Consider the following 72,089-nt stretch of genomic DNA (forward strand, 5'->3'; position numbering starts at 1 on the left):
CTGGCATTGGGTACCTAAGGTTATATTGCAGTACTGATTTCTGAACATTTCTTTCTCAAACTTGCAAGAATCTGACTATAAATAGAAGGATTATAAGTAATGAAGCCTGATTATCTAATGTTTTTATGCTGATAAAGGGTCACCTTTTTGTAGATAAGTGTAACATAGATGTGCACATACAGATTCTTAATGGTTTTCAACATCACTGTTAATGTTTTCTATAGTTTCACAACCAACTTGTGCTGCACAGAAAAAACAGTTTAAGTCCATAATAAAATGCAAGTGTTGCTCAATATTATATGAAACAAGTAATTGATAAGGAAATATATTAACTTAATTAAATTTACTGTGAGGTAATGTAAAAATTAAGAAATTCGAAAATATGAAAATGTGAAAAACCTTTGAACATAAAAGGGATCACATATTAGATTGTTCAATTATATCACAACCCCCAATAAGAAAGCTTATATAGATAAGTAGACAGTGATATGGGTGCCCGCCATATCCTTGTAAATTGAGCAACACATTTTAGCATTATGAGACTGAATTTGAATGTAGCAGAAACAAAGATTTACAATAAATTTAAGAATCATTGATGATATTTAGGAACAAACAATTCATGTATTATTGATTAACACTTGCATTTTATTACAGCCTTGATAAAGCTGTCTTTTTGTGAAATGAGTCTGCTATGAAACCATGGCAAATATTGGACTATAACAAAGATCTTCCAGAAAAACTGATGAGAAATTATTCATGGAGATGTAATAAACTTGTACCTTCACTTCTTGAATGAAAGGGAGAAGTAAAACATGTAAATAAGCATAAAAAGTTCTAGGGACTTTCATTCCAGATGTTATACCTCAATGAACAATGAAATGTGGTACTTTCTAACATTTTTCAACTAATGTAAATTACGAAAACAACAGTCGGGTTGCTGGTGGTAGGGAAGAGATCTCGAGATTACTGCTCTTCTAGCCAAATTGCTTAAATATGAAATAGGTTTGTAAATGGGAGTGCAAATGTCCATACATAATCACATATTTTAAATAATTTCTATGTGCAAAGTAAAGAAATAGCAAGTGATGCCTTTGAATAATACGTTTTTTTCCCACGCAGTATACTGTATGCACAGGATCCTATGATTTTCAGATACTTAGGTGAGAATTCTTTGAGATTTTTGCCAGTCCCAAAAAAAGATTTACATCTCTTCAAATTGAGAATCATCAAAAGTTGGTATTGGCACATTTATTGCAAATGTTATGCTCTTTATTAATTGTGTCAGTATGGTACAAATGAAATAGTCAATCATGGTGACGTCTGTGGTGTCAAAAATATCTGATTTCTTTGCAACAATATTAACTTTTGTTAACTGAAAGATAATATATTTCTCTGTCAGGTTTAACCATTCTCTGGGATGCTGTTCAACAAGACAAAATCATGAGCCACAGCCGACCCAGAAGCTGACAAGGTGAGCAGCTGTGGACAGTGCTGGGTGAACATCCTGCACTAGGGGGGCACAGAGACAATGGGGACAGAATGATCTGAGCAACACTAACTAGGCTACCACAGGGGACTATTTAAACCTCAATGTTCCTTCGCTGAATGACATGGTTTCAACCATAGTCCTTCCAGTTAGCATCATCAGCCAATGGCTGAAGGGGCTGACCAAAATCCAACGTAATCTAATGTATGCACATGTATGTATATAGTACACTATTGATAAGATGAATTCTCATGACAGATACAGCAGTCTGTAGGCTTTACCTAAAAATGAATAAGGATTGAATTTGAACCAATAATCATGGAACACAGAGACATGCAGAATTTACACCATACGTGTCAGTAAATTATTTGTTTGAATAAACATGGGTTGCATGGCTCTGGTGGCCATCTTTAACAGAATGTTCCTAAATGAAATAAGGTCATTACATACTTTAATAAAATACCTTTCCTATTTGACAAGTGATAGTCACTGATCACTATGCTCTTGTTTTCCAGGTGTTTACCTAATCATCCTAGACCTGCTCCATGGTACTCCTAGGATCTAGCTGAGACAAAGACCAACGTGGCTAGTCTCAGCATCTAATCACTATGTCGTCCTGATTTCTAAATGCTTACATAATTGTCCTATGGCTTTTCCATGGTAATATAAACACAAATAGGGATGTCCCTAGTTGGGATACATACAGGATTTCTAGAGATGTGTGTCCAGTGGGGGCATCTCACAAAAAGTGAAGGACTGGCCTCACACATCACCTGGTGTCATGCTTCATCATAGGCCGTCCTCGCCCTCTTAAAACTTTGTTTGATAGAAGGCAGGCATACACCTGGAGACAGGGATGCACTTCTAAACTAAGTGGTGGCCCGTGAATTTGTGAAAAGTGATCTAAAAAGCATTATAGTTGTCAATAAACTAGTTTAATTAACGGAACAACTGCATGGTATTAAAAGAAGTGGGTGGTGATTTGGTAACTAATTATCCCATCACCGTGCTAGATATGGTCAACATGTTTCTGCTTTGGAGTCCCCGGAGGGTACGTAGCATTGTTCAGGACCAAATGTTGTTAAAGGACTCAGTCTTTTTACACAAGTTGTATAAAGGATCAACCACTAAAAGACCTGGGGTTGTAGGGATCAATCACCCGGCTAGTGTAGTACTCACGAGTAACCTGTAGCAAAAAAAACAAATACATACCGAATATGTAAGTATCCTGATTGTAATGTTGCATTACATCCATCACCATACTTAAAAACGCGCGTGGTGGTATCTAAGTGAAACACTTGTCATGCATGCGTGTCAACACCTATAAGGAGAGAAAAACATGCCTCTCGCCGCTTACCCTAGAACACTATCCTACTTACTCCTTGGGAGGTCGAGGGTGGAAGAGCCTACTGTGACATTCTGAAAAAAGAGACATAGAATCATAGCCTGGTATTGATAAAGCAGGTCCATGATAGGAAGAAAAAAAGGCATCCATACAGTTACTTATTTTAAAATAAGGGGCATTGCTCGTGGGAGGGGTGGAATTGCACTAAAAGCATAAGATTACCCTCTTTCATCCATCTAAAACACACACACTCTTACTGTCATCTTCAGCTCTTCCAGCCATATCTCCTGTAGATATCCGTTTCGCCTACCCGCCTGTAAGTAATGGTGGGAAGGGAGGCGTTTTTCTACTGTCGTTCGTTGCGTAATTGCCTGGTAATTGTTAGGCATATGGTAGCACCTAAGCGAGATCCGGTGTATAGCTGGAAAGGTGACTGGTTGCCTGATTGTTGCCTCGTGAGTCTCCTCCTCCCTAAGAGGGAGTGTCTGCGGTCCACGGGAGATGTAGCGCATATGTGTATGCGCCTGCAGCTCTCCTCCCTGTGCCCGTGTGGGCGTGTAGTAGAGCTCTCTTGCGCATGCTTCCTGAACTTCTGTTGTTTGAGGACATATGCGTGTAGTGGCTACGTTGTATGCCGCGCGCGCATGCGAGTATGTTTTTACCTGTGTTGGTTTCAATAAAAAGTTTAAGGCACCAAATGGATCCCGCTAATGCCACATTTTTTGGCAAATAATCAAAAGGAATGGGTATTAGCCCAACTGGTTTTTAAAGGTGCAATATTTTATAAAAACAGTGGGATTGAGAAGCACCAATTAATGCCAAAATAAAGTGTATCTGCATGGAGGTACCCACGTTAAAGTTGATCTTAGTGTCACTGTACCACGTGCAGTGTCAGAGGTTTATCACTACCAGTGAGGTATCTATATCTATTTAGACATGTGTTTATGGCATGTATGTTTGGTAAGAATGGGCGTTCAATTTGTTCGGCTCGCGGATTTTGCGGAAATCGTGGCAAAATCAGCGAATCCGCGAGAAGATTGTGCTACGATGTTCACGAATCCGTGTTTTAACTTTCCTTGTCATCATACCAATGTAAGTCAGGTTGCACGGACAATTCAGAAGGTAGATTACATTCTCAGTGTTGCAGTTACTGAAGTTCTTAAGTTTCCATAGGTTGTTTGTTCCGATAGCCACTTGTTTTGTGGTGGTGGTCAGTGGGCAGCACATGCATATGGCACATGGAAAATGGCCTATTGGTTTTGGTTGGCTCCAGAGGGTGTTCTGACCACTGTCAGCTTCGTTTGTGATTTTAGAGTGTACGTGGTCGTCCCTGAGGTTCCTGCTTCTCTTGAAAGCAAAGAGGGGAGGTTCCCACTGTCACTGTCCACTGTTAAGTATTGTTCTTTTTTTTCTTTATAATGCTCTGAAAATTATTTGATGCAAGGGTGTAAGTAGTCACGCATACCATGCGTTCAGATTTTTCTTTTGGTGTAGTGTCCAACAGTGCTTCCCGATTACTATTCCTGCCCTTTTCTTGGCTTTCCTGATGATTTGTTTCAGGTAGTGTCTCGCCAGAAGTTTGGTTTTCAGGTGTTCTGCCTGTTCTTAGAATGTTTCTACCTCAGAACAATTTTTCCGTACACTAAGAAACTGTCCCACTGTCAGATTCTGGCGTAGAGTTCCCGGATGGTAGCTTTCCTATAGTAATAGGCTGTTCCTATCCTTCGGGTTTGTGTGCACTTTGGTGGAGATCACCTCGGTCGTCAGGGTAATGTCCAGATCAGGGAATGTAGCATCATCCTTCTTGATAGTGTGGCTGAAATTGAGATGGTTGTCTCTGCTGTTGACCGACTCCACAAAGGCCGTGGTATCCTCTGGTGTAATGTGCCACATGATGAAGATATTGTCTATGTATCGCTTCCAGGTTTTCATCTGGTGGGTGAATGGGCTGTTGGCTTCGAAGATGTAATCTTCCTCGAACTGATGGACATACAGGCATGCCATGCTGGGCGTAAAAGTGCTTCCCAAAGACGTGCCCTTGATCTGATGGTAAGAGTGTCCTCGAACTCAAAAAAGTTTTCGGGGAGGGCCAATTCCGCACACTCCATGATGAAGTGTGTCGGTGTTATGTAGCACCATTCTTGGTTTAGGAGGATTTGTTCCACCACCTCCATGTTGCACCTTTTTTGGGGATGCTCAAATATAGCCCTTCGATATCCATAGTTATGAACAAGTCCTCTTCAAAGTTGGTTTCCAAATCCCTTAGGTGGCATAAGACGGCCTTCGTGTCCTTCAGGTAGGACGGGGACTTCTGTACGATGGCTCTTAAGAACCAATTGCAAAATTGCAATAGAGGCTCTAATGGTGAGCCGATGCCTGATGCTATAGGTCTTCCTGGGGGTGGTATCCTGTTTTTGTGGACTTTGGAAGGGTATAGAACCTGGGTGTTCTTATTTCGGTATTTATGAGGTATTCAGCTTCACATTTTGTGATTCAATCCCAGGTCATACTCGCTGACCAGGCTTTTGATCTTATTCATAATCCGTGTTGTAGGGTCACTCTGGTGTATCTCGTAGCTTGTTGTGTCTAATAGAAGGTGTAGGCATTGATCTCAGTACATAGTGTAGTTCATTAGGACTATTGCCCCACCTTTGTCCGCTGGATTTATTATTAACTCACTGTTGTTTACGAGTTGCTGGAGTGCGGTTCTCTCTCCTTTGGTCAGATTTTTTAACCCCTTAGTATTGTTAAAGTCAATTGCTTCGACCTCTTTGAGTGCTGCCTGTTCAAATGCAAGGACATTGCATGAGATGTTTCGGGTTGGTGGAGTACAAGTGGATTTTTTCCGTAGGCCTGTGTTTGACTTTCCATGATCACCTACCTGTGTCTCACCAAAGAAATCTCTCAGCTTGATTTTCCTGAAGAACTGTGCTAGTTCGGTGTTAAGAGAAAAAGGGTCATTGTTCAGTGTAGGGACAAAACCCAGGCCTTTTGCAAGCACGGCCTCTTCGTCTTTGCTAATTGTATAATTGTTGAAATGAAGAATCTTCCTCAGGTAGGGTAAGTAAGAACGTCTTTATTCTGTCATCCACTCTCCAAACTGACATGTTCCCCAACATTCTAAAGCAAACTCTACAGGAACCTTCCAAAGGGGAAGAAGGGGGGGGGGGGGAATGTACCAAGGGAAAGAGAGATGGAGATTACAACACATCTTCCTTCGCAGGGAATGTATACAATGGAACCAGGCAGAAGCTTAAAGGGGTGAACACATTTCTTGGATGGGGGAAAATACTATAAGTCACATAAGCTACAACACATCTCAGGGATTACAACAGGGTAAAAGATTGCAGCTAGGGAGGAAAAATATAGGTCACAACTGTGTGAAAGGAAACAGCTGTTGTAGAACACCTCTATGAGAAGACTAGATACTTAATTTGGAAATTGTATCTCTTCCCATGATGGAAGCGAAAGGGGTTGCTCCTGTTACCAAGACGGAAGAGCTGTGATATGCCCAAATGCCTTCTCTTACCATTTTGTCCACATCCATATTTTTAGCAAAAGCTAGTTGCGTGAGATTTCAGGATTACAGATTTACTCATGAGATCAATGTTCCCATGACCTTACACAATGGATTCCTCATGCTTGATGCCCAAATCGTTTAGGAATGCCATCATTTCAATAGAAGAGAACTTGATACTTTTGTTGGTAAATATGTAATCTGGCACACCTTCGCATGCGAATGAATCACTTAAGAAATCGATGAGGGACTTGGTCGAAACCCCAGGAACAAACTTGTATCTGATCCAGTGAGAAGTAGAGTCCACAAGTATGATCAGAAATCTCTTCAGAGCTCCTAACTCTTCCATTGGGCCGATAATTTCGAATCCTAACTTAGTCCAAGGTGTTTTAGGAATTGCAGTAGGATTACCCCCCAAAGCATTGATTTCCTCTCAAGGCTCCATATTAACACCATCAGATCCAGGACCAGAACTTTGTTTCTTACTTATGTTCACTTGCGTGGGAGGTACACCGCAGACATTACTGCCTACTTGGTAGTCCCTTCCGGGAAACTCTTCAGATAGATTAGATAAACTACTACAGTTTACCTCCTCCCACTCAGCTAATTGGACCTGCTCTTTATTATTTGGGTCAAGCACAATCCCCAACTCTATTTGATGGTGCCAGCCCAATAAATTGGCACCCTTGCTTACCATGTCTACTTTTCCCCACGTGGTTCTCCCTTTGAATTGAATACCCGCCATCATCATCCCCATTAATGGGATGTTCTCTTCAGCATACCCTACAGCTGAAATATCAGGCTCCATAATGTTGAGCCTGGAGGCATCAAACATCTCATTTATGACATCCATATTACATAAGGTGACTGGGGCACACGAATCAACAACTTCAATGGGCTTATTATTCATAAAGATGGTACACCTTGGATATTCAATAGACCTGTGGTCACCGTTTTGTTCTTGAGAACATGGGGCAGTTTGACAAACTAGTTTTTACTTGGAACACATACTTAGGGGCCACATCCCCTTCATTGTGTACTACTTTCACATGGTAGTTTTCACTGTTATTACACACTCTACCCAAATGCCCCTTTTTGTTACATTTAACACACGTGACATTGCGTACAGTGCAACGTACATCATTGGCAAGATGATTGCTGCTACCACACCTGTAGCACTTTAACCTTTCTTTTTCCTTGGCTGGATAGTTATCCTTGACCTCTCCCAATCTGACCATGAGCACTACATTATCACTGTAATTCCCTTGCACATCCTTGCTATTACGAACATTGGCAACAAGCTCATTAGGAGCCTTCATTTCTTTAATACACTTAGCCGTTTGTTCTACCGAGACTGCTATATTGACCGCCTATTTTAATGTGTGTTTTTTTGCTAGAAACTTTTCTTTTATGCGACTATTGTTCGTGCACCTGACTAGTTGGTCCCTGATGAGGAAGTCAGTAAGTTCACCAAAGTCACATAGTTGTGTCTGGCCTCTCAGTGCCGCAATATAATTAATGATAGACTCCTGTTTGCCTTGGATGCGGGTAAAGAACTTATATCGCTCCAAAACTACATTCACCCTGTCACTAAAATGGGCTTCTAACTTTAAAAGGGTAATTTTAAACTCATCAGTATCATCCTCTTCCTCCTCTAACTCAGGTTCAGGTAAGGTGTCATAAATTTTCCTACCTTGTATACCTAGGTTATGCAGCAATATATGTTGTTTGCGGAGTGCCGAATACCTTTCACCTCCTATGGCAATGAGGTAAGAGAATTGAATACATTGATCCATTCCTTCCAGTGGATTTCTGGTTCTCTGATCTCGTTTAAGAATGGAGGAGGTTGGCTCATAGCTTGTCCAGCCATAATGGCGAGGGTAAGCTACGAGAGCACACTGCCGCTGGGAGTTTGCAACCACTGTGCAGGGAAAGGAGGAACACTACCTTGGGGGTGTGAGGGAGGAGCCTACTAGACAGACAGGGGGTCACTGAATTATTACCTCTTGAGCAGCTGCTAAAAGTAAGATAAGTACACTCTCATAGGCTCGAGCATGCACAGTCGCAGACTACAATTATAGTTTAAATCCACTCTAAATAATTGAAGCATGCAGGAAGAACTTCACTTGTAAAGTAGTATACAGTAAGCACATAACCCTAAATAACCTCTGATAATGAAACATGCAGGCAGATCTTACAAGAGTATAGTAAGCAATGTATAACCTCAGGGACTAAAGGAGTGAAGAACACAAGAACTTACTTGTGAAGAAGTACTACCAGCACACACCACATTGTGATGTAAAGGTAACCAATCGAGCGAAGAGAGGATGGAGATAAGTACATGGGGAATGCAGGGAGGTAGGGAAGGGTGGAGATTGTACCGTCCAATCTATGGTCCAAAAGTCCAATGATGAAGATGTGCGTGTCCCCGTATTGAGGTGCACACACTATGCACTGAAGAAGGTAGAGTTCAATGATGAAGGTGTGCGTGTCACCGGGTTGAGGTGCACACACTGTGCATTGAAGGAAGTAGAGTCCAATGCTGAAGGTGTGTGTGTCACCGTGTTGAGGTGCACACACTGTGCATTAACAGAATTAGAATGAGTACAAAGGCAATAATGGGGTGGACCCACAAGGGGAGTAACGCCCCCAGCACACAATGAAAATCTGTATGAATAAGAGGAGTTAAAGGCGTCAGTGGGAAACCCACTGGAATTCAGCCCTGCGGTGACTGGGGCGCCGGGAGGAGCTCTTGAATAACTTGAAGAAGATTTAGTCCTCCCAGTTGAAAGGTGTAAAAGGGTGAGGGTATCACCGAAGTAACCCCAAAACACAAGTGCAGCCACACCAATTTAGCCCCATATCCACCAAGCAGGCTTCCGCAACATACAATATAAATTAAAAGGTCTTACTAATGATAGCTGAATACTGACTAGCTTGTGTGAAGAGTGGCAGGAGGCTGGCGATGTAGGGGGAAAACGATCACATGAACGTGGCCCTGAGGTGGCTGGTGCGCCGGGACAGACTTCCTGACAGGAACTGACAAGAAATGAAGGCTGTGGGGTGGCTGGTGTGCCGCGAACATCTTCCAAAGAGAGAGAGAGACTGACGAACTTGAGGAACCGGCTGAAGGAGGCGATGCACCGTGGGATGTCTTCCTGATACTTTGATAAAATGCAGGCCATTTCTCGAAGACACAGCAGTGGTACAGTAAAGACCATAGGCAGGGGCACCCAAAGGAACGGCTGGAGCTGTGAGGGAGGCGGAAAGACACTGCCGGCTCCGGAGAGTCACCTCGGTGAGAAGAACCGAAATATCAAATACCCCTGCGATGAAAAGCAGAAAGGCCCAGGGCACTGCCACACCGTCGGCTACTAACCAGAGCCCAGTCGCCGGAGTAGGGCCTCACCCCCGGTGACACAGTGCAACACAAGAGACGGAAGCAGTGAAATAGGGCATCCAGGCAGCACTCTGCACGCAGCACTCCGGAGATCAGTAAAGGACCGGTGCTGGACACATGAGTGATCTTCCTCACCGAGCGGGGAATGTACAAGTTGGCAGCCACTAAGGTACCTCACGCTGCGTTCCAAAACTAAACGATGGGCAGAGACACTGCTGGGCACTAAAGCGATGTTCCTCACAAGAGGGGACAGGCACAAGGACCCACACCCAGTAGAAAATTACTGGAGCGGCAGGGTGCCACAGGTGCCCGGAGGTTGGCAGACCCCAGGGATGTAGATCAGATGGGAGCAATAGCAGTACAGAGACACTTTTCTAATGATGTCGAAAAAGACTCAAGGACAGGGGTAAAGCTTCCTACTCACACACACAGCAAATAAGGTAGGAAACCCCTGAGGCAATCACTGTTGAATTCTTAGTCATTCAAGAGAGCTGTCTCTCAGGTACTTCAAACAAATAATCGCCAAGCAGAAGAGCAGGAAGGAGAGAGAAATGAAAGGGGAGATGACAGAGAAGGCCCCCTTTGCCAATTCGTCACCAGTGTTGAAATGAAGAATCTTCCTCAGGTAGGGTAAGTAAGAACGTCTTTATTTTGTCATCCACTCTCCGAACTGACATGTTCCCCAACATTCTAAAGCAAACTCAACAGGAACATTCCAAAGTGGAAGAAGGGAGGGGGGGAAGGAATGTATCAAGGGAAAGAGAGATGTAGATTACAACAATAATCACTTAGGTTCACAATATTTGTGACTCCTTGTTCATCGCTGGGACGCCGCCCCTGCCCCTGCTCTGTGTGACTGCTCCTCCGCTGGTAGTGGGGCCGTTCTTCCATTGCACTCTGGGAGTTCTTCTTTTTTTTGTCTGCCTCTTCCCCTTTCTTGGCCCTTTAATAAAAAAGGCTGTGGGCCTTGTTGGAAACAAAACCCGGGGGGCTGTATTGTCCAAAATCCAAAAGGGTGCATAGGTGGGGTGAACAACATCCACTGTTGGGGATTTTGTTGTCTTCTGACGTGTTGCCCTCCGGTGCTCTCATCACTGCTACTGTCCCTTCTCTCCTCACCCGAACTAAAAGTCCAATTTTGGGGAGTAGGTGTGAAGCGTTGTTGACGTCTTTGGGCCTGTCGTTGTGGAGGTTTCTCATAGTACTCGCCGGTGGTGTAAGGGTATACTGCTTCCCGGCTAAAATTTTGCACATCTTTCTATAGTTTGGTAATTTTGGATTGTGTGAGATATTCTCTGTATGCTGAATGGTCATTGTTTGTTTCTTCTAATTTCTTTTTGTAAACGGTGATATGGACTGTAGTTTTCAACTTGCTCTCACTCTTTTGTATTTCAACCATTAGGGCATCCGCTAGTTGTCTAGCCGTATTGATGATTAACACCAGCCAATCCTTGGTAGACTTCCACGCGATGCTTGACCAGTTGATCCTAAATTCTTTGTTGTTGAGGAACATCCTAGGCTCATTGGCAACAAGTCCTCGTGGTGCTGCATTCATTCTTAGGTGCTCTGTCATAAAAGCCTCATGTAGGGCCGTTCGGATCTGTTCTTTTTTTTTTGCTGACAGTGCTTTCCACTCATCAGAGTTCTTTACAGTTTGTGCTACCACCATTTCAGCTAGAACCGATGGTGTTCTTAGTATCTCCGCATATGTACTCTCATCGAACGCCAGTTCGGTATCCATTTTTTAGTGCTAGGGTGTTGCGGTGCAAGTGAAGTCAGTCATGGCACTCTATATTCCAATGATTTTTACGGGGCTGGTATATTGATTAGCCGGTCCTCCAGTCATATATGACCAAAGTTTGCCCTAAGGGTGTTTCCACAGCCTATAGCTGTACGGAAAGTCACACACACTAACCCTAGTTGTTGACTAGGGATGGCAACTATAGGCACAAGGCGTAGGAACTAGCCAGCCTCCAATACGACATATAAACACAAATAGGGCTGTACGGAGTTGGGATTCCTACAGGATTTCTAGAGATGTGTGTCCAGTGGGGGCATCTCAAAAAAAGAAAAGGACTGGCCAAACACACCACCTTGTGTCATGCTTCATCATAGGCCGTCCTTGCTCTTTAAAAACTTTGTTTGATAGAGGGCGGGCATACACCTGGAGACAGAGATGCACTTCTAAACTAAGTGGTGGCTCGTGAATTTGTGAAAAGTGATCTAAAAACCATTACAGTTGTCAATAAACTAATTTCATTTAAAGAACAACTGCATGGTATTAAAAGAAGTGGGCGGTGATTTGGGGACTAATTATCCCATCTACGTGGTAGATATGGTCAACATGTTTCTGCTTTGGAGTTCCTGGAGGGTACGTAGCATTCGTCAGGACCAAATGTTGCTAAAAGGCTCAACAACTAAAAGACATGCGGTTGTAGGGATCAATCACCCCGCTAGTGTAGTACCCACGAGAAACCTGTAGAAAAATAAACAAATACATACTGACTGTGTAAGTATCCTGATTGTAATGTTACATTACATACATCACCACACTTAAAAACGCACGTGGTGGTATCTAAGTGAAACGCGTGTCATTCATGCGTGTCCACACTTACTAGGGGAGAAAAAAATGTATCTCGCCGCTTACCATAGAGCACTATTCTACATACTCCATGGGAGGTCGAGGGTCGAAGAGCCTACTGTGACATTCTGAAAAAAGAGACATAGAATCATAGCCTGGTATTGATAAATCAGGTCCATGATCGGGAGAAAAAAAGGCATACATAAAGTTACATATTTTAAAAAAAGGTGCGTTCCTCATGGGAGGGGGGAATTGCACCAAGAGTACGCTCTTTCATCCATCCAAAACATACACAGTCTTACTGTCATCTTCAGAGCTTCCACCCGTATCTCCTATAGATGTCCGCTTCATCTTCCTGCCTGTGAGTTATGGTGGGAAGGAAGCATTTTTTTAGACTGTCATTTGTTGTTTAATTGCCTGGTAATTGTTAGGCAATTGGTAGCACCTCAGCGAGATCCAGGGTATAGCTGGAAAGGTGACTGGTTGCCTGATTGAGGGCATAGCCTTGTGAGCTGCCTCCTCCCTAAAAGGGAGTGTCTGCGGTCCACGGGTGAATGGAGGGCGCGTGTGTATGTACCCACAGCTCACCTCCCTGTGCCTGTGTGGGCTTGTAGTAGCACTCTCTTGCGCATGCTTCCTGAGCTTCTGTTGTTTGAGGACGTATGCGTGTAGCGGCTAGTTTGTATGCTGCGTGCACGGTACACCAGGAGGTGACAGGTAATGAGGAAACAAAAAAAAGACACCAGCAAACACCTGCATATAAGGAAACAACGCTGGGTATACCGGTTGTGCACATGGGATACAGGCCTTAACGATGAAATCCCATGGCTACAACTAGCACAGTGACCCAAAAACAGGACTATATTCAAATAATGGTAAAGTCAAGTAACATTATTGTCAGGTCCAATAATGAATTAACACCCGAACCAAACACACACTTAACTTATTCAACATGCGTGCCAAACATACATGCCATATATACATGTCTAAATTGATATAGATACCTCACTGGTAGTAATAAACCTCTGACAATGCACGTGGTACAGTGACACTAAGAAAGATCAACTTTAACCTGGGTACCTCCATGGAAATACACTTTACGTTGTTATTAATTAGTGCTTCTTAATCCCACTTTTTTAATAAAATATTGCACCTTTAAAAACCAGATGGGTTAATACCCATTCCTTTTGAATATTTGTCAAAAAATGCGGCTATAGGAGGATCCATTTGGTGCATTAAACTTCTCATTATAACCAACACTGGTAAAAAAATACAGGCGTGTGCGCACAGCATATAACCTAGCCGGTACACGCATACGTCCTCAAACAACAGAAGCTCAGGAAGCACGTGCAAGAGAGATCTACTACACACCCACCCGGGCACATGGAGGAGAGCTGCGGGAGCATAAACATGCGCGCTCCATCTCCCCGTGGACCACAGACACTTCCTCTTAGGGAGGAGGCGGCTCACGCATTTACGCCCTCAATCAGGCAACCATCACCTTTCCAGCTATACATCAGACATCGCTTAGGTGCTAACAATTGCCTAACAATTACCAGGAAATTAAGCAACGAACAACAGTATAAAAAACTGCTCCCTTCCCCCCATTACTCACCGGTGGGGAGGCGAAGGGGACATCTATAGGAGATACGGCTGGAAGCGCTGAAGATGACAGTAAGAATGTGTGTGTTTTGGATGGATGAAAGAGTGAACTCTTACACTTTTGGTGCAATTCCACCCCTCCCACGAGGAATGCACCTTTTTTTTAAATATGTAACTGTATGGATGCCTTTTTTTTCTCCCTATCATGGACCTTATTTATCAATACCAGGCTATGATTCTATGTCTCTTTTTTCAGAATGTCACCGTAGGATCTTCCACCTTCGACCTCCCATGGAGTAAGTAGGATAGTGTTCTAGGGTAAGCGATGAGAGACATGTTTTTCCACGTGCATTTTTAAGTGTGATGATGTATGTAATGTAACATTACAATCAGGATACTTACACATTTGGTATGTATTTGTTTCCTCTTCTACAGGTTTCTCATAAGTACTACACTAGCGGGGTGATTGATCCCTACAACTCCCGGTCTTTTAGTGATTGATCCTTTATACAACTTGTGCAAAAAGGCAGAGCCCTTTAACAACATTTGGTCCTGACGAATGCTTCATACCCCCAGGGGACTCCAAAGCAGAAACATGTTGACCATATCTAGCAAGGTGATGGATAATTAGTTCCCAAATTACTGCCCACTTATTTTAATACCATACAGTTGTTCCATTAATTAAATTAGTTAATTGACAACTGTAATGGTTTTTAGATCACTTTTCATAAATTCACAGGCCACCACTTAGTTTAGAAGTGCATCGATGTCTCCAGGCGTATCCCTGCCCTCTATCAAATGAAGCTTTTAGAGGGTGAGGAAGGCCTTTGATGAAACATGGCACCAGGTAGAGTGTGTGGCCAGTCCTTCACTTTTTGTGAGATGCCCCCACTGGACACGAATCTCTAGAAATTCTGCAGGAATCCCAACTAGGGACAGCCCCATTTGTGTTTATATGTCGTATTGGAGGCTGGCTTTTCCCTGGGCCCTGTGCCTCTTGCTCCCATCCCTCTTCAACAACTAGGGTTAGTGTGTGTGATTTTCCATGGTAATGCCAGGATCTATTTCAAGCAAGAACTTCCTCCCCCGGCTGGAACATACTTAAAGGAAATCTTATAATGATCTCAATAAACCTAAGATTTAAAAAAATCTTGCAAAATATTAATGAATACAGCTAGAGAAAATGATTTCTCTTCAGAATCAATTAATCTTGCAATCAACTGAAATAAATATTTACGATAGTATAGAGATTTCAGATTTATCTATGATTACTCCTAGCCTGACTCCATCACAACATTTGTGCAAACAATGTGGTAGTTACTGTGTAGAAACAGTCTTTAACATTAATGCACATATAATTAATGGATCATTTTTGCCTGATAGTAATAATTTAAAAGTCAACCCAATTAAACTAACTGTCATAGGACAGATGTCAAGAGAAAACCTATTACCCAAAATAGTTAAAGTTAAATCAGACTCCCTCCTAGACCCATCTCCTCCCAATATATTAACTCATTCAGCTCCTATGAGTGTGGATGTTATGCTCATATTATTCACTCTCTCTCTCTCTAACAAGGCTCAGTTCCTTGTACTTTTAACAAAGCAATTGATATTCCTGTGTCAAAAAACTGGCACTGACCCTAAAAATTCGAAACATAAATGTCCTAATTCTTTGATACCACACTGCACAAAAAACCTCGAGAAGCATGAGGCTGATACTCCTTCTAACCACCTAAAAACTACTACCATTTTGGATGATATCCAATTGGGATTTCATCCAACACACAATACCAAATCTGTCTTGTTATTGCTCATGAGGAGTTTAACCCTGGGCGCAGTTCGCGTAGTAGCGATACGCTTAGCTACACGAAGTGCACTTCGCACTACGTGAGCTACGCGTAGCTACGTGAACTGCCTAGTGCACTGTGCAAAATGCTGTTCACACTGATTGCACAGTGCCGGATGCTTGCACAGTGCAAGCGGTCGTTTTCTGCCGCTTGAGTAGATTTCTACTCGAGCAGCAGTTTTCTCAACGTGGACTGGTAGTTTCTCATCGCGACTCGCGAGCGGTCGCGAGCATACGCGACCACTCGCAATTAGAAACCTGACTTCCCTGCGTTGAGAATCTTGCCGGGAGGTTTATTTTTCACGTTTGCAATCGGCAACTTGATGCTGCTGATCGCGAACGAGAAAAAAGTCTCACCAGGGTGTCATTTTGCTCGCTCGCGGTCGCCTACTAGACGTTGAGGACCGCGAACAAGCAAAAAATGACCGCTGCACTATGCTACGCGTGTTTGCACTGTGCTACGTGCAATTCACATAGTGCGAAGTAACTTCTCAAACTACGCGAGCGTACCGTAGTACTTCTCCCAGGGTTAGAGGAGTTCCAACATCTCACGGTTTTCTTTGGTAATGGATGGGCATTAATAAACTCAAATTGAATGTAAATATAATATAAGTATTACTCATCAAATGGAAAATCTACTTCTGGCAGGCCTCTTAATAACCTAGTGACCTAGAAAAGTGTCTTACTCCTTCAGCTGTGGTGACCTGCTTGTTTTTTAACTGGACAGCTGCTTAACCATAGCTAATCAATTCTCCATGTTCTTCTTCTCTTTTTTTCTCATCTGAGAATTTTGGAGACATTGCTTCTAGACTGATGGAGTATGGAGCAAAAGCTGAAGTTGCAGCAATATTCTTTCTAGGTTAGATTACACCTATGTGTTATATCTCAACCTATGTCTCTTCTGAGAAAAAAACAAGTTGTACAAAATGCAGCTGTAAGTGCTAATGTTCACTGTTTCACATCTGTTGTTGCTAAGGTTGTGCTGGCTGCCCATACCAGAAAGGATACAATTCAAAGCACAATGCTTTAAATATAAAGCCTTGCAAGGTGTATTTCTGGATGTATGACATTACAACGCATGCTTTTACCAGGCATGCCTTTACAACGCGGTATTTACAACGCATGCCTTTACAACGCATATCGCTTTGGGGTGCTGGATAGTGAATAGTTTAATTTACTATTCCAGCTCCAGTCCCCGTGGATAGTAGGGAAGGTGTTGGATAGTAAATTAAATCTATTCCCTATCATAGAGCACCCCCCAGCGCAATGCGTTGTAATGGTTTGCGTTGTAAAAGTTGCGTCGTAAAGGCACTGCGTGGTAAAAGTTACGTTGTAAAGGATGTTTCCCGTATTTCTCAAACGTATTGCTTGTATAGTGGTAAGATGCTGCCCTTCTTGAAGTCAACACTCCTCATCCATTACCATACTCTGAGTGTCTAAAGTGCTGAAACCCAGAATTGGAGGTTGGAGCTGTTTATGTTCCACTCCTAACCTATGGAGCCTCTTACCATTTAATCTCTGTGCGGAGTCATATTCCCTCCTCTTTAGATGTTCATCAAAAACAGACTTTCAGCATTTGTGTCACATTTTCAGTTATTCACCAACTAAGCACCATGAAAACTTTCAGTGTATGTTCACTTTATAAATAGGAATGATATAACAAATAAATGCTATTCAAAATTAAGAATTAATACAATATCTTCAAATATTCAATAAAAGTGCTAAATGGTGTCCTTGTTTTGGTTGGGCTATTTCTTAAATATGATAGGAAATGCACCCCAAAATGCATGCCTACCATGAGAAGCCTAAAAAATAGTTTATGAACTCTTTATGAACTGTCTGCTAGCAATGCATACTGAAAAATGATAGGACAATGAAGGTTATGGGAGTTAATATTAATGGTCATATTGCATCTAATAGACTTCAATACATGTTCTATAGCATTTCATATAGCTTTTACAAATTAATGGCACAGTGGATCAACAAAAAACACTAAAAATGTTCTGTCATGAAGTGTCAGCACTGTTTCTGGTATGCAACCCTACCAATTAATTTTCATAAATGTTTGATCCTAGAACCATAACTTAATCAGTAAACATGGGTTGCTGAACACATAACAAGGATATACTGCCAATTGTTCATGTTTTGCAAATTTATCGTTTGTAATATTCTAATTCTTAACCATTCCTAAAAACAGAAGATCTACTGCAAGCTGTACTGAAGTGGTACAGTATTTCATTCATTGATGCATTTTCCTTTATCTGCGTTTCATCTCATTCTCCAAATTATGTATGTGACAAGAGTGCCACTTGCATTTGGATTGCCACCTCGTATAGTTCATGCTTTAATGACTTACAGTCTGGACTACTCAACTGTCTTTGCATTAATTGTCCCAACTATGAGATCAGGATACTGCCCAATATGCAGCAACCCAGCTCATTATGAGCTTATCTAATACAGACTCTGGCCTGATTACGAGTTTGGTGGTCCGACTGCCACCATGGTGTTGGATTCACTGCAGCAAACGAGGCATCTGACCAATCAATGTATTACGAGACATGCGGTTACAAAGAGGAAAGCCTGCCGCAGTTCCACCGTCACCACCAGCAAATGATGACCATAGAGGCAATGGGATAGGTCAATGCGCCTGGTGGAGGGCGAACTGCTAGTGTAATGATTGGCCCAATTATGAGGTGCCCTAAATCTGGCATGAAAGTGGCAGAAATGGAGGGATATAAGGCTGAAACTCACCTCCATAAGTTCTGTGCCACCATTGAGCTGATCCTACGTGTCCTGTGTCTGCTGTACCTGCCAGATGATCTCCAGAACCAATACCATAGTGGACGCAACCGATGGTAAGTTGTACCCTTACCTATTTCCATTGACTCCTTAGCAAATCAATGCCCTGCCATGGACCTGCTCTTTGATACCCTCTTTGGCCAGGTCACTGACACTGCCAGGGGACACTCTATACAAATAGAGATGTGTATACCATGCATAATCAGTGATAGTGATGTGTGCATCACATTGTGTTACAACAGCACCTCCCTATCAATATCACACCTATCAATCTCTGTCAGTCTTTTACATTGCACACATCTTAGGTCCTGTTGTGGGATCAAAGATGCATTCGTGTGGATGTGTCATGAAACTCAAACACACCTTCCCTGCTACAACTGTGTATGAGTAAATGGGATTATAAATAACAAGTTTGAGAAGCATTGAAAGGGCACAATATAAACACTCTGGGGTATATTCACAAGAACATGTGATAACTACCGCAAGACTAGCGTAAAGCAACATTCAACATCGCAGCCTATCGCGGGAAAACAACCCAGTGACAACGTGAAATTCACAACACCGTGATAGCATGCAATAGTTTGCCAAAACCGCGGCCAAGGGGTGCGATACAACCACCTCGACGGAGATAAAAACACAAACCCCAATGCGAAAAAACCTGCGTGGGCCAAAGCGCAATCAGAAAACAGTGACAACCAGCGCGAGGGGAGCAATACTCACACACAATGCGTGAAAAAGCACAAGAATAGCATACGAAAAATGCCACAGAACAAAATACATCAACAGGGGAGTACCACGGATGCACCCTGGCCAACTGCAGAGGACAACTTGTACACCACAATATCCAATCACCGTGGAAGAACAGAACTGACAGGCACACCACATGAAAGAGACCAGTGGCAGACAAATCATAGCTGCAGGAGCGACACACTCACCGTGCAGCATACACACATAAGCAGAAGTGCACCTCGACATTGACAACATCCCGGTACAAACAACAACCCCTCCACAATTGAACACAGGAAACAACTGGTACCGCAAATGTGCACAGCCTGGCAAATCACATCTGAAAGTGCAGGAAATGTAACATGACAATGTACAAGTACAATATGTAATCTGGAAATATGTTTTAATCACACTTGCAGTGCAGTTGGACATCTTATACTGTTGCATGATTGCCATGGACGGTCACTATGTGACGTGCTCATGAGAAGTAAGTGTCAATGATGGTATTCCTTCAGGCCATTCCTGCCGCAGCCACAGTGGGATGTGGGCTACCTGCCCCATCACCACCATCATTGTACAGTACCTCTGGAACTGGGATCCATGGGGCCCTGGTGCAAACACAGATGTTGTGCAACACACAACATGCAACAATCATCTTGCACACGATGTCCGGGCTGTACAGGAGCTTCCCACCTGTGCCATCCAGGCACCTGAAACGTGACTTCAACACACCAAATGTGCGTCCAACGATGCCCCTGGTGTGAATGTGGGCCGCATTGTACTGCCTCTGGGCGGGTGTGGCCTGGTCTCGGAGGGGTATCATCCAAGGGCAGAGAGCATATCCTTGATCATCTGTGACAGTGCAGGGAGAAAAGAGTCAATACTTGGATCGGCACGATGTGATTGCAGGTCCAGCAATTCAGTGACGCCTGTGCTGGCTGTGTGTGGGGTGAGTGTACGCCAGCCCTCAGTGAGTAGCTGGTGCTGGCAACTACACCAACAGTCATCAGACACTCAGAAATGCAATGTCAGAACTACAAGGGGGGATGACTTGAGTCGCACAAGGTTAGTAGCCTCGGATGCAGAGCAGCCAACATGGGCCCACCGCCACGGGATGCTGACCTTCAGGAGACTGGGGTAGGGTCATTTGGGCAGAGCAGTGCCTCAAATGTGTTATAGCTGCATGTGTTATAGCTCCACACGTTCCGCTGTTGTGTGGCTGTGGTTCCATGAAATCTCTGTATTGGGTGAAGGGGTAGCCTAGGATGACCACGGAGTGGTGTGGTTGTGTCTGGTAGGTGGTGGTGTAGTTTGACATGTTGAATGTGGTTTGGTCACCTGTGCCTTCCCCCAGTTGTGCTTTGTGCGATGGAGGCCTTGGGATGTGTGGTGTGCTGTTTTGGTACTTACCAACGAGCAGTCCCGTTTCATATGTGCCATGCTGGTAGCACTGGTTGATGATGGACTGTCGTAAGATGAAGGATTCATGCACACTGCCTGGGTAGTTGGCAACAACATTGGTGAAGAGTCCCCGGTGGTCCACTATTGCCTGCACATTGATGGAATGCGTGTGCTTTCTGTTGTGGTAGTGGTGTGCTGTATCCGCAGGGAGCACAAGTGTGACATGTGTGCAGTCGATTGCCCCCACCATGGCTGAGAATCAGGCTATGGCATAAAATTGTCTCCAGCTGTTCCTGCGCAGTGTTGGGGAAGTGAAGCTGAGGATGGCATTCAGGACAGGTGTGATGAAGTTTGATAGGGCTGGCTATGAGACCCCTCTGACTCTGCCAGTTGTTGGTTAGAAGGTACCAGAGGCCAACAGGTGCAGCACAGCCAGCAGCTTTGTCTGCGGAGGGATGTTGGTTCTCTGCTGTGTTGGGACCGTCAGCCTGTGGGCGATGTGGGTCATGATGCGGATGGTGGTTGTCCTTTTGAACCTGTAGTGGGCAATGACTTCCTCGGGTGTTAGGTCTGTGAGTGCAAGTCATGAAAGCAAGCACAGCACTATTAGCACTTGACACACATCTAGATAAAATAGTCGTGAGATACACACAGGAAAATGGTCAAATGTCCATGAAGATGTCCACAAAGGTATGACAATTTAACACCCTCCATGTGTGGATCAACACATATCAACCTTCAACACATCAAACACATAACCAACCTAGATCATAGGAAGAAGTGTACTAAAAGAGTGGCCAGCCAGTTAAGTATTTTTAGATTTTCTTTCCCTTTCCACTCCACATCACAGCACTACACAAAGTCTACATTAAAAAGTGCTCCTACGTAAATTGCAAGTCGCAGCACGCCCTAATCCGTACAGGATTGAGAGGTACTTCAATAATGAAGCATGGCACCTAGGGGAAACCCTGGTGGGTGAGGGGTCTCTTGAAAAAAACATATTTTTTCTAGACAAGGGATTACAACAAATTATTGCTCTATCCTGTCTAATTCCCTAATTGCAGTTTTTTTTCAATATACTCGGTTTTTGTCTAACTACGTAACTGTCTGGAGGATGAACCTAACCTCTACCTCTGCCTCCCTCTCTACTTTGGTAACAGACACCTTTATAGCCAGGCCCATTGACTTGATGCATATTGTCCATACAGGCCAATCCCATAGCATAGACTACATTGTAAGACTTAGGCCACAAAGAAAGGATTGATATGTGTGTCATTGAGAGATGCACCTCACTGGGGATGTGTGGAGATGTCAAGCACTTAATGGGATATCATACTACATTTGTTGGAATTTTTGTGGTATATTTTGCCATCACAGGACACACCTTTTGCCATATGTGGTACTATTACTGTGATGACATTCAACACAGCATTTTATGTCTTATTAGATTGGTTGATTGAAAAAAAGCTTATGATTTACATGTTAGACAACTCTCTACATTGTTAATGCGACACCTGTGCAATAGGCATGTAAAATGCAAGCACGACTTATGGATAAGTGACACCAGACGTGTGGGAGTAAGAGGCCTGTCAAAAGTAAATGACACACATGGATAATAAGGGTCAATTGAAAGAAGTATCAGGTCACAGGGTACATCAGTCACCATTGGAAATATAGTCCATGTAAACCTAATCTGGGCTAGTAGTGGTTCGGATACTCCTTTAGGGAACATCCAAGGATGTGCAGGTCTACAGGGAGATTACTTTGTGCATAGTATGCATTGCCAAGTGGTGCCCAGCCTAGGCCATGGCACAGACTGGTCATAACTCATTCTCAGGTCTTTCTCTCTGCAGGTTGTGCACACTGATCCCTCATTAACCTCACATTGCAAACACTTCCAAACATAAATGTACATTTTCTGGCCAACCAATAAGTGACCTAAAGGTAGTGTGGCACTCATAAGGGGTCTGTGAGGTATAGGTAGCTCCCAGACAACAGTTTAGCAAGCCCTGACATGAGCTGAGTGGGACTGTACACATAAGTAACATCATCCTCACTTGCTTCTTATAATATAAATACACAGCTCATGCAGAAAACCCAATACATTTGGATGCACATATCATAGGTGCCATGAAAGTATACATGCAGAGATATGTCAACCCACTACAAGTATAATCTAGGGCTTAACACACAACCCACTTCACAATTTTAAGTACAGAACTATAGTAGATACACATGCATTAAATGATTGCCCTATGTAGGCATCCAAAATATTAACAACAGTAATCATAATTCACTGTGGAACTCAGAGGTACATTGTAGCCTGTGGGAATGGAAAGCATGGAGTTGAACAGAATTAAAAATGTATGTGAGTTTGTTACCTGCTCCTTTGGTGAGCAAGAGAGCTGGCCATACAGGGGAAGGACCTCTTCTACAAGTTTCTCCAGCTCCTCTGGAGAGAAGGCAGAGGCCCTGTAACCTGCGTAGCCTGGCATGATTGCTCCTAGAGGTGGAAAACAGCAGCTAAAATGGAGACAGTGTTGATCGCAGCAGTGTCAGGAGGAAAGTGAGTTATTTTTTAAACCACATAGTACATGTACGGCATGCACACAGTGATCAGTGTAGCCCCACACAACCATTTGGTCATGCCTGTCACAATCACCAACGTTAGCCAATGGCTGTGTCTGCCATGGATGAAACCGCCCACTGTGCTGTTGACTTCTGCCGGCAGGGATAGTGCAAATTGTCCTATATCCGAGGACAGGCATCCAGAATTTTATCGGTTGAAACTTCAGTATTGGTGTTCGTTGAGTGCATCACCACCACTACAAATGAGGGGTCACCTGTTTGAAAATACTCCATCTCTATGTAATTTACAGTACACAATTCATCTGTGCAGTGTTTTACTGTGCATAAAGGCAAAATTTGTGGGGTGCACTGTATACCGCCTGTGATGGTTTTTGACCTGAAATTTCAGGAAATCAACATTATAGTGCAAATTTAAAAAATATGAATGGATGGTATCCCCATTTATGTTTACATATATCTACTTATAAAAATTATAAAACTAATTATTCTAATTCATCATATAAATTCAAACATTTTAACTAATTTAAAAATATAACAAATAAACATGTACCAATAACATAAAATCTTTGAAAATCAAGCCATTGTAATTAAATTAAAAAAGTAAAAGTAAACAACTTAAAATTTAGTAAAAATATTCTACACATTAAAAACATTAATAATTATAAATATAATAATTTTAAGTAAACAAAACATGTAGAATATAAATTATAACAATATGAAATAAATTATAAATATAAAATCATAACAATATATTAAAAAGAAAATGTAATACATATAGTATGCAATTTATACAAAACTACTCAAACTATTATAGTTTATATATAACAAGTTTACACTTCACACCACGCAAAAATGAAAAACTGAGTAAAATTGACAAATCTCCCTCCAGTAAATGCAACAGTGGTGAAAATGATGGATTGCGGATAGGTAAAATTTACTATTCCCTCTCCAGCCAGTACAACAGTAAAGAAAGTTTTGGATTGTGGAGGGATAAATGTACTATTCCCACTTCAATAAATGTAACAATAGGGGTAAATTTACTATTTCCACTCCAGTCAGTAAAACAGTAAGGAAAGTGTTGGCTAGCAGAGGGGTAAGATGTACTATTCCCAATCCAGTCAATACAACAGTCGGGAAAGTGTTTGATTGCAGAGGGGTAAACTCTCCTATTCCTATTCCAATATATGCAACAGTAAGGAAAGTGTTGGATTGCGGAGGGGTACGTTTACTATTCCTACTCCAGTCAGTACAACAGTAGGGAAAGTGGTGGATTGTGGAAGGGTGCAATTTACCATTTCCACCCTAGTCAGAGCAACATTAAAAACCAAAAAAAATATCTTGACCAAATACAATTAATTTTAAAAACAAAAGAAATAAAGAAAAATATAAATATGGACAAACTACAAATATTTTTCATATTTAAATTTAAAATAATTACAATGTTAAATACATATCACAATTAATTACAAATATTATTATAAATACCAGAATATTTTTTTTTCCATACAAATACATATTCTTGTTTAGAAATATGTATTACATACATTTATTGTAGGTACTTCCCACCCTATATCCCCACAAAACTCCCATCCTGCACCTAAGACTTAACTTTAAAAACCTAAAATGCTTTCCCTATTAATATAAATCTGCACCAACAGAAAAACTACCATTAATGTAATATTAATTATTAATTAATAATGATTAATTCCCTTCCCACAATATACACCCACAAGACACACAACAGACTCATGCAATGTGACAGAAAAGTAATTACACAATTAAAATAATTCTTATTAATTTAAAAATGAACGATTAATTACTTAGAATTTATTAACTTCCAACCCTTTACCCGTATAAATCCCACAATCCACAACGAAAATGTAACTTAAAAAAACAATTCCACAGTTAAAATATTTCAAATTAATTGTCGGTTAAAGAATTTATAGTATTTAACAACTAATTAGTAATTAATTTGCATTAATTTACTTCCCATCCTTTACATCTATAAACCCCATAACCTGCACCTAAACAAAAAATGCATGACACAATTAACAATAATATCAATACATTAATAATAATTACTAAATACTAATTATTAATTTTTAAAAACAAATTACTTCCCATCCTTTACCCCTATAAACCCCACAACTCGCACCTAAAAAATAATATTTTTCTAACATAACTAATTATTAATAAACTAATAATAGTAATTGACACTATTCCACACATCCTGCACATATTTACATAAAAAATGCAAGATTAACGTAATTAGATCAATTAAATAAATATAATTAAATACAAAATAATAATTAATGTACTATAAATAAATTATTTCCCACCCTATCCCCCTGTAAACCCACAAAGAGCTACGGCACAAAAATCACTAAAATGTATTTAATTTAATAACTCCAAAAATTTAACAAATATATTTAAAAAGTTCACAATAACAATACAAAAAATTTACATCATAAGCATTTAATATATATCCTAAAATTCATACCAATACCTAAATTTTTTTTTTAAACAACTAGATTTTTGCAAGCGATATTAATGTCTTCTATATTTAAAAATAAATAATATTACTTACCTATAAATTCATATCCTTGACAATGATATTTTGGCTGATGATATTTCCATATCATAATATTTTGGACACAATGGGGCCCAATAGGATGTCCACCCGCCATCCCGACGTAAAACAGGACCACCCGCCATAAGGGCCGCGGTCCAGTGGTGAAAGCACCGCCCGCCGTAATGCTAAAAATTTATGTTGTGCACTTCAATGCACAACGTGGCAGGCACTGTGCGGTGCCTGCCACGTTGTACATTGTAGTGCAGCGGGGTACCATAGGTACCCCCCATATGTGCCCCCCCTACCTCCCAGAATCCCTGGGGGCCCGCAACGGGCCCCCGCAGGAGTTTCCCGCAGACATCGCCACCATATAGAGCTTTCCGCCCGGTCGATATAGTAATATGGCGGGAGGAAATGGGTGGTGGGCGGGGAAGGATGTCGGGCGGATTGCCACCACCCGCATGGTGGTGGCGATCCACCCGACATCCTAATGGGGCCCAATGTATTGATATGGCAATATTTTTTTTTATATTTTGTCTCAATACCACAATTGATGCTACTCATGTTCCTCTAGTTCCACCGCAAGCCAGTAAACAAATGTCTCATAACCAGAAGCACTTCCCTTCTTTCAGGTTTCAAGTTGTCTGTTTATCGGATTTGTACATCTCAAATTGCTGTGCTCGGTACCCAGGATCAGCCCACAATTCCTTCGTACTGCAGAACAGTACCATACCCCAGCTGATGTCACAATTGCTACGGGAGAGGGCCTGGCTGTGGGTAAGATTGATATGTTCTAACATTTATGGGTAATGTCAGGTAGTACAGTCAGAAAGAGTTTAACATAATCTTGCACTACTGTCTGTCATCTAGAAGACTCAGCATATCCCAACTTTCCATGGTTTTTGGCACAGCTGAGGAATCCAACAATGCCAGGGGAAGTCCGCTACAGTAAGGCCCAGGGATGAGCACAGCAGCCAGTGGAGCAGTCTTTTGGGCTCCTGAAGGCCAGATTCAGATGTCTGGACAAGACTGGGGGAGCCCTCCTCTACTCACCCGGGAAGGCGTGCCAAATCACTATGGCCTGGTGCATGCTCCACGAAGGAACATTCCTAGCATTGCAGAGGATAGCGACAATGAGGAGACACCAGTTTAGGTACCTGAAATGCCAAATGATGAATATAGTGGTGAAGAGTAAGGAGCTGACTTCTGTCAAGATCTCATCGATAACTTCTTTTCATGAGTGTAAGCATTTTGTGAGATGTCATGACTCAGACGATTAAAGCAACTCTTGTTGTGATGATGTCAGGAGTATATTTATGGAAAATATTAGCAAGATAAAACTATTGCAAAATGTACTGAAATGTGTTTGTTTTGTTAGAGTTGGTTTGTTTAGCTTAGATTTTTGTCCTGGACTGTGTTCTCTAGCTGATAACTGTGTAAATTGTGTCATTTGTATGGTTGCATAGCTAACTTCTTTGTTTTGGTCTGTTTTAGATACAATAATTTGCATATTTCAGAGATGTTACATTAGCAGGTACATGATGCTGTTCTGACGTCTGAAGTGGACATGGATTGTTCCTGGGAATGTCTGTTAAAATTTTGGGTGTACAAAACCTGTACATAGACAGCTTGCACAGCGATAGGATGGAAGTTAAGAGGAATCCATTGGATTTGTTCCTTGTGCTTTGATGTTCCTAATGCACTATGTGTGCCATCAAGTGCTCCAACACAATGTGTTGGGGCAAATCATGGTATTTTGCCATCACATTGGTAAAGTTCTCATTGTGTATGGCCTGTATGTAGCTGTTGATGTGTCTCCTCACTGTAGGCTACACTGCTTGTGGAACGTCACAGACATTTGTTTGTGACATTCCACCAGATGCTCCAACACTGTATTTGAATGACCCTGTGATAAGAAACTATTGTACTGTTATGTGTCAGTTTATTGGTTTAAATGATGTGATATTCCTTTTGTGAGGTAGGCAATATGGCTCCAACTGATGATGTACACCTAATTTTATGTTGCCTATTTATTAGGAAATCTTCCGCTGGGTCCCTTCCTTCCATGTTTGTAAGGTCTGCAACTGAAAATGTAATCACTAAAACAGTATACTTGAGTGGTGTCTGATGTGCTATGTCAATGATTTGAACAATGTAATAAAGAGGTTATAAGACCAAACACTTGTATGTATGTGTTGGTGCTTACACAAGTAGCTTGTTTTGTCATTGTAAAGTTCACAATGGAGTGTGTATACATTGATAGATGTGCGAGATATTACAGGAATCAATACGGTTAAAATAATACCATAATACTGTGGGCAAAATAGTGCCAGCATAGCGGACTTCTAGGCACCGCCCCTGCAGTGGTACGGCGGTTGTTAATTGTTAATTTTGATTTGTAGAGCGCTTGATACCAGAAGGTCTCTAAGTGCTTCAAGAAGAGCAGCAAAAGTTCCAGAGAGAGTGATAACAGTAAGGACCAAGCTTCTGTGAAGAGAATAGTTTTCCGTTTTTTTCTGAAGGGGAGGCAGCAAAATTCACAATTACAATCGGGCCCTTTGACTCCACCATCCTGCATGAATTTCATTGTCTACCCATTAAAAAGGACTTCGTTCAAAGACTTAGGCCCTTATTACAAATTTGGCAGCCTTTCAATGGATGGACTTGGGTTCTTAGAGTCCGACCTACCGATTACGATGTTTCTGAACATCATTCGGTCGGGCTCCCATTGACTTCAAATGGTACCAGTGTTCGACCGACAACACAGGCTCCCATTGAAAAAAGGTGTGGACATCCCATGGTGCCTGCCACAGTGTGCACGGTTGTAAAGAAGGGTCCCATGGGTACCACCACAGGCCCCAACCGGAGGCCTCTGGGTGAATAGGGGCCTGCTACGGGCTCCCAAAATCAGTTTTCCGACAGCATTTTCATGTCAGACAGACCGATTTGGAAAGAATGTCCGAATCTGACATCGTAATTAACCATAGACCTGTACGATTCGGCTCTGACCCATTTGGATTCTCTGAATGCCGGTTGGAAGTGAGTTGGAAAGAGCGGACGTTTTGTTTCCCATGTTTCAACAACCCATGAACCTTGTCACATTTAATCATCTTGAAATATTTGAAAACCACATTGCATGAATGTTGTCTGCACGGAGACCACCCTACACAGGATTATTCATTGTGTGAAGTGGGAAGCCCAAGACAATTGCTGTACTAGTGTGCAGTGTGTGGCTAGCTCAATAGTGTGCTCATGTGATGATGTGTTGGTGGCTACAGACATGCATAGATGTGGACTCAGGGAGAAGTGAGTTGGTAAGGGTCACACCTGTACCATGGGTCCCTTTTTTCACAATGATAGAGAGGACAGCACCATTTAAAAGTATATTATCCCAATATCAGCTGCATGGCATTACAGGATGGCATTACCAGCCATAGTGACAGCAAATGCACACAGGTGCTGAAAGGGTAGATGGTGATGATTGCAGTGATGCATTGGCTAATTTACATTTGCCATTTGTGCACATGGCAACATGACTGGGATGGTTAGATTGTGTTTCAAATGCAATGTAGCGGAACCTGGCAATTGCAAAATGGTTAAGGCACTATGGAGTGTAAGTCCTCAGTATGTGTGCATTGTGGAGGGGTGCCCTTGTGCATCAATGTATGGTGAAGTTGGGGCTAATGCATATAATCAGTGTGTGACTTATTAGCACATTGATATATCCTCAATGTCATCAGTCAGCACAACACATGGATGTCATATGCCAGACCCTAGGTATTGTCACACATTAGCTGTCCATAGGAGTCCACCAACTTCATATTCACCAACCGACACAATCCTGTCTTGGATCAATGAGGGACTGTCAGGGACTTGTGGACATGTTGGCATGTGACATGTCACAACATATGAAGGCCTTGCATTAACTTAGCATTCTCATGCTTAAGTGCTTTTTGTTTGTGACTACATTGTGCAATGGTGCTCCTTGACACTTCATTGACAGTTAAGATGTGGCCTTGTAACATATGCTGCAGTGCGAGTGTTATAGACATCAACTGGCAGTGCATATCAGTGAGCATAATGTTAGTGTGCATTCATAGATGTGTGCTGTGCACATCAGATAAACTGTAACATCTACATAGCTGACACCAATGGACAACTGTAGGTGTGCTTTGGAGCCCAACATGGTGGATATCAGGAACTTGTAGCCCTTGCAGAAGGACAGATTAGAGTTTGTATCTGTGGTGTTCCATTAAAGAGACTCCATATGTGAGAGAGGAAACATGTTTTGATGTATAGCTATCTCACATGCAGCCAACTCGGTATGCTTACAGACAATAATATGTATGTGTGGTTACAGAGAAGCTATTTGGCTGTGTCAACCCTACATGGAGCATTACTATCAACTATGCATGTTTTTATGCATCATCTGATGATTGCATAATTGTAGCACATGCTGAATGTACATGAGGTGTTCAACATGAGAGTATCATTTTAAAGTTGTGTGCTTTGCTTGCATATGATGTTTGTGAGTATGGCGCTATACTAAACATATGTCTCTGTTTCTTGCAGAATCTACTGAGGGCATGGAAGGACGGGGGACCGACACCAGTGGGGAAGCTACTGGCACGACTGATACACATCAGTTCACTGACATTGAGGGGACCTGTGCCTTGGAGGGGGACAGGAGTGCCATGGATGATTCACGCCTGGAAACACCAATCTCCACATCTTCAGACTCCAGCAGTGGCTCCTCTGTGTTGGCGGGCACAGGAAGTTCTAGATCTGCATCTCCTTCCGCCACACCTCATCCAGTGCCCACCCTCCCAGATGTTCCCCCAACCGCTGTCCGTGCATTCACCCCTAGGAAGTATAGAGTCTCCTTCTCCCAAGGCGCCGCTGATCCTGTCTCCGCTGCTGCCCTCAGTATGGAGGTGGTAGACATCTTGCGCCAGCTGTGTGTGGGTCAGACTGCTCTCCTGAGTGCCTTCCAGAGTCATGACAAGAAGTTTGCACAAGCAGTTGCCTTCATGGAGGGCATTCATTCGGACGTGGGTGGCCTACACCGAACTGTCCAGTCTTTGTCCTCCTCTGTGACTGCAGCCATTCAGCAGTCACAGGCTCCCAGTCCAGCTCCTGTCTCTTCGGCAACCACCCTGCCAGTGGCACCACCTGATGAGAGTGCACACTTGCCAGAGCCCTCAGGCACCCAGTCCTCCTCACGCAGCACACAACAGCAGCACTCTAAGCGTACCAGACCACAGACACCATGACCACAACACCAAACGGGCACACATGAGCACAAAACAAAAAGCCCATCATGTGACACTCAGGGGCATCAGGCCAAATAGCAGGCATTAACAATAGATTCATCAAAACCACCACCATCCAATGGCACTCCCATCCCCACTCCCACTCCCAAAGACCCACAAACACTTGCCCTGTCTGCTGTGAACCTGGTGCCTGCCACAACTAAGCACAAACACATTTCGAAGGCAGATTCATCCAAAACATCAAATCCCATCCACACCCCTGTGAAGCACGGACAAGAGAGCAAAGTGGGGGGTTTACTTTGACAAAAAGGGATGCAGAGGAAGAGGGAAGGCCATCCCAACTGTACCACCAGGTCCAGCAAATCCCCACGGTGAGAGCCAACTGCACCTGCTACACCTTTGCGGGACAGTGAAGCAATTGTGCCCACCTCACTTCCCACTCTGGCCAAGACACTTGTGAGCTATCAGATCCCCAAACAGTTGAGACCCAGCCCTGAACATCTACCCTCCACGCAGCATGTCTCCACCTCCCCGTGCCACCACTCCACCCGGTGCAAGCAACCCTCAAGCTCCCACAGCTATGAATGCCTCAACCTCCACCAGTTCTCTCCCTCCCAGGTCCAGTCCTCCAACTAACCCCGACCATCAGCCCCGTCCCAGTTCAACCTAAAGCCAAATTTGAATCCAAGTACTCCTCCCCACACCATTTCTCCCACAGCAGTGCCTGGACTGCCCATATGTAGCCCCTGAGCTGTGGTGATTCCCATGGCAGTGGACAGTGTTACCCAATTGATGTGCAAGTTCTCAGGCACACATGTGCGGACTAGAAATTTGGACTGGACAATGGCCTTGTTGTTTTGTACTTTTGATGCCCATTTCCTGTGCAGTTTCTCATGCACACATGTGTGTACTAGAAATTTGGACTGGCCAGCGGCCTTGATGTTTTGCACTTTTGATGCCCATTTGCTGTGCAAGTTCCCATGCACACATGTGTGGACTACAAATTTGGGCTGGCCAATGGCCTTGATGTTTTGCACTTTTAATGCCTATCTGGATATTATGTAATAGACTGTTACGCATGTTATCTGCTTTGTCCCTGCCCTTGCTAAATAAAAAGTTTAATTTATGGGTATATGTTCATGTGACACGTGCTCTGAATGCCACATTCACATTGGCAATTACTTGATTTACTTTTTCGGAGGTTGCCAGAGGTTACAGGCAAGTTGTTATGTGGTATGAAGAGTCATACCATGCCCTATAGATACTTTTGATGGCTTCACATTGTGAGTTACTCCTCTATGTGTTTTTGCACAGGACACCCCTCACGTGTCCAATACTGATGTACACACCACTTCAGTCTAATTTTTTCCCCTCCATGCCATGCCAGTGTGTGACCATCCCCAACATTACATAGTGGTGGGGACGGTCATAGTGTGAGACTATACTGTGGGAGGATGATCTGTGTACAGGGCCAATGTGCCACTCAGGACATTACCACAATTTGTTATGTGGTATTTTCTTCTACCTGATTGCAGTCATGGTTGCTCATGTGCAGTGCATATTTTGAGCAGCACATGTTGTATGCATCTGGTTTTTCATGAGCTGTGCAGCTGTGGGTGATGGCTAAAGTGTATGTCTGTTTGCTGAGGTACTGCTACCCTTCCTGAGAGTGTGTGTGTGCTCTGATGATTTGTGGTGTGGTAGTTCATGGTGGAGCACTTAGATATGTGTGATAATGGTTTTGTTGGTGTTCACACACTGCTTACTGTGCATGCACTGCTGTCAGTGTATGTTGCCTTATACTTGCCTGTTGTGCATCCCCCTGATGACCAGCTGAGTTTGACATGTGATGAATTAGTATGTGCATATGTAGTGTTTTTGTTGTTGATGGATGCAGTGTCTGTGCATTTGTCCAGAGTGAAAATGCTGTGTATTCCTGCTCTGTCTAGGGTCACATTGCCTATCCACTGTTTGCCTGCACATGGCTGAGCTTGTTGGTCTTCTTTGGATGTTGTTTGTGAGATTTGTGTTTGGCTATTGGTTTTTGATCAGCATTGGTTCAGACAACAATGAGTGGAATTCAGATATTTGTAGATACACACCAGGGTGTGTCATTGGTTGTCAGGAAACTCACCGGACCTTGTTTGCACCTTTTATCTGTGTTTCTCATAGGTGTTGCATAGTGCATGTATGAGATGGGGAGATGAGGGTATGTTTGAAGGTCCTATTTCGGTATGACAGTCAGGGATGGTGAGAATGAGCCATGTGTGCTGTGCTGGTGATAAAGGAAGGGTTATTAGTGTTGCGATAAGTAGGGGCGCCTCCAAAGTTTAACGTGAGTCTCGGTAGAACAATTATTTGAACAGTGCTACAGAAAAGAGGAAAACCCACAACCTCCAAATCAGACCGTAGTCCACAAACAAATAATACAAAGGTTCTGTGCACACGTCCTTTCATTGACAGTATAAGTGCTGTACGTAATTACACAACAACAAGACAAAACACAATGAGAGATGTTGATTAATGTATTCTTTCAGTTTAGGTTTATTCCAGGTGCCCAGCCAACACGTGTTTCGTCAGGGAGTTACCCAAGACTTCTTCAGGGCTCTAAAAATGCATAATGGTAGCAGGTTACACAGATGTAATTGCACCAAATACATTAGATTTGGGGCAAGCCAAACAGACCTGTGACTTCAAGTGCAAATAATCACCCAAAAATGTAATCCCAAAATTCTATAGATTTCTGGATTTCAACATGCAGATGCTACAAAGAAAAAATCATTACATGGTATCTACGAGTCAAAATTACTGTACAAGTTGGACCAGCTACTTAGTGCGTAGACAATCATAGATCATACAGTTTGAGTCCCGTGCAGATGCATAACGGTTTAATAAAATTCACAGTATACTGTACACAAGCAGAGTTTGTTGTATGTGAAGTGACCCGGTGCACTGGAGAGGGTTTTCACCACCCATGCATCAGAGTAACCAGTGCAATAGTGAGAGAGAGAAATGAGGGTGTTGAGTAAACCACCCTATAACGTGCACGCAAAACGCGCGTCTTACCTAACCGGCAGCTTTATCAAAACGTCAAAAAATACTAAACACGAGTAAGGGAAACAGAGGAAAAAACTAAAGTAAGACATTAATCGATAAGTACAGGCAAATTGCAAGCAACTCAGCAAGCAGGTATTAGCTTAAATGCAGAATATCTCACCTCTCCGCCGGTTTTACTTCCGTCCCGGCTTTGGTTATATTCAGGCAATGTTACTAGCAAGGACAATATCCTAGACTGGTAAGTACCAGATAACGGAGCGCTGTTAAAAGGAACATATGGAATGTGATCATTAAGTAGCCCGAATAGTGTGCTCATAAAAGAGTACAATCGTATATCTCCACGAGCCAATAGATGCGTGTATGAACAAAAAAATTGGCGCAAGCAGCCGAGGGAATAACACAGTACGGCCCAAAATGCTACTCTGTCCGGTGTATTTTAAGTGGTGAAGAATCCACCCATCACTACGACCTTTAAAATCACGGCTGCTACTGGGCATGGCTGCAAACATTATTATGTGACAGACAACGTGAGAAAGGCCAAAATAAGTCCGAGTACGAACATTACTGCCATTAGTAAAAGAGCAATGCCCTACGTTTCGAGAGGACTACTCACATTAAAATAACATCACGGAAGTTACAAATGCTCAAAAGATAAGGGGGAATACATACTGCCACCCCCGAGTGTTCCGATAGGGAGACCAAATTGGACCAGTCATACCAATATATCAACCTCAAACTTTAAAGTAAAAGCACCCTATGGGGCGTGGATCTTTTCACTTCCAAATGAGAAATCCTCCTTATGTTTTATTTTTATTTATATTTCATTATATGTCTAATTCCTATTGTGAATACATCACCTTTGGCCTTTTTTCTGGCCTATTGATTGGAAAGCACGAGTGATGCCATACTATTCATTGTTCTTCCATAGAGCATGTTCACACGCTTGTCTGACCCCAGACCAGTGTTTTCTTAACGTATTGCATCAGATGTACAGTCATCCTCTACCATAGTGCATGTGCACACGCTTACCTGATTCTTGAGCAGCGTTCTCTTGCACTGACTGTATTTGAAGAACACGTGATCACAATTTTGGACTTGTTGTAAGCACATCGATTCAGAGATCTGTTTCTTGCAAAAAAACTACTCAGACAGGTCGCACTAATTATGTATTTGTCTTTTATGTATGTATGCATGTCTTTTCTTTTTCAGACTATACAGGTACCTCAAAATTTTGAGAAAATACCCCACTACTTGTTGGTTTGTTTTTTGCACATTTTTTCACTGAAATTTTAACTTTCACGTCCTCTGGTAAGGGTGGGTCTTAGCGCGCCCACACCGCCAAGGTACACATCTAAATGGTCCTGATGAAAGCCCAGTAAATGATACACATACGGGCAGAAACATGTCGACCCCACTGTAAGTGGAAACATCCAATATAATACTTGGTAGATTTCCAAACTCATATGGTTTTATCTGTGCCGAGCTGACCACGGAATAAATTTTTCTTCTGGTACAGCCTCTTGGCATTTTTAAATCACCACTTTTTCACATCACTGTCACAACAACCAGCTCCGCAGTAATCTGGCGTTGTAGCACACCAGGGAGGCATTTGCTTCTCCTGGTGGGCCCGATGATGAAGCATGTCACCACCCAGGGTGGTGAGTGAGGGCTTCTAGATAATCCCTAATGATTTCCAGTGTGATGAAATTAGGAGATTTCCTTCATTCTCTATTCTAGTGCTTACATTTATTCTGACACTCTTCTGTTGTTTAACATATATTGACCCCGGGGGACTGAGAGTGTCCCTGTGTTTCCCTCTCTCTCTAATTGTTGTTACTGATTGAGCAGCGTGCAGCTGTGAGAGTATTCTCTTGTTTTTTGGCGAAGGAATATACTACCTTCCTCCTTCACCTTCCTCATTTTTAAAAAATGGCGAACTTTGGTCTCACCTATTCCGATGCAGAGGTGGATGCATTACTTGCTGATCCGAATCTCTTTGCGGACCCAGCGATATCCCAAGCTATCTCCCACACCTCAGAATGGGAGAAGCTAACCGAACATAAACGTGACCGAATAAGAACAATCCTCCATGGGACAATACTGAAACAATATCTTACAACTAACACAGCTCCTAAAGGGCTTCTAGTAACCAATGCCCCACGTATCTTCGTCAATGATGCCACATTCCCCAAAGAATGGGAAATGATAGCCTGGCACTGCACTCGAGATTGGCTGGTTCTAATCATCAAAACAGCCTTACGCCTATCCGAGACACTGATGGTTGAAATCCAAAAAACAGAATCCCATTTTAAAACAACTATAACCGGCTATAAAAAAAAGTTGGACGAAATCAACAAAGAACTTAACTAATACAAGGACTCATTAATGCAATCCAAGGTCACCAAATTTCAGAAAGACCTAAAGAAATTTGAGTTTGAGACAGTATACCCCTACTCAGACCTTGATTACACTGCACCTCGCAGAGAGTCTAATAAATCAGATGACTCAGAGAGTAACTCTTCCAATAGCAGCACATCTAGCAATTACAGCCAAAAAAAAGGACGAAGAGGGGGCAGAGGCAGGCCTAATTACCACAACCAACAACCCAGTTGGCCAATGTATAGTACTCCAAATAATGGACAACCCCCCCTGTCTTCTTCCAACCACCACCACCCTTTCCAATGATGGGTTGGAACCCATACATGCAGCCTCACTTTCCCCAAAACCAACACAGGATGCCTTTTTTAGAGATGGGCGGGTGAGGAAGAGGCAGGAGACGAGGCAACAACCAAATATCAGGGGAAACAGAGGACCCAGTGGGGAACCATACCCGCAGCAACACACCGACTCCGGGCACAAGTGCCCAGTAAGTTTAATAACTAACATTTCAACTAAGCAACTTAATCCTACCGAAACTAAGGTATTAGAGAGGGGACTTGGATTTGTCCCAACTGCCAGACCTGACAAATTTAAACTCCATTGCGAGCTATCTGAGTTCTTCAGAAAGTTTAAACTAAAAGCCTTCTTTGAATCCAAAGAGGACCCCACATTGAATCCTCCCATTTTTGATACCAATCTAAGGCTAAAATCCACCTTTGTGCCACCCCCACACACTATCCCAGCAGAAATAACAGCATTCGAACAGGCGGTTTTCAATGACATTGAATCTCTACCAGCACCAACGCCGTTCAAAAACTTCTCTGCCCTAGAATACCAGGCCCTGGAAGGCCTGAAAAATGACAAAGGGATTACCATAAAACCTGCGGACAAGGGCGGTGGCATCGTGATCCAAAATACATCGGATTACGACAAAGTATGTCTCAATCTCTTTGACAATAGAACCAACTATACTCCCCTCACAACAGATCCTACTCCTGTACTCAAAGCACGCATTTACAATCTAGTCAAGGAAGCTGAGGAAAATGAACAGATCTCCAGACAGGAGGCGGCATTTTTAATGGCAGGTGGAGCCACTATTCCTTACTTTTACACACTACCTAAAACCCATAAAAATATGACCCCACCACCAGGCAGACCAATTGTGTTGGGGATTGGGTCACTCCTTGAACCCCTATCGACCTTCTGTGACCACTATCTAAAACCTCTGATACAGAATACCCCCACCTATCTAAAGGATACCAAGAACCTTCTACAATTACTAGAACAGGTGACGTTCGAGGAAGACTCCATTATCTTGGCAACTCTTGATATTGAGAGTCTCTACCCGAGCACCCCCCAAGACGACACTCTCAGGGTCGTTAAGGATGCTTTTGACTCAATCACGTGGGAATACAATACACCAAAGAAATTCATACTACAATGTGCTAAAAGAAAACTACTTTAAATTCCAAGGCAAACTATATCTCCAGAGTACTGGAACGTCTATGGGGAGCACATTTGCTCCTAGCATAGCTGGACTATATGTCCACGATTTCGAGGCTAAGCACATTCTACCCTCCCTTGACTAATCCCTTCACCTCCTCCATAGGATTATGGAGGAGGTAAATTGACCAAGGATTAAAAATGTCACAGGAGGGACAATGGTACCATCATTTGCTTAGAACAGCTTCCATAAGATTTATGAACATGCATGGCATACAGAGGAGGAATAATGTTTTATAATTGTAATATAAACTAGAACACGTAAATCTTGGGAATACATAACAAACACCTCGCATTTCGAGGCAGTGGACCTACGTGAATTTAACATCTGTGGGAGGGCGGAGTATTAATGATGAATACATGGGGGTTGATGCAAATCGGAAGGTTAGTTAAGGGTTAAGGATGCCGGATATTTAGACTTCGACACGAACTGCACCATGGGTTTAGTAGGCAGTGATTTAGTGGAGAATTGCGGCGCGCGATGAACTAATTACATACAGGTGCAACAAATGGGCGGAAACAACTTGAGGCTCAAGTAGGCGGGTTCACAGGAGGAAATATAGTATTCTAACAGCGATATGTTGCTGCAGCAGGCGTAAGAACTAGAACGGAAGGATTTTTGAGAACAGGTACGCACAGGATATTGCGGTGAACCAGTGGGGGAATGTGTAGTTCACGACAGACCATTGTCATATGGAAGGAGACACGCCGGGGGAGGAATGTCGGAAAGGGGAGAGGATGGAAAAATGAATGTTGGGTAGGTTACAGAACACATGGGGTGAAGTAGGCAGAGGGGAAGGCATCGAGGGGAGTAATGGTATTCATGAAAATGTGTAATATCAGGCTGAGTTTACTAGCGGGAAAACGTAGGTTCAAGAAACAGCAATGTTTTGATATTTGCAATTGTGGTGTAATTGTAGTGAGTAAAACATAGACTTAATCATGTATTTTGCATTGTAGATAACCCCTGACGAAGGGCCAAAGTAATAGGCCCGAAATGCATTGGGTAGACGAATCTCATGGACACGAACAATCTTACATATGCTATCGTGGCGCAGAAGAAGGCTTGGATTAGCATTTCTGCCTCATTTAGATTTCAGCAATAGTGTAAGCGTTCCCCCTTGTGACATGTGTAAAAAGATGTAAAAGAAAGAAGAATGACAAAAAAGTTTTGGATGTTTGATATCGAAAATAAAGAAGAAGTAAACAAGTGATTCATGTGGTGGCAGATTTTGTGATGCCGTGAACATGTTTGCTGTGCACCCGTTTAGGAGTGGAAACACTCCCTCTTACGGAGGTATATTGATGACATTTTCCTCATCTGGAAAGGTAATAAAACAACCCTTGAACAATATTTGATCTGGGTAAACACTTTGGATCCATACCTCAAATTCACCCATTGCATCAGTAAAGAATCAGTGGTATTTCTGGATGTAGTTGTCAAAGTGAGTGACACGATCTTAACCACTAAGACACACTACAAGCCTACGGCTAAGAACAATTTACTTGAGTTCTCAAGTTTCCACCCACGACCACTCCGAGAGAACCTACCCAATGGCCAATACCTTTGGTTACGTAGGAATTGTAGCAACATCAGAGACTACAAAGCTCAAGCCACTGACCTCACCCTGAAATTACAATCAAGAGGCTATCCATCACATATCCTGGAGAAAGGAAATAAACGTGCTAGAAACCAACCACGTGAAGCACTTCTGGAAGAAACTATCAAAGAACCAACTGAGATACCACTAAAATGTGTAACTACCTATGGCTGCCTATCAGATGCCATGAAGAAGTCCATCAATAAACATTGGAAGATCATCACGACCAATAGAAAAACATGGGAGAAACCCCTTTTTTCACTCAAAAAAGCTAGGAGCCTGAAAGACTCCTTGGTACATACACGTCCAACACCTCAGAAGTCTAACCCACTCAATGAAAGATCTGTTACAAATGCATGGGGTATGCCACCAATCATCGATCATTACCCATGTTCAGACTGTAGTGTGTGCCATTTGACTACACAGACTAAACAACTCTCCCTTGAACCAGGCAAAACATGGACACAAAGAACACATACCAACTGTAATTCCACCAATGTGTTCTATCTCATCACTTGTCCGTGCAAAAAAAGGTATGTGGGTATGACCACTCGCAAAGTCAAACAACGTATCTGCGAACATCGCAGTAACATTAGATGCCGAAAACTGACTACCAGAATGAGTGAACACTTCATCCAACACAATCATACCCCTAATGATCTCCGTTGGACCATTATCGAACAAATCACCACTGCTAAAACCACGAGTAGTGTTCTCTTTGAAAAAGAACAACGTTGGATATACAGGCTTGGGACGAATGTCAATGGCCTGAACGATCAAATTCCTTGGTCCTCAGTACTCAAACGCTAATCTTCCAACTGCGCTGCTGTATAGTTCTGCCCTTTTGATATCACAGCATTTCACCTAGCTATACAGATAGACCTTCTTTCTGTCTAAATGACAAACAATAACCTTTTCTGAACCTGAACTGACTATTCATAGGGGTCAGTCAACACTGCTCCAGCACCTTACAACTCGAGATCAACTACCATCCTGGTTATAAACCATCCTTTTTGTCCTGGTGATAATTTACCTTTTTTCTGCACCAAAATTGACTATGAGTGGGTGTCAGTATTTACTGCCTCAACATTTTTCTGATTGACAGCATACTGTGCCCTCTATCTGTCTAGTCATGTATTTGATGACAACCAACTATTTATCAGGCTACCACCACTGTGTTTGATACAGTAGATGTTATTGATTTGCCCCCAAGTCCAAATCCGTCACTGTTTTGTCCTGTTCGTGTTAATTCATAAAGTTTTTGCTAGGACACAGGCTCGTATTCCTAGCCTTGTTTTCACCCACAAATTCGATTGGGCGATTAACCCACTGACGACAGAGCTTGAGAAGGCTTAAGTTCCAAGCCTCACTTTCATGGCAGTTGGTTGATTGGCTACAGCGCTCCGACGCTCGGCCCCGCCCCTACCGACATCGCCACTTCAGCGTTTGCCGGCTCCGAGACCACATCCACGAGGTCCGGTTGCAGGGTAACGCTAGGTGCTACAACGGGTGCCGGGCGTTGAGGGCATATGATCCTTCCTTTTTTCCTACTGCTACCATTGAGCTAAGTACCAACTCTCTTACCATTTTTACTCGTATTTACCTGTCATAATGTCCCCCTGCAGGGTGTGCCATTGTCGCCCCCACCCCCCTCCCGAGACCTATGGGGCGTGGATCTTTTAACTTCCAAGTGAGAAATCCTCCTTATGTTTTATTTTTATTTATATTTCATTATATGTATAATTCCTATTGTGAATACATCACCTTTGGTCTTTTTTCTGGCGTATTGATCGCTAAGCACGAGTGATGCCATACTATTCATTGTTCTTTCCATAGAGCATGTTCACACGCTTGTCTGACCCAGACCAGTGTTTTCTTAACGTATTGCATCAGATGTACAGTCATCCTCTACCATAGTGCATGTGCACACGCTTACCTGATTCTTGAGCAGCGTTCTCTTGCACTGACTGTATTTGAAGAACACCGTGATCACAATTTTGGACTTGTTGTAAGCACATCGATTCAGAGATCTGTTTCTTGCAAAAAACTACTCAGACAGGTCGCACTAATTATGTGTTTGTCTTTTATGTATGTGTGTATGTCTTTTCTTTTTCAGACTATACAGGTACCTCAAAATTTTGAGAAAATACCCCACTACTTGTTGGTTTGTTTTTTGCACATTTTTTCACTGAAATTTTAACTTTCACGTCCTCTGGTAAGGGTGGGCCTTAGCGCGCCCACCCCGCCGAGGTACACACCTAAATGGTCCTGATGAAAGCCCAGTAAATCATACACATACGGGCAGAAACATGTCGACCCCACTGTAAGTGGAAAAATCCAATATAATACTTGGTAGATTTCCAAACACATAGGGTTTTAGCTGTGCTGAGCTGACCACCGAATACATTTTTCTTTTGGTACAGCCTCTTGGCATTTTTAAATCACCACTTTTTCACATCACTGTCACAACAACCAGCTCCGCAGTAATCTGGCGTTGTAGCACACCAGGGAGGCATTCGGCTTCTCCTGGTGGGCCCGATGATGAAGCATGTCACCACCCAGGGTGGTGAGTGAGGGCTTCTAGATAATCCCTAGTGATTTCCAGTGTGATGAAATTAGGAGATTTCCTTCATTCTCTATTCTAGTGCTTACATTTATTCTGACACTCTTCTGTTGTTTAACATATAGTATATTTATTGTCATACATTGCTGCTGACTTATGGTATGTGTATGTGGCAGAGTTTCAGTGTGGGATTTGTCCGAGGAACTTGACATGCACTGTTAACAGTTCCATGGTTGTTAATATGCGGAGCGACTCTTCATTTCTTAATTTGCGTAGTTTGATTCACATGAGTGGAAGGCAGGTGTGAGGAGAAGGGTTGTCCAGCTGCTGACCTTCTGTGTATGTTGTTAATTTTCACCCCCACCTTCCCAGTCATTCTACCTTGCCCTTTGAAGTGTGAGGTCGACCCGCATCTGGCTGCTAAATAGTGCATGGAAGAGGGCACAAGAGGAGCACACAGCAGAGCAGAAATGGTTATGGGAAGCGTGTTGTGGGCTGTGACCAACTGATGCGGGCACCACACATACCTTTTCGGGTATGCTCATATATCGTCCCCCGGGACCACAAAGGCAATTTCTCTCAGACCTTACCTCGATAGCGGCAAGTCTTGCAGTCAGCACTGCTAATTTCACAATTCTGGGTGACCTTAATATCCACCTGGATGACCCAAACAACTCTATAGCAAGGGATTTATCTTTGGGCTTAAGTGCCCTTGAACTGCACCAACGTGTCACCGGGCCCACCCATCTAAAGGGTCATCTCCTGGACCCCGTTTTCAGCAACTGTAATAACCTCCACATTGGAAATTCCTCTCCCCTCCCCTGGTCAGACCACTTCCTTATCTCGCTCACTTGGACCCTGCCCGATCACTCCCCCCCCAACCCCGTTGGCGCAACGCTCACGTAACTGGTCTAAACTCCACCTATCTGAGTGGGAGGAACTCCTACAAGGCACTAAACCCACTAATACATCTATCCCCACTCAAGACAATGACAACTTCAACCTGTGGATCACCAGTTCCCTGGATACAGTTTTACCACTAAAAAAACTCCCACCCTAAACGGGGCAATCCTACAGCCCCGTGGTACTCAAACGAACTACGAGAGGCAAAACGTGTATGTAAACGACTGGTGAGGAAATGGCGCCTCAGCTACCTCCCTTCAGATAAATCAAGCTATAGAACAGCAATCAAAAACTACAAAACGGAAATTCATCTGGCCCAGGCTAAATACTTCAAACTCAAGATTGAAAACGCAGCATCCAAACCCAAAGAAATCTATCGAATAGCCAAAACCCTTCTACAACTTCCGGAACCACCGAAGCACCACAACAATACTCAGGCCCATTGTGAGGAAATAGCTGAGTTCTTCCACCAGAAAATTGAAACCATCAACTCCTCTTTCCCCCTTCCCGTCACTCCACCCACAGATTTCGTTAACACAGGTAGCCCGCCAGTCCCTCTTCACGATCTTAACAGCTTTCCTCCTTTAGAACTTACTAATTTGGAGAAACTTATGGGACAGGTCAAATCTGGATCACCCACCGACCCTGCTCCTCCCAGTACCCTCACACAGATCACACCTCTGATCTCGGCTACTATTCTAGACCTGCTCAATTCCTCACTCCGTACTGGGATCGTTCCTTCTCTATGGAAAAGAGCAATGGTCAAAGCCCTTTTAAAAAAAAACAATCTCGACCAATCTAACCCCGCCAACTACCGTCCCATCTCCCTCCTACCTTGGCTCAGTAAACTCCTCGAGAAGCATGTCAACTCCGTTCTCACCAACTTCTTAGAAGTCAATAACATCCTCGACTTCTCTCAGACCGGCTTTAGGCCCCGTCACGGAACGGAGACGGCATTGATTACAGTGACGGAGGAGGCACGAAGGATCCTGGACGATGGCGGTTCCACGGTCATCGTCCTACTCGACCTAAGTGCCGCCTTCGACACTGTCAATCATAACATCCTACTCCATCGTCTTGGAGGAATAGGAGTGACTGGGACTGCTCTCAGTTGGATGAGATCCTTTCTGACTGACAGATCCTTCAAGGTTTTTGAGAGAGACTTCACCTCTGCCAGTAGACCACTTAATTGTGGAGTGCCTCAGGGCTCATCCCTGAGCCCTACCCTTTTTAATGTCTACCTGCGCCCCCTAGCTGATGTCGTCCGCCCATTTGGTGTGAAGATCGTCTCCTATGCGGACGACACGCAGCTAGTGGTATCTCTGGACCCCCCTTAAACTCTCAACATAGCCTACACAAATGCCTGGAATCAGTCGCCACCTGGATGTCCAGCTCTTGTCTTAGGCTTAACGGGGACAAAACTGAGATAATGCTCCTTGGAAATAACATCGCCAAAACCATCGACCCCATCTGGCCTCCTTGCTTAGGCAACTCCCCGCAACCCAAAGAGCAAATCAAGAGCCTGGGCATCTGGCTTGACCACACTCTGTCCTTCAACCATCAGGCCACTAAGCTAGCTGCCACCTGTTTTGGCCTGATGAGACTGCTCCGCAAAATTCTCCCCCTGCTTCCATTCCACTCGAGACGAATCGTGGTTCAAGGACTGATCCTCTCCCGCCTCGACTGTGGAAATGCCTTATATCTTGGAGCACCGCAATCCACAATCAACAGACTCCAGGTTATTCAAAACTGCGCAGCAAGAATTCTTCTGGATATCCCCCGCCGAACTTCAGTAAGAGCCAGACTGAGAGATCTTCACTGGCTCCCGGTGAGATCTAGAATCGAGTTTAAGAGCATGTGCATTGCACACCGCTCTTACTGGGGAACAGGCCCCCCCATTAACTCTTCCCTTGTGAAAGCCTACCAGCCCACTCGTCCTCTCAGTTCCGCGACCTCCCACCTCGCCTCAGTACCACGCATCAGGAAGGCCAGATGTGGTGGTCGTTTGCTCTCCTACAACCTGGCCAGGATCTGGAACTCCCTCCCTCTCAATCTCAGATTCGAACCCAACCTCCTTACCTTCCAAAAAATTCTCAAAACCTGGCTATTCAGCAAAACCTCTGTTTAAAACCAAAACCCAGCCTCCCTCTTCCTACCTCTCCGGACTAGCTCAAGTTCCCTACAGCGCTGGGACGCCCCTGGGTAGCCAACGCGCTTTACAAATCCTCATTCCATTCCATTCCATGTGGGTAGGGTGAAGGTGGAGCCCTGGGCAGCTGCCCACACTGCCCATGCCTGGCGCCAGCCCTGCCTACTACATTGTGCCCAGGTTTTCCCGCATCTTCACTGCTGTGGTGCCATGACCGGGACATTTCAGTGATTTCTGTATTGATGGACTACCCCGATGCAGAGGTGTCAATTGTTAGCAAGCAGGACACGTGTAAGTACACTGGGGATATGTTCCCGTCTCCACCAGGGTATCTGATGTAGACAGGAACCATATTTCAGCACATAAGTTGTGTGTTGTGGGTGTTTGCGGAGATGTGGTATTTACTTACCTGTGGTGTTGACCATGGCAATGTCTTATATGCTGGTAGTAGATTAGGTACAGCAGCGGAAGGGCTTGAAAAGCTGGTTCCATAGCAGTCAGGAATGCGTGGAAGTGCCCAGGATTCAAGTTTCTATCTCCGCAGTAGTGCTTCCACCGTCTCAGAGTGGCTGGTTTCTATACTGCGTTCTGATGGGCTGTTTGAGGCATCCTGATTTGTCCTGCGGTCGTAACGTCATTCTGCGCGGCGGTCTTTCTCTATTGGCTCCCTCTGCCACTGTTGCAGAAGAAAAATTCTGTCAGGTCCCGAAACTCTGCAGCGGGCGGGAAATTGTCTGTCTTTGCCAGTTGTAATATGGCAGACGTGAGGACCACTGCAGGAGTGTGTAAAAGGACGTTTTCCACCAGCACCGCATATGTGCCAAAAACTGCCATCCTAATGACCCCTTTATTTAGGATTTATGCGGGAACAGACACATTCAGGGGGAACTTCATTTATTAGTGTGCGCATGAGATATAGTGAGATTTTTTGTTCCTGTTTACTAAGCTAACTTTAGTCCCTATTTCCTTTCTATCACTTAACATTGCCAATATATTCACAGAAAATGACTGAAATTGATAGATACAAACAAGAAAATTAGTTGTTTTAAATACAACTGAATACTGATATGATTGATCGAAGGTCATGTTTTATTCCCTATTTTTAAAAAAAGTATTTTTATTAATCAACAAGTCAGCATATACAACAAGCAGCAGGGAAGATTACATATGTTGCATATAAAGTAAACAAAGACAATTAGTTCTCCCATGACCTCAATCATAATTCGTATATGTCTATACATTAGAATATAAGTCCCCAAATAGATTTTAATTTGTTCAAGGCATGAGTACCCCTTGCATTCGCCAAAACATATTCCATTGCGTATATTTCTTTCATCAACGTCCACCATTCACTTATATTTAGAGGGTCCGGACTGATCCAGACTCGAGCAATCACTAATCTGGCTATTACCAATAAAATCAGTAATAGCCGATTCTGCCTATGATTAAAGTGTTTGGGTCCCAACATAATATCTCTAACAGTAGGGGAAAAATCTATCCCTAACTTTTGAGAACACATCTGACCCACCTGTTGCCAAAAATTATCAAGTTTGGGGCACGTTACCAACATATGTGTTAGATTTGCTGCAAAAAGATCACATCTTGGGCATTTTTCTCGAGTACTGGACGATCCTGTAACAACCCATGTAGCTGTTTTCTTGGCTGTATAGTAAAGGATACACACAGTATGCAACTGTTGCATTTGTAAATTAGTTGCATGTACAGATTTCTTAACTAACCTTAAACTTTGTTCTATATTGTTTGTCGTGACCTCCTCCCCCAATATTAACCTCCACTTTCCAGCTAATTTATCACCATCAGCTCTTCTGAAACTGATGAAAAGTTTATACATGTGGCTAATCATCGATTTAGTTTTATCCTGATAAAAATAATTCCATATCTAACTTGGTTAAATGGTCAATTTTAAATGTGTCAAAAGATAGTTCTTGATCTGTAAATATTTAAAAAACATATGCCCCGGTAACTTAAACAAAAGCTGCAGATTTTCAATAGAGGCAAAACCACAATAATCATACAAGTCCCCGAGTGTTAGAATACCAGAATCAGGCCGTCGCTTAATGGTAGTATCTTGAAAGATCTCCGGAAAAATCGCATTGACCCACAAAGGGAGTTTGTCTTGATAGTGATAGTATGATAAGTCACATTTAGTTAAGATAGCTTTCCAAATGCACATAGTATCCCGTAAAGTCTTAAATTTAACGCGCTTGAAGTAGTTTGGATCAGTAATGTTATACAGATACATCGAACTATTCTCTGCCAAAAGTAATTGGTGAAAAAAAGTAGTGCATGAAGGAATTAAAAGGCTCCGAAAATGACCCGCGAATGCAGACCAAAAATACATCTTAAAATCTGGAAAGTCTATTCCCCCCAGATCAAAGGGGCATTTAAGTAAATCAATTGCTCTCCGTGCCCTCTTAATAAAGCGACTAAAAAGACCATCTAATGTTTTTAAAAAACTGTTTGGGACCAGTAAGGGAATGGACCTAAAAAAATACAAAAATGTTGGGAGTACTTTCATTTTAATAATGTTAGCCCGGCCTATAATTCCTATAGGAAATTTATGGCATTTTTTCAGCAAGATTGCTGTGTCCTTTATCAAAGACTCATAATTTAATGAAATATTTGGTTAATCTGTGAGGATAGTCTTATCCCCAAGTATGTAGCGACAGAGCATACACCACATATGTGTTCCCTAGATGTGAAGTTTAAAAGTTTCTGAGTTTTATGGGTGTTGAGTTTGTAGCCAGCTATTGCACCAAACCCAGCTGCTTCCTTTACAATTTCCTCCATTGCTTTTTTTGGTTCTGTCATAAAAAACGCTGTCGTCCGCATAAGCGATTATTTTTAGTGTGCTTGCACCCTGTCGTAATGGTATAATTTGAGGAGTAGACTGTAACGGAAAAATAAATGGATCGATATCAAGGGCAAATAAAAGGGGAGAGAGTGGAGTGTCGCGTACCACGAAAAATTGGAAAAACGTCTGATTGTATCCCTGCACGCATTAATTTTGCTTGTGGTTAATCGTATAAAGCCTGAATCCACTTTTTAAAACTATTCTTTATCCCCACGTTTGCCATCACAGACCATAAAAACTCCCAATTATCTCTGTTGAACGCCTTTTGTGCGTCTAAGAGCAGCATGCCTAGTGTGATATCCTCTTTTTTCGCAAGATCAAAAGCAGAGATAGCAGTGTTTATATGAGCTGCAGTCTCTCTTCCTTGAATAAAGCCATGTTGATGGACTGAGACAAGGTCTGGCATAGCTAGTGCTAGCCGGTTGGCAAGAATTTTGGTAAATATTTTGGCGTCTGAGTTGATAAGCGAAATAGGCCTATATGAGCCACACTCATAAGGAGGCTTGTTTTTCTTTAAAAAAAACACTATTCGCGTCATATTCCAGGATTCAGGCACTATACCATAATTTCCAATATGTTGTTTAACTTCTCTAAACGGTTCAATTAACTGCTCTTTCAATACTTTATAAAACTCCAAAGGTAAGGAGTCTTCCCCTGACGCCTTGCCCGACGGAAGAGCAGAAATCGCTAGGAGTATCTCCTCTTTGCTAATCTCATTACTTATTGCAGTAATATCTTCATCCTTATGCTTTGGAAGGTGTATGTTTCGGAGGTATTGTTGTATATCTGCCTCGTTAGTTACAATATCAGAAGTGTATAGTTTCTGATAATAAGCAGAAAATTGTTTTAAAATCTCTTTCGGTTCTGTATGCATAATACCATTTGCCCCCCCTTATTTCTTTCTCGTAGGTTTTAGCCCGATCATCAGCTACCTTGGAAGCAAGGATTTTCCCTATATGTTCGCCAAATTCGTATTGTGAAGCACTGTAGTTATTGAAATTTGCAACAATTTTCCTCCTAAATACCTTTTTAGCAGCCACCCTCAAATCAATTAATTCAAATAATAGTTCATCCTGGTTAGATAATCCGAACCGATCCGAGTTAATATGTACTATTTCAGCCTGTCTTATAGCCGAGATACCTTCTTCCAATATATTTAGCTTTTTTTTTTATTTTGCTGCAGTACATATTGCAAGGTCATCCCTCGAATAACTGTTTTCCATGTATCCCATAATATAACAGGAGTAGATGAACCTTTATTATCCTGAAAAAAAACTTCGAGTTGCTTCCTAGTGGTTTCTATATATATAAATGGTTTGCGCGTCTGAACTCCTGCTATAACCTGAAATGTTACCATAAGAGGATTGTTGTCAGAGGTAGCTAATTTTGAAGTAAGTTTGAACTGTGTACTGAATTTACCAGGATGCGAAGGGGCGAACTGTGCTGGGACTGTGAGGCAGTGTGCTCCCATCCCCCATTTTGTTGAAAAGGCTCCCTTGAGCCAGCAGGCTGACGAGCTTTGAAGATGCAACTGTGTGCCTGTGAGTGGTACTGTGACCTGAGAGAAACTTGGCAGCATTTCCAGCAACCCCAGATGATTTTTCTTTGCTCTCTAATACTGCTGCTCTCTACTGAAGATGGGCTCAACCCAGAAACACATGTCTAGAGATATACAGCAATGTCTGCACCAACTTTGGTGAAAAACTCCAGCTAATTTTGAAGTAAGTTTGAACTGTGTACTGCATTTACCAGGATGCAAAGGGGTGAACTGTGCTGGGACTGTGAGGCAGTGTGCTCCCATCCCCCATTCTATTGAAAAGGCTCCCTTGAGCCAGCAAGCTGACGAGCTTTGGAGATGCATCTGTGTGCCTGTAAGTGGTACTGTGACCTTAGAGAAACTTGGCAGCATTTCCAGCAACCCCAGATGATTTTTCTTTGCTCTCTAATACTGCTGCTCTCTACTGAAGACGGGCTCAACCCAGAAACACGTGTCTAGAGAAATACAGCAATGTCTGCATCAACTTTGGTGAAAAACTCCAGCTAATTTTGAAGTAAGTTTGAACTGTGTACTGTTTTACCAGGATGCAAAGGGGGAACTGTGCTGGGACTGTGAGGCAGTGTGCTTCTATCCCCCATTCTGTGGTAAGAGGTAATACTTGGGCATATCATTATATCGGCTGTTATCAAAATCCAGTGTGGAACCCACGCCATATCTATCCTTGAATATGAGTGATGTGGAAACGAGTAGTGAATATATCCTGCAGTGTTAGGATGCAAGTAGCTCCATAGATCTTTAATTTGCTGTAAACAACCCATCTCAACTATCGCAGCTCTTGTTTTAGACATTCTATGTGTGGACGTTTGTCTACTTGTATCTATACTATGATACAATTAAAGTCACCCATTATCCTCTTGTCTCCCTCCCAATTAAGTAATTCCATATTTAAAGCATCAAATATTGATGGTTCGTCATCATTAGAGCCATATATAGCAAATAAAACATAATTTTATATCGTATTTCAACCTGCGCAATTACCCATCTCCCGGCATGGTCTGTCATAGTTTTATGAATCACACAGAAAAAGCCTTTTTGCTTCAAAATAGCCGCTCCTCTATTAGAACAAGACTGAGAAGTACAGACAATGGTTTCAAAGCCCAATTGTAACAAAAGTTTACGGTCTTTATAAGAAAGATATGTTTCTGTTAAAAAGACAAATTGAGGATTGTGTATCTTTAACTCTTCCCGTACCAGCTGCCTCTTAAGTTTACTATTTAGACCAGCTACGTTCCAAACTATAAATTTGATTCTATCCATCATCAAAGTATCTTTTTCTTTTCAAATAAACCATTATATTTAATTTCAACCTTATAACATTTGTTCTTTTCCAATTGCTTTCCTCATTCTCTACTATAAGCAAACTTATACCTAATTTCTCTCTAAACTATCTTGTTGATTATATTTTCCATATTTTCCCCTCTTGACCCCTCCCCCAACCATCCCACCAACCCACCCTGTACCTTGGGAGAGGAATTACCTCCCCCCTGAAAAGCTGCTACAAAGGCTGCCAAAGGAAAATAGGTCACCCTAAACACACACTTTCAACCAAACCCCACACCCAAAGCCATAAAAGTTTAACAATCTATGCCTAATCATTCATTTATTATTAATTTCGTTTCACTTCACTACCTCCCACCCTTCTCATTTTGTCATTTACTGATAGCTTCTTTAGCCTCATCAATGATTGAAAAAAAGTAAGTTTGACCACCTCTCAAACCTTGTTCTTGTAGAAATACCTGTGCATTTAGAGATTTCATAGGTTCAATTAATTGCCGCATTTGCCATCTCCTATCCATTGAGGCTTTACACAGATCTGATTGAACAAAAAAAGTAACAGCATCCATTGTTATAGGAGAGCTTGGGCAGGCTTTTAAGCCTGATGCAACAAAAAATTGCCAAAATAAATTAACAAAGGCCTAGGAAACTGGGACCCTTGTCTCTGAGGCCCGAGAGGGATCCTTGTGCCTGCTGGATCTGGCTATCCCAATCCCAATCAACCAGATCTGGGAAAGCCTTCTGAAATAGCAATACAAGATATACCCGCCCCCTCTTTTCCTTCTGGAACACCAAATAGCCTCAGTTTGTGCCGGTGTTGACGATTCTCCAAGTCCTGCACCTTAAGTTGCAGTTCTCTGATAGAAGAATCATGAGTATGTGTTAGATCAATCATCTGCGACGTAGCCTCCTCAGTGTCTGCCACACGCTGCTGGAGGTCAACAATATCCTTTACTAGGTTATCAACCTTTTGTGTTACTGACTGTAAGACCTGTTGGATGCCTTGGTTATCAGTTCTAAGCTGCATAAAATGCACCTGAGCTTTTTGCCTCTGATCCTTTAAAGCTTGAAAAATTAGGGCCAATGGCGGTTCTGAGTGAGAGCCAAGCTGGTCTGTAAAAGTTGTGTCAGAATGACCATCTTCAGTCCCAGAAGCTACTAACATATTAAATGAAGCTGATTGTACAGAGGCAGTAAATGTACCTTTTCCCGAGTTGCCCATTACAGTGTCGTTATGCTGAAGTGACTCAGTTGGGCTGCTCCCAGATAGTCGAGAAACAAGCGACTTCACCCCATCTTTCGTTTGGACCCAGCGACGGAGGGAGGTATCATCAAGTACCTCTTTATTGCGTGGCAGACCTACACCTTGTTGGTCAGGTTTGGTCGACGTCTTCTTGTTACCCCTCAAGTTCGTAAATTTCATATTTCTTTTCTTAGCCACAGTCTTTGGTGTTTTCTTAGCGTTTGAGTCTGCTTTTTTCCCAACTAAATAAATTTGAAGTATCTCCCCTTCCTCCGATGAGCTCATATTTAGAGGTGATTGAGAGTTCATTTGCACTTCAGAGCGATCATTAATAGGTGATGAAATTAAACTATCCGGGCAGTTATCATCAGTGCTTAATTTGTGCCGGTGCTTTCAGGTGCTGAGCACCGGCACCTATTTCTCAGGGCCGGGTCTATTGAATTTTTCTCCCATGCACAGCCAGCACTGTGCACAGACCAATAAAACCCCCCAGCATCAGAGCGAGGCTTGTGCAGCGGCACGTTCAGATTTGGTGCATGCTGCTAGTGTGCTTTCTTTGGTGGGCACCAATGCCTGATCTTCACGGTGGGGGAAGGGCGGGTGTGGTGTGTCATGCGCAGTACAAACGTCACGAATGATGAACTGGAAGCATAATTTCATCTGCGTCAGCCAGTGTTCTGTGCTTTCCAGTGTAGCTGAAGCTGCAAGGTTAGGTGAGTTGTGTGTGCGTTATTTTACACACAACTGTTATCTTACAGGTAACATAGTGACAGAGTAGTGCTTGGCTGTGGGACATTATCGATAAATGCCTGCACAGCGGCACCTGCAGCAAACTGCCCAGTAACTACCTGCCTCAGTAGCACAGAAAAGGCCTTGCAGCGTAACAAAATACGGGAAGGAGCTGAGGGTGGTTCGGGAGTGAAAACTTTTCTTCCTGCCAGTAGGTGTATTAGTAACTAGATTATACGCTATTGATGGCATTTCAATAAGCAAACCTGGTTTCACTGATATTTGTCTGATACTGAGAAAGCTTTATTTTAAATAAATCATGATAAGAGGGAGGATTGCAAACACTACACTACATGTTATTGAGTGATTAATATAGCATTCAGTCAAAAGGGGCAGTGTAATGAGGCGTGTGCAGGCAAAGGATTTGCTGTCGCTGGCAGGGCGCATGCGGCTTCTGGAGTTTCAATGATACAGAATGCACAGGCTTGTGGGGAAAGTACTTGTATACTCATACTTGCTCCTACCAGTCCCAGTACTGTCTCGTCCCCATCACACCCGTCCTCTCCCTTCTGCAATAGGCACTTTTGCAACCACAAGCGCCTTGAACACCTCCCATCCCTGCCACTGTGACAGTGCCCCACTGCTACCTCCGACAGTGCTCCTTTCTCCACAGTGGCCTTATCCTGTTATCACAGTGCCCCTCTCTCCACAGTGCCTTGTTTACCTATATCTCAGTGCCCCTCTGCGTACAGTCCCTTTCCAAACAATGCCCCTCCCTACCATAGCACTTGTTCACTCCTGTTACAGTGCCCCTAGGCTCCCGCCCTCACTATCACAGCACTCCTCCCCACCATCACTTTATATTAGAGCCTGCACTGGGTCCTGAGTATCCATACTTTCAGAGTATGCATGTGAGACTGCAAAACCCTTCTCAATCTTGGCCACTCGAACCAGGAGGCTTTCACAATTCCCCCCTAGTCAGAGAGAGGATACACAGGGAATTTATAAGCTTCAACCTGGAGAAAAATGGCATTGATTCAAAACGTGCTATCTGCGGAACTAAGCTGTGTTGGGCGCACTGTACCTTCCCGCACCCTTAAGAGCCTGCTGAGATCTAACGCCCCACACCGTCGCTTCACATCCAAAGACCCATGTCCCATAAACCCCTGCTGCATACTTACAACCTCACATCCCTGTAGGAAAGAGATCAGAATTTTGTCTAGTTATAGTTTTGACTGTAGTGCAGAGGGGAAATGTAGAAGAGAACTATATTTATGTGGACAGCTGAGTGGGTTTCTGTTTTTTGTCACAGACATCCTTTTGTTACTTGTTGATCATAAATTACAATCCTAATGTAGCACAGGCGGCAGACTCCGTTGAATTGTGTGCTTTATTAGTTAAATAGTGTGTGGACGTCTCTCTGAAAGGAGTTGAATGTCTGACTTCATTTGAAAATAGGTGGCAGTAGGATTTCGCAACTTATAACCTGATCATGTAATAGAGCTATTTGTTTGGAACATGAGAGCGTGGGTCTCCATCAAAGCGTAACCCCAATGGTATAACTGCTACTTTATTATGTTCAATCTGGAATACCTATTGTGATGGTGCAAAACATCTTTTGATGACATAAAACACAGATTTTAAAAAAAATGCAATTGTGTGTCTTGGACAACACTGCTATGCATTGATGAGACAGGGCAAGAATAATACACTCCTGTCACCCCTCATCTTTACATAATTAATTACTGTATATTTAATAAAGCAGAGGTGTACACTTTTCCTGCTCTCCCCTAGTATCTGCTTTTCTTCCTCCCATTCACACCTCACTCCTTCCTTTCTCTCCAATCTTCCTTCACTTTCTCCCCTTCATATGTGTTTTCTCTTAATCGCCACCTCCCCTCATTTAAATGCTTTTACTTGTTCACCTTTCCATCCTTCCCTACCACTCTACTCTCACAGGCTCCCCGGTGACTGCTCTTCTTCCCTTGCCATTCTCCTTATTTCACTTTTCCTTCTCATCACGTTCCACTCAAATCTTGCAATCCCAATCTCTGCTTTCCCCATTTCTCTTCATATTCATTGTTTACCGTATCTATCTTTGCCTGCAGACCTCTCCTCCTTCCTCACTCTCCCTTTGAGTTTTTTTCCTTCTTGCACATATGTTTATATCCACTCCTGGAATCTTGTGTTCTATCAAAGAGTCATAAATTGACATCTTGGTGTGGCCAAACTTTTTCTAAAGCTGCATTTTGAGATTTACACACATTCTCTAATTTGAGTACACTTTTAAGTTGTTGTCATAGGCTTCCTATATTTTATAACATGTTATATTGATTTGTATAGCGCACTAATCACCCAGGAGGGTATCCAGGGGCTTGGGCAGGTGTGTAGGTGTGAGGTCCCCAGAGAGCTTTGTGAAGAGCCAGGCCTTCAGCTTCTTGCGGAATTCAAGAAGTAAGGGGTAGCTCTGATGTATTGAGACATGTGGATGTGGATGCAGCCAATAAAGGAAGTGGGTGGAGCCACTGTAAGAAGTGGGTGGAGCTGGGGAAATGGGTGTGGCTTCTTTAAAAACTGTGAGCACCTGCACTTCATATTTTACAAATTAAGCACTGGTTATCATGTACTTGTTGCTTTAGCCCAGTTACTTGTTGTTGTTTCACTGTATCGGACTGAGAGCTATCAGCCATATCAGTCGAATTCAATACAATAGCTGAATCGTTTATAACAGTTACGCTATCAGCCCCGCGAACTATCTCTGCCGTTGAGCCAGTCTGAGGCTTAGTCTGAGGCATAGTCCCGCACAAACCCCCAGCAGTTGACTCTGAAATCCCATTACTTAGTTGATATACCCCTTGCTCCTGAATTCCTCCTGTGGGGGTTCCATTTTTTCTCTGCGCCCCTGCAGACTCTTCCACTTCCGTTTGCTGGCCAGGGATAGCCTCCAACAATAGCCCCGCTATATATCCACTACTGTCATTCTCAATGGGCATATTAAGTGCAAACAATTCTGCAGCTTTCCCTGACCGGATTAACTGAAGTATTGGCTTACCGACCTTGGAGCTATCAGCCCAAGATCTCGAGTTTTCAGCACCAGCACCAGCGCTAGCATCAGTATCTTCAACTCCCTCCATTTCTCCCATTACAGCAGGAGGCAGCTGCCTGCCTGCATGCGTTGCACGAGCGGGTACCTTTGGAGGGGCCATCATGGATCTGGCGTCCATGTCCAAGGATCTCCAGCAGATTGCCGATCTCAAAAAGCAAATCAGCCGATGTCTGTAGTATCGCCTGAAGGCACCGCCGAGTGTAAACACCAACATATGCCAGGTATCCCGATATGCGGTAAGTTTGTAACCAGCTTTTTCCTCACTGTGCTACGGTAGCACGTAAGGTGGGAAAATCGTCAGCCTCCGTTTATCCACATTAATTTTAGCAGATTAGGCAGTCCATCCGGCGGGGTTTACGGGAGCGGTTCAGAGTTCCTGTGTTCCCGACGACGTCAACCCGCCATCTTGCTCCTCCCCCGCAATAATGTTTTATTCTCTAGAAGAATACAATTGCATAGGACACAAATTAAATAATTTAATTGATTAAAAAATATCAGGTTTGAAATATTGTTCAATATTACATTTGTAAGATACCCTAAGAACATCCTGAGGTTAGCTAGTATAAATTGTTATCCTTTAACTGGTCTTTATTACCTTAACTTGTAAAATAAAGACATTCTTCTACTGTTGTAAGTGGATGAGGATTGTGTTCTGTTCCTTATTTATCTCACAAAATTAAATGGAAACAGTTGGACCTATACTGTCTGAAATTGAAGGGACATATACTGCTGGAAAATGGATTGGAATACAAATCCTGATGTGCATTTTATAATCGTTTTCATTTTGTTAAAACATAGAAACTGTATTTTCAATGGAAAAAAGAACATGCAATTCATTCCCATATATAGTCACAGTTTACAACAAATAAATAAATGTTATTCCTCCTCAAAATCAATCACTCAGGCAAAATTCCAAACCATTGTTTTCATGTGCGATACTATTTTTGACAGAGACTAGCCGCTTGCAAATTGTCAGTTGTGAGCAGTCGAACTTGAGCAGCCAAGCCAGGTCCCTTCCGGACAGAAACGTGAGCAACCTACTTATAAAAAAAATGGACTGTATTGAAACCCTGTACAATGAACTGTGGCATGAATTACTTCAATCAGTCATTCCATCCATCTTTGTTGCACAATCTAAGTTCCAAGGGTATTGCTAGACTTTGGTCCAAAGCTAGAAACCAATGCTGAGTTTTAAATTGCTGCTTTACCTTGTGCCAGATGTTACCACCAGAAAAGATTCAAGTGGCATTTTAAAAATGGGGTATTTCCTACAGTGTGACATGTCTGTTTTTAAAGCCTGTACGTGGATGTCAAATCACCTGCTGGTTTTGATTTTTATATAAACTACATAGTTTTGATGCACTGGTGATGCACTTACTCAAAAGTTGTATATGTCATTTGTGAAAGTGGATTATTAGTTGGGGTGGATGGTGGTCCACTGCAAGTTATAATGGTGCAGTTCCTGTTAGGTCTAGTAAATGATTCCATGATTGACACCTGAGCTCAATCCCTGGTAACTATGACACAGAGCAGACAGGCCTACCTTAATAAAATGTATAAAACATTTAGAAATAGCTCAAATATCGAAACCAAAACACAATAAAAATACCACTCCAGTTTATTAAAAAAATGAGTAACTTAATGAACAGATTGACACAAAAGAAGACAGAAATATAATAAGGGGAACTGGAAGTATGAATTTTTAAAGATTTAAATAGTAAAATGGCAAAAAGCACAAAGGAAAGGTTTAAGGCCAGCCACAATGGAGTGCCAGTCGGTTACACCAGATGGATAGGTCCTGATCAAAAAGGTACCTTCACACTAAAACAATTTTAGAGAAGGAAGAGTATTCAGTTGGCAATGCTGCAGGGTGGATCCAAAGATGGGCTTGCTGACGTTAGGTTGATGAAGGCCGATGGCTTAGTAAAGCAATGGAAAACCATGGAGAATGCTCGAAGCAGGAAAACCCTTGAGCTTGCGCCCATGAATTCATCAACATCGATCGAAGGTTCCTCGAAATCAGGCTGGGTTAGACTTTTTACTTTAGAACTTAGAATCTTTTCTGGAAGCCAAATATCTTCAGCAGGGCAACGCTGCAAGCTGTAACTGAGGAGGGGTTACCATCAGATGTCAGTCGGGATCAGGTTGCCTGAAACAGCAAGTGTAGTTTTCTTTTTCTATTTTCCACAGGTCCACTAGTCTTCTTAAGAGGGTGCTGATTAGTGCCACATTTTGGCCTGCCACTAGCTTGTGTGGTGGGGAGTGACTCCTGGCTCCACCTTAACCAATAATGAGAAGTTACTAGGGATAACCCTACCCACCTTTGCAGCAGTTCATTCTATGTACCGTACTGCAAACAATTCCACAGTGCCCCTATCTACCTAAAACCAAGCTGGCAGAACCTTTCTTCTCCTGTGAAGATCTCTTGTGTCCACCCTAAAGCTGTGGTCAGAAAAATGAGTCAATCATCATCTGAGGTCACTCAAAAATGGGTCTGAAGGCAGCTCCTTTTCCAATGGGCCTGGCATAGGTGTTAGCTTCTTCGCCTGTGACAATATAAGCCTGCTTGAAATTAATAAGGTCCATTTAATAAGGTCCTAGGTACAGTCCAGATGGTCATCCTGATATAGGAACTGAACACCTCCTCACACCCAAAGCCTTAGTCTCAGCTCTTGCAACAAGTTCACGCCTAATCAATGCGGTATTCAGCTTCTGGGTAACAGTTGAAATCTCATGCAAATAGGCTTCGAGAGACTTTAAGCAGGTTAAAATGATTTTTTAAAAGTACCCCTTTAAACATATTTATGACAAATCTTACCTCACCAATAACTTAGACCTGTAAATAATATTTTAAAACTCCAAAAGCTTTCACATAGAACAGCTAACCTTGCTACAGTGAAAATAGCTTTTGGGGCAATGTCACTGTAAATACATGTTTTACATTAACATTTTACATGACATACTTTTGAATATTATGCACCCTGCTTTATTGGACATTAAGGCATAGTTAGGGGTGATCTTTTTATATTTAGAAGAAGGATTTAGGTTATACCTCTCAAAAGGAGTAACTCAGACAGATCAAATGCACAGCCAGGCTACTTGTGTCAGGCCTGCAGTCATGGTTTGCATTGGCACTTTAGTAGTGGTGCCACAATATGTACTGCCGTCCACTAGTGAAATTTAACATAGAGGCCCTGGGTACAGTCTGTACCATATACAAGGGACTTATAGGTAAGTTAAGACTGCACTTCTGTTCCCAGTGCTAACCACGTTTATTGTAGGTTATGGAACCTTGTAATGCTACTATTCTTGCACTGGAAAAGCTGTATGCTTAACCTCAGCGTGCTCCATCCCATGCAGTATGTGTTGTGTACATGCCTGAGGGCTGCTGCTGCTGCTTTGACATACCAGTTCTCTTTACATGTCTGAGGGATGCTTGCACTTTTGTTACCTGTGCTGTGTCAGTCTTGTCTGTACTAAAGCATGGTCTGTTGTTGACCAGGTGTACCTAAATCATCGCCATGACAGTCTAACATTCTCTCAATAGCTTTAGCTTCAATACAAAAAGAGCTACAGTCAAAAGAGTAATTTACTTTCTAGCTTTGGACAGCCTTACAGAGTTAATTTAGCATGACCAGCGGGCACATGCTCAGGTAAGATCCATTGAAAGCATTCCACAGTCTTATAAAATACTATAATTAAAGTGAACTTTAGTGAGTTTATGGGATGAAACACAGGAATTTCTAAGAAAGAAAAACATCTACTTCATTGGACGTAATCTCCCTGAATTAGGATATATAGTACAACAGTTGTAGATCACCAGGATGGTCGGTGTGAGGTTTTAGAGGAAAATACAAGTGTACACAATGTAGGAGACAGTATAACAAGATTACCCATATCCGAGCCAAGCAACATAGGTCCATTTTAGGCCTAAACAAAATTGGGCCTGATTCACAAACTGCACTTTGTAGTAGGTTTTGTAGTAATACAGTAGTCCTACAACACTCACTACTAAATGCTATTCACAAACAGCACTTGTAGTGAGTTACATTTTTTTGAAAGGTTTCTACTTTTCAGTATTCAAAAACTGCCCTATTGTAGTAACTTACAGTTTAGTAGCTACTTACACTTTTGTAGTAAGCCCCTACCTCCAATTTTTGGGAGGAGTAGCAACACAAGTCGCTGGCCATGTATAGGGCTGGATTTACTACAATAGTGTAAATTACTACAAAAGTGTAAATTACTACAAAAGTGCAGTTTGTGAATACCAAAAAGTAGTAAACTCACTTAAAAGTGTAACCTTATTGAAAAGTGTAAGTTACCTTTGTGAATGAGCCCCAGCTTTAATGGTTAACACCATTGATGTTGCAAGCTGAGAAAGAGTGCACCACAGTAGTGGGCTGCTGCAGGGTCACATCTACACAGACCTTAACCCCTTCCGTGCTCATGACTGAAGTACTCCGTCACGAGCCACGGACGCGCTGTGCTGGTGACGGAGTGGTTCCGTCATGGCATGGCCGCTCCGCCCACGCTGCAGTGATTCCGCGCCTGCGCGCCGGTTTTATTGAGCGGGTGGGGCCGTGATGGAACCACTCCGTCACAAGCACAGCGCGCCCGTGGCTCGTGATGGAGTGGTTCCGTCACGAGCATGGCGGCGCTGCACGGCCCCCCTCCCCCCCAGCGCCACGGCGGAATTACCGCCGCGGCCAAGGGGTTCAAAAATATCAGCACGGATTTAAACTGTGGACTCTTCTTAATGTGGATTTAATCGCCTTGAGACCCTACGGGTGAGTAGAGCGCTCTATAAATGCCTTGATTGAATCCCAAATGGGCGTTCCTTACCAATGACTCTTTACATGAGTCTCAATGTTTTAAGCATGGTTATATATATTCTGGCAGATAGGGGGAATTAAATACCTGGATAATAAAAATAAGGCGCCCTTCTTTCAATAGAGCACTGCATCAGATATTAGGAATCTTTATAAAATTATATATTTGAGTAATTCACCTCTCATGATTTACACCGACAGCGTTTCAATGTTAAATTATGCAAAGTAATGAATGGCCTTTGTTTTATAATGTCTAAAACTATCAGTCCACTCACCAAGAATGTGAGGGCCTGGAAGGCAACATTTGTGAAGCGTTTCTAGTAAGGGGAAAATAAAGTGTCACGTTTTGGAGGCCCGGGGCGGTCAGAAGATTAATAGAACTCATGTGTTGAAACAATGTATCTTTTAATCATAGCAGCGCTAGGCAGACATAAACAGCCCTGGAATCGTTTAGCTCCCTCGATATTTCTAACAGCTCCAGGAAAGAAGAAATTAAACATTTTGGATCGCAGAGGTCAGACCACTTAAGATTCCTCGACTTCAAATAGCGTTCCTGCCCCAGTTTTTCTGCAGAACATTAGACCACAGTGTAAACGGTCAACCAGCACTTTCAGAGTATCAGCTTTGTATATCATTCATCTAAATATACGTGTCTAATGAGACAAAGATTAAATAAATCCTTCGAAGATCGAGACTGATAGATGGACGCATACGCACATTAACATATGTGGTCACGTGCACACACGTGTGTTTGTGTTAGTGCAAAGTATCATTCTTTGTGAGATGATGAAGACATTGAAATATCACAAGGCTGTTGCTAGTAGCGGTTGGCTTAGCATTCATGAATAGTGAGGTATTTTGTATTGCGCCTTTCTGCAACACCTTAGACATTACTGGGCCATATTTATCAAAGGTTTCATCGTTTTTGCAAAACCAACGGGGTGCAAAAGCGGCGCAGTCCTTGAGATGCGATTAATCAAGCCACGCATGGCCACCTTGCCAGCCGCGGCCGGTAGTAGGGGTAACTGCAGGGCGGTGACGTGGGGAGGGGGGTAGTAATGTATGGATTACGGACTTTAACAGGTAAGTAAACATATACATTAATAAAACGAATTTCGTCACCAAATGCGATGCAGTGCGCGCAACGAAATTTGTTTTATGAATTGTTTACTTACCTGTTAATGTCCGTAATCCATACATTACTACCCCCCCACCCTGCCCCTTCCCCTCCCCACGTCACCGCCCTGCAGTTACACCTACTACCGGCCGATGCTGCACCTTGCGTGGCCCTGAGTGGTTTGATAAATCCACAGTAACACAATGCAGTTCAAATCGCTGCGTTGAGTTACTCTGCCTCAAGGAGGCGTTCAATGGGTGGTGCATGGGTGGTGCATGGGTGTTCCCACTTAAAACCCATGGATTTTGACACATTCCCAGAGTTACCATAAGTGGTAGACCTAGGAAAGCGCCAAAACTGCTACGCCTCCCCAGGTGAGGTGTAACGAGGAGAAATATGTTTATTTCTCCTCGTTTTTTCCTCTTTATATCTGTGCTGCATTTTGGAGCACTGATACAAAGAGGAAATGGCTCAGGGGTTGTTTTTGTGCCTGAAGGCACCCATTCCTGCACAAAAAAATCCTGCTAACAAAGCAGGCTCCCTTGAACAACGGTGCAAGAGTGGCTACTTTGGCGCTAGGCAGCACATTGTCCTGTCCTTTCCCTATCCCACAGCCCCGTGCAGCAATGTGACATGCTGCGGTGCGCTGTGTGATGTAATGATAAATATGCCCCTACTGTAGCCCAGTTGATCAATAGACCTGTAAGATAGATCTGTCTATAAAATATTTGTTAGGGTTCAGATATTGGAAAAAGCAATAGTATTGCTAGCCTCACAGCTGATCCCATGCTGCAATGATCCTAATATCCGTTTTTTTTATTATATATGCAGAACTGCTAATGGTCTTGCTTCTTTGAAAAATATTTGGCTTTACATCACTGAAAATGGATGGGTATACGCTCATGAACGAAAAACTCATCACACCATCAAAATGGCAAGTGAACATTAAACATGCACAAACAAACACGCACACATGCGCGCGCGCACGCGCACACACACACACACAATATTTTTTTTTGTATCTGTGATGAATGTCTGTTTTTTTCTCTCAGACCCACTTTCCCTTTTCACTTTGTTTGGAATGGACTGACAAAAGTTAGAAATGCATGGTGTCAATTTACACACATCCTAAAACTAATTTACTGCTCCGGGTGCTTCAAAATATTTTAATCTCTTTGGATATATCTTATCTACTCTCATGACTTTGCCTTGATGCAGGTTATGTTATTTTCCCTTTCTGCCCTATCCCTTTGTTAGTTGCTATGCAAGTTTCTGGCCTGAACACGGGGCGAGGAAGCTGAATCAGCAGTTCTAATTTCTTTGTGGGAGATGTATGGCATCAGTCATCGGACAGTTTATAACTCACTCTTGGTTTATTCAGTCACCCTGCTTCTTCATGTGCTCTACATAATGAACTAAATAACTGAATATTCAAGCATGCCCATGTATTACTTCCTCGATACTTTTCACTTATCAATGCCCTGACAGGTTTTGCTATTTCAGCAATTTTGGGGCAACTTTGGAGATAGGATTGTTTTCAATTAATTAACTACATTTATCTCTTTTTTAGTGTGGAAGTGGCACAAGAGCAATGAAGCGTTTTCACCAAAACTGAAACAATACACATATGAAAGAAACTTCAAATCAGTGAGCATGTTAGGGACAAAAAAGAATGAGATCACATACATTGAATATGAAGATAATATTCTGATGAGTGTGACGGTATTCCCTAAAAAATATTGAAACAAAAAAATCATGCTACCAAAATATCGTGTCCAAAATATTGTGATATGGAATTATTGTCAGCAAGAATATCATAGTCAAGAATATGGGTTTAAGGTAAGTAATATCGATTTTTAAAATATAAAACTCATTATTATCATTGACAAAAATATAGTTGTCAATAATATAGTTGTTAAATTATTGTTATGTATTTTAGTATATAATTTAAATGTATATATTTTAAAAAAAATTGTGTTCTTATTGTTTATGGTTTTTAATATTGTTGTTTCATTTTTAGTAGATATTCAATTAAATGTAATACATTTTTGAATTTTTTTGTTCCATTGTGGGTTGTGGATATGTAGAGGTACAGGGTGGGAAGTAATTCACTCATAATTAATTACAAATTAGTTTTTAATTCATATTTATTATTTAATTGATAATTATTTATGTTAATTGTGTAATAATTTTTTTAAGTTAAATGGTAGTTTTGGGTTGCAAGTTGATAGGGCTACCGAGTGGTAGGTAAAATGTTTTATAATTAATTAAACATTTGTTTGTAAGTGATATTAATTATTACATTGCTAATTAATTATGTTAATTGTGCAATCGTTTTTTTTTAAGTTTCATTTTAGGTGTGGGTTATGGGTTTTGTTGACCTATAGGGTAGGAAGTAAATGCATTTTAATTAAGTAATAATTAATTTTGAATTGATATAAATTATTTAATTGACAGTTAAATATGTTAATTGTGTAAATCATTTTTTGTTACGTTAAATTTTAGGAGCAGGTTTTGGGTTTTGTAGTGGTATAAGGTGGGATGTAACTAATTAGAATTATTTAATAATTGATTTTTTGCTGATAATTAATTTTAAATAATATTAATTCTTTGAATGAAAAATAATTATGTAGGTTGGGTAATATATTAACATATTTTGGGGGGTTGCTGTTTTTGCATGTGTAGAGGGTGTGTAGGAAATTATATTAAATAATAAATAAAGTTAACTGATAAAAATTGTAGAAATTATAAATAATTATGTAAAATATGTAAATACGATTGCAACTCAGGCCACCCTGTGACCACCGGCTCTGCCAGGGAACCGTGGTTCCCAGGGATAGGAGCAGAAGTCAGAAGCCGCAAAATGCTCGGTGGGACCGCTACAATCCCACAAAGCATATTACGAGGAAAAAGTCTTGCCAGGATGTCATTTTGCTTGCTCGCGGTCACCAACTTGACATTGAGTACTGCGAGCAAGCAAAAAATGACAGCTGCACTACGCTACGCTACTCTACGCGTGTTTGCACTGTGCTACGTGCAGTTCGCGTAGTGCGAAGTTGCACAAACTTCACAAACTATGCAAGAGTAGCGTAGTGCTTCGCCCAGGCCTACACGTGACACACAGATCTTCAAATAGGGTAGCTAGATGGAGGAGTAACAGATCTACAAAGGTTTTGTAGAAGGCGACTGTTAAGCCATCAGTCTCCGGGGCACTGCCAGCTTTCATCCCTCCCAAATCCTCAGTAATCTTGTCCTTCTCTATGGGATGCATTAGGAGTTCCCTGTGCGTGTCTGAGAGGAAGGGTAGCCGTATATGTTCCAGATAGTTTGTTATTTGCACGTCCACCCCTTCCGACTGGGACCTGTACAGTTCAGAGTAATATTGTTTAAAGCGGTCAGCAATTTCCGTCTCCTCCATCAGTAGCTCCCCGTCCGCTGACCTGACCTCCAAAGCTGTGCTTTCATCAACCGAGCTAACACAGTACCCGGCCTGTCTCCTTCACCATAGGACCTAGCCGTGGCGTACTTGCCCATATGCTTTACTTCATATCTGCAGCATCATGATATTCCTCAAGCCGCGACTTGATCTCTGAGTCCAGTGCCTCACCCCCCCTGTGAGCTGCTGTCGCACCAGATCCTTCAGCTTGGATTCTAAATCAGATAACCTCTTCCGTATGGCTTTCAGCACACCCAAGTGCTTAGCCATCGCTATACCTCTAATGTAGACTTTAAATGTTTCCCAAACAGTCTGGAAGTTGTCAACTGAGCCAATATTGGTATCAAAAAAGGTCTGCATGGCGTTGGCCATTTCCTCCCTAAATAATGGGTCCAGCAGGGAGTAAGAGGGAAATCTCCACGTAAATGGCGGCAAGGACTTCTTAGGCGTGTCCCAGACCACCAACAGCGGCAAGTGCTCATAAAGAATGCGCGGCAATATCACACATTGTCGGACCTGATCTATCAATGAAGTTGAGGCTAGCCAAAAGTCTATCCGTGTGTGTATATTGTGGTATGCTGAGTAGTGTGTGGAGCTCCCCTGTTGCTGTGGCGCACCCGCCACACATCGCATAAATCCAAACAAACCATCACCCCCTCAAGCTTTCTCGCAGCCCCCACAGGGTTTTTAGGAGGTCCTGCCGATCTGTCTAGGTCCGGGTGACGGACCAAATTGAAGTCGCCTCCCCACAGAACTTGGGCGTTCCCATAGGGTTTGATAATTTTAGCTATATCCCCAAAAAACTCAGGGCAGTCATAGTTGGGGCCATACACATTGACTATGAGCATATCCAAGCCCGACCAAGGCATTTAGATATTACGTAATGGCCCTCAGTGTTGGTATGCAGCTATGTAAGTTTGAATGGTGTTTTGGGATTGATCCAGGTCAGTACACCCCTAGCATGTGAAGTGAACCCCGCTGAATTAATGTGCCCATCCAACCCCCTAAAACGCAGCATGGGGCTCATCTGAGGTAGATGCGCCTCCTGTAGCAGTGCAATATCTACGTTCTGTCTATTTAAATAGCTTAGCACCTTCCAGAGCTTACGATGGTCATTAAGACCCCTAACATTCCAGGACATTGCCCGCATACAATCTACCGTGCCCTGGGTGTCTTGTACATTACGTGTCATCATTTCCGCTGATAAGACTTATCGTGGAATCAAACTCGCTGTGCTCACCTGTGTGACGTGCCATAGGCATGTACAGAAACCAACCCCCTGAAGCACCCCCCTTCAGAAACTTCCCCCATCCCCCCACCTCCCACAACATACCTCCCCCAACTTGGCTGCATGCACACCCAAAAGATGCCCCTTCCTCCCTTCACCCCCCATCCCCACCCAAAAAACAATAGCAGTGGCAGGCACTCGTGGGAGGAGGTAGCTCCTCGTGCCATACTCCTACATTCAGTAGCATCAACTCTACCTAACACGGACTCACGTGCGTCATCAAACTACACCTCATTTTTTTGTCCCCACAATAACGGATAGGTAACCTTCCAAGCACCACAGTCTCTAAGCTCCAAGTGCAGGCAGTCCAGCCGTACTGCAAACCCCAAACCTCAAACCCCCCACCTCCACCCATGCCATCTTACTTCCCTGACGTCCATCAGTTCAGCGCATCAGTCTTGGTCATCTAGCAAGCCTCCTGCCACCACCTCCAGTTGCTGCCTCTCCAGACTGTCGCGCTGTTCCTTCGACCAGCTCTTAATAGCCTGCTATAAAATCTTGGGGTCTGTGAAGATATGCGATCGCCCTTGTCTGTTAACTCGGAGTTTCGCCGGGTACAACATGTCATAGTACACACCCAAATCTTGAGGTTGCATCTTAAGCGGGACAAAGTGTCTGTGTGCCTCTTGAACTCGAGCGGTGAAGTCCGGGTATAGGGACAACTCAGAACCTTCGGATCTCAAGACTTTCTTCTCCTTGGCCACTCGGAGAGCTGCATCCCGATCCCGATAGTTGAGTAGCTTCGCTATGATCGTCCGCGGAGGAGCGCCCACCTGGGGGGATAAGCAGACCTGCAGGAACTCTTCTTTCTATTTTAAAAGGAATCTTTTTTCACTCGTATTGTATACTCATCTACGATTCTGCTGAACAAAAATAAAAAATTAAATTTTTTTAAAGTATGGCGCCTCCAGCAGTGGCCAGGTAGATTTGAGTTACAAATATAACCCTAATTCATGAGATGTACATTAAATACGTTAAAAAAATAATTCTGAGGCGACAAACACCCTCTGACCATTCCTGATTGCATATCCAGGCTCCACGTAATGATGGACTTCATTGAAATGGAATCAATGGAGGTAGAACAGCGTGGGACTAACCTATTGTTTAATCTGGCAGTACCAGAAGGACTGAGCTGACAGATCAGTGTGTGAGTATTTTTGGGCGGGTTGGGCCTGTTTTATGGTTTAGAGGGCTGTTTTTTACAGTTGATTTTCCTGATATTACAGCAAGTATTGCCAGCAGCAAGCAGAAATGCAGGAAGTCTCCCATACATGGAAAACACCTTTACAAGTTCAAAACGTCCCCGATTTTTAAACGCAGGACACTTCTTTAGCTATCTCATTTACTAATTGGAGCACATTTAATTTGGTGTCCTGATTTATTTTTTAGGCCTGTCTGAATCTGGGTAGAAACCTGCATAACTGGCTTTCCTGGAGAAAACTGTCTGAATGCACTATTCTTTCTTAAATACTCCAATTCAAATATAAAAAGAAATGCTTGCATATGCACGCACTTAAACAGGTTGAAATTTCAACTCACTTGTGCAGAGTGTTAATTACCTGCCTCGGTCTTGAGCGGGTAAAAATGAAAAGACCGTTAATGTTCATTATATTCTAAAGTAGCAATTTGCAGGTATTCTGTATCAATTAGGTTGATGGCAAAATTAGATGCTCTCCACTAAAGAAAAGGGACATGATCTTTTTACTGAGAATGGAAAGGGGAAAGATGAAATCGCACAATTGGAAAAGGCAATGAAAGGAACTTTATCTCTAAAATCTTATGGTATTTAAATTAATATGTCAAGGATGCAGTTTCACTCATACTTTGGCAGCAAAAGACATACATCATTATAATAAACACACGTAGCAAAATTCTATAATAAGTGATAATTGTTAGAAATGGGGTTCTCTAGTTGACAGTGGTATACCCCCTGTCAAAGTAGGGACCCTTCCTTCTAGTCAGTGTAAGGGAGTATACAACCAGATAACCCTTGCTCACTGCCTTGCTAGCTTGGCATGAGCAGTCAGGCTTATCTCAGAGGCATTGTGTAAAATATTTGTATATAACACACACAGTAAAACAGTGAAACACTACAAATGGACTCCACATCAGTTTAGAAAATAAAGTTACTTCATCTAAACCAAACAAGACCAAAAAGCCAAAAATCCAACATACATAACTCAAAATATGACTTTTAAAAGGGTTCAACCAATTCTGTCCATAGAACTCTATGGATGAAGTCATTTTACACCAAGAACCTTAGATGCGTCAAAATGCACAAGGCAAAACAGCCACAGGGAAGGGAAGCATCGGAAAACACATTGATGCAATGATTCCTTAGTCCATAGAGAGGCGATGCAACAGTTCTGCTGAATGCAGAAGTGTTGTGTTGAATCTGGACTGTAGGTGGAAGTGATGTGTTGAAACCTAAGACCGTTCCGGTCTGTGGGTGATTCGTCAGCAAAATTTGGTGCACAGGTGCGATGTGTGGAAATTCGGGCGCCCTAGAGGTTGATGCAGTGGCGGCAAACAGGCGATGTGTTGATTTCTCTCCCTGGGATCACATGATTTGTCGATTCTTTCAGCTGCACAGCAACACTGTGTTGGGGTCTTGGCCTTTGGAGACACGATGCACTAAACACGTACTGCAGTGGTTTCTGTCACCACTGGCAGGCTCTACACCGATTTCTTCAGCCGCATGACCGCGGTGTATGGAAATCTATCCCACATGGCAGTGCTGCATCAGAAATACAGGGGCTGTAAGTGCAATGCATCGAGTTTTATGGTGCCATGCATTTGTTTGCAGCAGTTACAACCTCCAAGGGCCCAGAACTTAATTTGGTCCCACAATGTGGGTTAGAACTCCCAGCAGTGGAGTTCCGGGATATTGCAGATAAAGTCTTTGATGGTCATGAGACTTCCAACAGGAGGCATGCACACACAACCCCTTGGAGTAACTTCACAAGCAGGATACAAAGTAAAATCCAGTCCATTTCTCCTCCAAAGCAGGAGCAACAACTGCAGGACAACCAGCAAACCAACACACAGCAAAGGGGCAGTACTCCTCCTTACAGCTCTTTAGCTCCACCCCTGGGCAGATGTTCCTCTTGATACAGAAATTTTCCAAAAGTCTGTGGGCGTCATTTACAAGCTGATTGAGCCACCTGGGCATCAGTTTTGTACACCAGCGGTGCAATATTTACAAGGCCATGTAAAGTCAAACTGTGTGACTTTTCATGGCCTTGTAAATATGGGCCCTTTTCACGCATTACTCTGCATGAGAGGGGCGATTTGTAAAGCTGGGAATGCGTCACAACCCTACGCCTCTCAAGGGGAGACATAGGAGTGGAGCAATGAGGAGAAATACTTTTATTTATCCTCACATTCTCCTCTTTCTATGTCTGCTGCATTCTGCAGCATGCATAGAAAGAGTAAAATTCAATCAATAATTGTTTTTGTGTAGGAAGGTGTCGCTTCCTGCACAAAAACAATCAACCCCGCAATACAGGCACACTTGCAACATGACACAAGGGTGCCTGCGCAGGTGCATAGCAGCCAATTGTGTGCCAGTGCAGGGGAAAGCACACAGATGGGTCATTGTGTTGTTAATATGGTGCACGTGTGTGCTCTTAAAATGATGCTGCTCACAGCAGCAAAATGGCTCGCATCGCCCCCACTGCATTATTTTGTAAAATATGAAGCCATGGGGTTTTAGGTCCAAACTTATATGCTTTTTGGCCTTTAAAATAGGCATTCTTCAAAGCATTGTCTTTGTAGTGCACAAGTTTTTGTCCTGCCTGATTGTGGCTCCAGATCCACTCCAGGGGAGTGGAGTCAGCATTGTGAGAGGCTAGGCACAACCCTATTCAGGTGCAGGTGATAGCTCCTTCCACCACTCTGGATCAAGAATGCCCATCAGCCTGGTGATGGGCCACCCGGATATGTAGGGCACACCTCAACTCCCTTTGTGTGACTGTCTACGGTGAATGCACAAACAGGCCATTGTCAGTCTGACCTAGATGTTGATTCCACAGGCAGACAGGGGCCCAGGATGGTTAAACAAGAACATGTCTCCTTTCAAAATGTGCCATTTTCAAACACACAATTCAGAAACCACCTTTACTAAAATATGTTTTTTTTAAATTCTAAGGTCAGAAAGCCCAAACTCCAAACCCCCAGCAGTTCCTAATTGAAAGTTACACTGTTGAAATGGAACAACGCAGCTTCAATGATAGCCTATGGGAGAGGTAGTACTCGCAATAGTGCAAAACGCAATTGTCAGTATTTCACTATCAGGATAGGTAAAACACACCAGTACATTTTCTATCTTTTACATACACTGCAAAATGCTCATGGGAGTACCGTGGGCCTACCTTAGGGGTTCCTACCATCTAGTAATAGAGAAGATTCGGACCTGGCAAGTGGAAGCACTTGCCAGGTTGACATGGCAGTTTAAAACTGCTCTCACAGACATTGCAATGGCAGTCCTGCGGCAGGCTTACAGGGCTACTCATGTGGGTGGAAGACCAGGAGCATTCTGATGAACCTCGAGCAGGGAGCAAACCACGAAGATGGGACCAGCACTAGCCCCTCGAGGGATGACACAGGGCCACATACACAACACAGCTCTCTACTAGAGCCCCCCCTACTCGCCTGCGCCCCGCCTCTCCCTGTAAACCTATAGTGGTAACAACGCTAGGACTTCACCCGTGTAGGGACTGTACCCTAGTGACACACATACATCCATGCCTCTGTCCAAAAAGCCTTCGGGCTCCTGCAGGGATGCCCCCAGAGATAAGCTGGGCCATCATTGCCAGTCCACCTTGGGAGTGTAACCCCCCACATGATGCCCTGACTCCCCCACACAGATGTACCCACTATGGGGCATAGGGGTCAGAGACATGACATGGTGCACAACACTAAGGCCTTGCCTACACACTGAAGAAAGACACACTAATACAACGTGGAGAGGGTCGCCCATTCACCAAGGAGCTGTCATATAGCAATAGAAGTTGTTAAGGGGGTTGTTTGGTTTCTGCATCAGAAAATGTGAATCAAAAAAGTAGTAATTTGATTACAGGGCACAAATGCAGAAGGAGTATTGATATTTTGGGATATTAAGGGTGCCTAGAAAGAAAACTGTACCAGCAAGTTGGCCAAGGTTACAGTGTAAATTTAATTCCTTGGTGGCGCCTCCTAAAGCTTGCGCTCTGTGAGCTTGGTACTGTTTACAGATGTGGAACAACATACCGCATTGATGCTTGTAACATGATCTCTGAACATTGATCATCCCATGCATACTACCAATAAAGAATTGAAGAAAAAAAATACCGTCCCACAT

The sequence above is a fragment of the Lissotriton helveticus genome, chromosome 8 (genome assembly GCF_964261635.1).
Source record: "Lissotriton helveticus chromosome 8, aLisHel1.1, whole genome shotgun sequence".
Classification (NCBI taxonomy): domain Eukaryota; kingdom Metazoa; phylum Chordata; class Amphibia; order Caudata; family Salamandridae; genus Lissotriton; species Lissotriton helveticus.